Source organism: Rhinolophus hipposideros (genome assembly GCF_964194185.1).
Source record: "Rhinolophus hipposideros genome assembly, chromosome: 5".
NCBI classification, from domain to species: domain Eukaryota; kingdom Metazoa; phylum Chordata; class Mammalia; order Chiroptera; family Rhinolophidae; genus Rhinolophus; species Rhinolophus hipposideros.
In genome coordinates, this window is record NC_138051.1 from 84,840,879 (window position 1) to 84,912,967 (window position 72,089).

General features: G+C 36.3%; 1 pseudogene across 1 annotated transcript; it reads right to left on the reverse strand.

Annotated features, from left to right (window-relative positions):
- Positions 1-27,719: 27,719 nt before the first annotated feature.
- On the reverse strand, positions 27,720-28,191 carry LOC308497734 (ubiquitin-ribosomal protein eS31 fusion protein-like; annotated as a pseudogene). The gene has a single exon. The product of its transcript is annotated as a ubiquitin-ribosomal protein eS31 fusion protein-like (transcript).
- Positions 28,192-72,089: the final 43,898 nt, after the last annotated feature.

Below are 72,089 nucleotides of genomic sequence, written 5' to 3' on the forward strand. Positions count from 1 at the left end.
AGTTAACCTCGGCCTTGGCTGTGTGACTTATTTGATGGGATGTTAGCAAATGGGAATCGAATTGAGGCTTGACATGTGTGTTTGGGTTTGTCCCCTTATTTTACTGCTTTTCTGAAGATATGCCTTGGTTGGCCTTTGCCCAAGGAGCATGAGAGAGATCAGTGGAGCTGATCTGAACCAAACCCATGTCCTAGAATTAAGTTCAGACTAAATCAACAAAACTCTAGCCAAAGGCAGGATCGACAAATAAATGCTTGTGTGTAAGCCAGAGAAATCTTGCAATTCTTAGCATATTTTAGCTGGATTGTATTTAGGGGCTGGGAGCACAGGAGGGAGTGCCCCTCCCACCTCCAAGTATTTGTTTACATGGGTTATGTAGTGTTGGAAGTAGTGTTTTGCTTTGTTCTAGAGTTAAAAGGAAAATTATTTATTTTGGTGAGATGCCAGAAGAACAAAGGGTAAAATGCGAGGACGTCTCTGGAAAGACATTACTCCTATGATTGAAACCTGGAGTCAGAAATGCCATTTTGAGATGACTGGGTCCTGACTGTGTCATTCCTTCCTGGGGTGCAGAATATGGTATCGTGAATACTGTATTTGGCTTCAGAGCTTATGTCTGTAAATATTTTTTATGGAGGTGCAAGTGTTATCAGAGAGTGGGCCCATCTAGGCATGATGTCCACGCCCTTGTCATCTCCAGCAAAGAATTGAACCAAGGTACAGTAGTGGAAAAGCAGTTTATTAGAAGAAAAAGTACTCTCCAAAAAAGTAGGCCTGAGCAGAAAGCAGTGGCCCAAGGCCATTATTAGAAGAGAAAGTATACTCCAAAGGGTTTGGAGCAAAGGCAAGGCTCAAAAAAAGGTGTGGCTTGAAGGAGCCTGGGAGTTTCATCTGGAATGGGCTCTTCCTCTCCAGGTATGGGACCACTTGATTGACACCTGTGTTGACAAGCAACTATTACCTTATCTCTTCAGATTGTACATGTTCTCTGCGTTTGAAATTGTTGACTACAAGCTGATTGGCCCTTCACTCCCTACACCTGAGCTGATAGTTTTGGTGGGCTCTGCAGCTTGAATGGCTTTGTTAGCTATTAAAGTTATTTCCTCTTGCTTTGTTATGGTCTCCACCTTAATCCCCTCCACCATAGCCATGTCCCTGACTGCCTATGTTTTTTTTTCTGTCTCATAAATTGCATGTGTAAAAACTTAAATAACAATTTAGCTGCTACTTAGAGAAAAAAACAACAACAAAAAACTATTGTAGCATAGCAGAGTTAATCTTCTTTGATTTTATAAGATCTTAACTTGTAGGAGCAGTGTTGCCATTAGCTATGCCATTTGTCTTCTCTCTGCCACCCACCACCTCTGACCCCAGGAAGGGATCTGAGGGGGTCAAGCGTAACTTGAGTACAGTATGCAACTCTGTTCCTACTGCGTGTGGCCACCTCAGTTGACTTAACTTTGGTATCCTTGACAAAATCCTTTGCCAGTTTTTAGTGTAAGTACATTCTTCTAACCAATGTAGTGATGAGGGGACTTAACCGATCTAAGTTGAGGGGAATGGTCCTTTCTGATTCTAGGCCCCTGAACTACCTTTTCTTAGAGCATTTACTTTAGAAAACTTGAGGTTGTAAATTTTTTCTCTGACTCTTTGAGATAATACATTTTCACTGAGCCTCTTGCCAGTTTTACAGGGGTCTTAAGGACTTAGGAACCATCCCTTTGAAAGTTAATCATCAAGAAAGATAGTACCCTTGTCTTCCAGCCTTTTTGGGAGAGTAGGAGCCTGATTTAGATAAGTGCCAGTTAGCTAACACAGATGGCCTAATCACATTGATCCACGTCCCACTAATGCCCTCCAATAATTTTTGACTAGCTCACCTTGGCACTTAAAAACCCTCTTGTCTTTTGTTTCAGCAGAGTGGAATTTAATCATTATCCCCAATTGCAATAGTGTTGACTCCCATTGCAGTAGTCTTAAAGTCTTCTTGCCTGTTGAACCAATCCAGTGAAATTTCTTTGACACCAGAGTCAATCTGAAATGTTGCAACACACTCTGAACAATGGACTGTTTCTGAGTCACCATGAGACAGAGGTAAGATGAATGAGAAGTAAAGAGGCTATAGAATAGATAGGATAGATATATTCAGCAGAACCTACTCCAAAAAGAGGATTCTGAGAGTAGACACAGTTATTGGGCCTCTTAATAGATGAGATTACCTGGATAGAGTAATAACAGACTTGGTCCTGAGCTCATGAGAGATTTTCCCAACCCTAGGATTTCTTGAATTCTTTTGAAAGACTTTGAGGCATTTGTGTGTTTAAGACGGGGTTCGGGGTGTAAAGTCAAACAGGTGAGTCTTCAGGGTTTGTTAGAAATTTGAATATTCATGTTAGAGACTGTTTTACTTAAAGAACATAAGTCTGAGACATACTACTTATAACACATGTTTTCTTTATTATATAGTCAACACATGCAGTGACTTTTATAGTCATAATGTCATTCAATGTTAGAAAAGGATTAGGATCAACAATGACAGGCAAAAAACCCGAATGGATATTAGCTTACACAATATGAGAGTTGATCTACCTCTCTCACAATGAGGAAGTCTGGAGGTAAGTGGTCCAGCCACAATATGATGGCTCTGTTCCACGATAGTCAGAGACTAGTCTCCTTAGGTCACCAGGGCACCATCTCTAGGCTTTGGTTTCTTTCTTTTGTCTCTTTCAAGATCATTGTACCCATATGGGTATCCAAACATCCTGATGTATAAAGGAACAAAAAAGAAGGTGGCAAAGGGTATATTCCAACCGTATTTTAATGAACATTCTCAGAATCAATGCTGGAAAATCCCACTTATGTTCCATTGTCTGGAGTTTTTATTATAGCTGCAAAGGAAGCTGGAATATATGCTGAAGATGTAAGTCTTCATTCTAGGTGCACATCAGCTTAGTTAAAAATTTTTTTATTACAATAGAAGAAGACAGATACTGTGGAACAAGTCGGCTTCTAGGACACAGTTTGTCTAATTGACCTCCTAAATAACCTTATACACCCTTCTTCCCACTCATGGAACTGCTTACGACCTTCCCCAAAGAAATAATCTATACTTGAATTTTGCCACCATCTATTTCAAAGTCTGAGGTCTCTGATTAATATGTCACCTTTTCAGGATCATTTAAATATAGCTCGTCTTGCTCTGGAAGCTGGTAAAAAATGCATTTGCTTCTTATACTCATATGCAGTGGTGGAATAGGGACAGGATTACAACCATAAGAAGTTCCGTTAAGAAGAAGAAAAGGTCACACACAGCAGTCACCAGGTCACTGGGCCAAAGGAACAGCTGCTCTTTTTTCTGGTAATTGATTTGTAAACCCATGTGCAAACCCTCATTCTGGTTTCTGCCAGGGATCTTTGTGTTCCCTGCCTTTATTACCTTGGGAGTTCTTCATTGCATATCATCCTTGCTGACTATATGTGAGGTAGGCATTAGACATTTTGTCTCTTAGGAAATAATACAGCTCTCATATCCTGTTTCCTGCTAGTGCAGGTTAGAGGGACAAGGAATGGTATTAGGAATGGAACATTTGCAGATTTTTGTAAGGCCTATATTGTAGTTTCCTTGGAAAAATAATTAGTAGACTCCCAATTTATGCTTCATATTAACCATAGCCAGACTATGCCTGTATATAATTTTTATGCTCAATTACTCTCGTTTTTGACTTTCCAGCATCTGAACTTTTTCTGTTTCCCCTCACCTTCATGTAATCTCCTTTGAGGATGTCTGTATCAGTCAGTATAAGACAGAAACAGACAACCCTAAAATTTTAGCAGCTAAGAAAAACAAAGGTTTGACAGGAAACTCTTATCACAGTAGTCGCTCAGGGACCTGAGCCGGCAGAATTGCTTTTAAACACATACTTCTAGGATGATCAGAAAAGGAAGGGGATATACTGAGCCATTAGATGGTTTTAATGATTCTGCCAGAAAATGATATATGTCACTTCCACTCACATTTCACTGATCAAAGAAAGTCACATGTGCACACCTAACTTCACAAAGAATGGAGAAGCGCAATCCTACTATGTGCATCTAAAAGTAAATAGCCTTAATGACTATTTTACTATCCACAACAGTGGTTTTATATGGCAAGGCATTTTCCTTAACCTGATCTTTGTAATTAGGGTAACTTCCATTGTCTGGCAAATAATTCTTAATAGGAGGTGCTTGAAAATCTTGGGGCCACAGAAATTTTGCCTTCCATTCAAGCTACTTCTTCAAGGCACTCTGTTTAAACTGTTTCTGCTTTGGGTAATGAAGAAGTTGATGTTTTCCATGCCATGAGGATCAAAATTAATGGATTCTCAGTTAACTCACATTTTAGGTCACATACATACAATTGCATCTCTTTATGCAGACCAGCTAACTCAAGCCAGAGTTCATATGTCTCATGCAGTGGCAAGTAGTAAATCCACATCAATACTATTAATTTTTCGTGTTACATACTTTAATGTCACTGCCTTGTCACTGTTCATTGTCTCTTTCCAAGGACAGGAAACAATGTAATAAGATACTTTGCTAGTGCATAACAGGTCACCAGTTTCTCAGACTGCAGAATCTGAGTTCTTGTTGTCTACCACTCTGTCACTCCCAAAAAGGATATTCTATCTAGTTTAGGCTCTGTTATATGAGCACTCTACTTCTAAGTATTAAACTTTATATATTTTTAAAAAGTATTGCTTGCAGATGATGGACAACACAAATTACCATGATGCAAATAGGACAGGTATTTCTCACATAAATGAAAAATGGATGTATACAATTTAGGGCTAGTCTTTTAGTCCATTTGGGTTGCTATAACAGAATACCATAGGCCAGGTGATTTGTAAACAAGAAACTTATTTGTCGCAGTCTGGGGGACTGGCAAGTCCCAGATCAATGTACCAGTAGATTCAGTATCTTGTGAGTGACCACTTCCTGACTCACTGATGGCTGTCTTTTTGCTGTGTCCTCACATGGTGGAAGGGGGTGGGAGCTCTCTGGGATCTCTTTTATAAGGGCACAAATTCCATTCATGAATGTTTCACCTTTATGACCCAATTGTCTCCCAAATATCCCACCCCTCAAATACCATCACATTGGGAACTGGGTGTCAGCTATCCTCCTGGGGATTAGATTTCCACATGTGGATTTGGAACGGACACATTCAGTCTATGGTAGGTAGCTAGTCTGATATTTCTTCTCCACAAAGTCCTCTGAGGCCTAGGTTTCTAGATCATCACTTTACCTTCCCTAGGTGGTGGCTTTCGTATTTAGAGTTCAAGATCATATTTTCCACGGGCCAAGTAGCAAAATGGAGGAGAGAGATGAGTAAGAAAATGACAAACAGCACGTACTGGTGTTTCATAAGGAAAGCTCTCAGAAGTTGCATGATATTCTACTTATATCCTATTGTACAAAAATTTGTCACACGGGAGGCAAGGGAAGCTTTTTCTCCTGGTCATAAATATGCTGAGCTCTTTCTTCTGTGACCTAGGAAAATAGGCAATTAGTGGTCTCTACCACAAACACTTTGATACTCCTCTGAGGTGTATATTTACTACCATTGTATGGGTGAGGAAATTAAGATTCAGAAATAATTAATTTGCTTAAGGTCATACAATAATTGGAAGACTGAGAATATAACTCAAGTCCTCCTGAGTTATAGGTACAGTCCACCAAACTGTTTAAGAAATTGTCTCATTTAAGTGCAGCCCTCACTGAGGGAAGAGCACACATGATCTACTCCTGAAGATTCCCACTGGCTCCATCACTGAAGTAATCCAAAAGGTAACAGACTTGAATCCCTCTTTCCTATTTCCACCTTTGACAGCCATTCCTCCTGCTGTGGTTGGAATGTTTATGTTGCTCCCACATTCACATGTTGATATCCTAACTCCCAAAGCTTATGGTCTGAATAGGTGGAGCCTTTGAGAGGTGCTTAAATCATCAGGATGGAACCCTCATGAATGGGTTTAGTGCCCTATAAAAGTGGCTCCAGAAAGATTCCTAGCCCCCTTCTGCCACAATGAGGATCTCATGAGAAGTCTGCAGCATGGAAGACAGCCCTCCAGGGACAATGCAAGAGCCATGATCCTGAACTGCTCAGCCTCCAGAACTACCGTGTTTCACTGAAAATAAGACCTAGCTGTAATACGTCTTTTGGAGCAAAAATTAATATAAGACCCAGTTTTATTTTACTGTAATATGAGACCCAGTCTTTAATATAATAAACACAACACAACACAACACAACATATAACAAATGTACCAGGTCTCATTAATTTTTGCTCCAAAAGATGCATTAGAACTTATGGTCCGGCTAGATCTTATTTTCAGGGAAACACGTTATGAGAAATAAATGTTTGTTGTTTATAAGCCACCCAGTCTATGGTATTTTGTTAAAGCAGCCTGAACAGATTGAAACACCTTCCCACTCAGGTCATAAATCAGTACAGTGACTGGAGAAGAAAAGAAATTGCCTTCTGTTTTTGAAAACGTGTTTTCTTTTAGTGGTTGTTTCTAGTGTTGGCTCTAGTCATTCTACTTCTACTGTACTTTGTTTCAGCATTAGGAGGCCTTTTTGGTCATTATCTTTTACTCAATTCATCTTTCTATAGCCCATGATCAAGGATTTTATTCAGGTCATAGTCACTTGCAGTCAGATTCTTAGGGTTGGCTTCAAGGTCATGCCTGTAACCTTTAAAAATGGCCAAATGGCTGGATTCCTTGCCTGCCTGTAACTTTCAGAATTTGTGATGTGGGGTTGTTTTCAGAAGGTTTTTTGATAGCTGAGTGTGTTCACTGTTGATTTCAAATAAGTATACACTTGATTGAAGAGAATGGGTTAGTCCTTGCCTAGAGTGTTAATTAGCCTTTTATGTTTTAATGGGCAGGTCAAATGTAAGGACTGAGTACTGGGTGGCTGAGATAATTAGCTTTTATTGTACCTCTTGAATTTTTTACAATGTCTATTTAAAACTTAATGTTTTAAAGGTTCATCTAAATCAAGTTTGTCAATCTTGATCATTCCACTAACTTCCCAGAACGTTAATTTTTAGCTCACTCTCCCATCAATTTCAAGATTTCACTCAGAAATATTAAATATATGAAGCTTTAAAGTGTCAAAAGAGTGTGGACAAAACAATATTAATTTTTTTTAAAGTACCTTATAACCTCTTTGGGGGCATAACCTCACCACTATTCAACAAAAAGCACTAATATCTTATTTGAAGTCCTTTGCTCCAATAATGGTTTATGTTCTTGTAAGTATCTGTCCCTCTCTGGGTTTCCTAAAAGCTAACTGAAGCCTAGACTGACAAATTCAACATTCATTATAATTTTTTTTTTAAATCACAGCTGTGCAGATTTGTCATTTTTCTCATAAAAATCTTTGCTTGTAGAGATGGAAGAGGCTTATTCCAGTGAGCCATCTAGTTCATTTTTCTCTGCATGCTTTTTCAGGGTGGTTTCAGATTTGAAAGGATTTAAATATCTGCAGAGACCTTATGGAGGGATTATTTTAAAGCTATTTGTAACCCTAAGAAGTTTTTCACGAGAATGGATAAAGCATGTGCTCAGATTAAGAAATCAAAGAGAATTCCTTTTTCTCAGAATTGCTAGAGAAAGTACTGTGATTTTTAAGGTGGCTGTTTAAATAATGGCATTGCTGTTTGGTGGGGGGGGGGGGGGAAGCTGAATCAGAAAGCAGAAACTCACTGTTATCAGGGAAGAAGCAATATGACACAGTCTTTGTAGTTATAACCACATCCCCAACAAGTCTGGGGGCCAGAGTCATTGCTGGGACTATGACCGATGGGTTAGGATTGATATATGATCTCAGAGCTTCCACTAGTTTATCTCTGAGTTGGTTGCCAGTATGATACTCTTGGTTTATAAGATGGAAACATATACCAACATTTACACTTATCATCCCCTTTCTGATACTCTTAGTGGTCAGGGCCTTGGGGAGAGAAAGTCATTCCTCTCTGTACAAAGACTATAGTGCCCATTCTAACTGGAATACTCTAGGGAGCAAAGGTCGCAAAGAAATCTGTGAAGGCATTCCCATGGTTGCAATAGTGTTGTAAAAGCATAGGTTCTACATAATCAAGTTTCTCTAAATGGAACATTTCTAGGACCTTTATTTGTATTAACTCTTTGATAGTTTAAAGCATCTTGATCCTTGATAAACTCGTATTTCTCCCCCTGGAATCCTATTCCTCGTTCTTTCTCCAGAAAGAAACACACACACACACACACACACACACACACACACACACACACACAACAAGGAAAATGTAGGATTTTATTTCCTGGACAGGGCCTCCCATTGTATTTGCATCATTGGGATTGGGGTTGGACTAATCTAGAAAGAAGCCTGAAATTCAGGATTCCACTAATTTCTTAAAGTTGCACTTTCCTTCTGCTTTTCACCGAAGCACCCGCTTTCCCACATTTGTGAGGTACTCATACAAAGTTGGTAGCAAGAGAAGAAAGAATAGCTCCCACTTTTCTCTGTTTTAAGAAGAATATTATTTCCCTTCTAAGTTTTTTTTTCTTTTGAATTTTACCCTAAATAGTCTCCATTTTGCTGGCTACCGTTTTCCTTCTGAAGTTAAATGCCTTCTACATGTTTAATCCCGAAACTTCTAATCACACCTTTATCCTCCAATTGTATCATGATCTTCTCCAGGTCACTTCTGAGAATCACGGTGACATGGGTGAACAGTGGAACCAGAAATCATGGCCCATGTGATGGGAAACAGCTGAAACCAGAATCAGTCACTGTAGATTGAATTCACAATTTTGCTGCATACTAGCTGATTTTGGGGCAAATGATTCATTCTGTTAGTCTTTTTTCATAATTTTTAACGTGACAGTATCTGTACTAAAGAGATTATGCTATCGTTGTAAGAATAAAATAAAATAATACACACATATAATCTATAAAATACTACACACACACACACACTCACACTTGTATAATATATGTGATTAACATGTCAGGTTAATAGTTTTCTAAAATTATATTATCACTTTCAAAGTCCTCACTAGTATTTAATATATTCATTCATTCATTCATATACTTTTTCATTTATTTGTATGTTTATTCATTTATTATATTATGTCTCCCTTCCTCTAGAATATAAGCTCTATCATAATAGGGAACTTATCTTTTTTATATTTTCTACTTTATTCCCAGAGCCTAGAATAGTTCCTGGCATACTGGATGCTCAGAACATTTATTAAATGTATAAATGAATGCATGACTACTCACTACTCGTTTTGTGAACAGTGCTACTGTGTAAGGGAAATAGCTCAGTTCAAAGAACTTTTCCAAAAAAAAAAAAAAAAAGAACTTTTTCTTTCCAGAGTTTGTTCGCCTACATTTCTCTTTACTATTACAATTTGAAATCTGAGCATGCAGAAGGTTGTCTTGCAAAAATTCATACCTCAAAGAGAATAAAGGCACCCTGTCCCTGCTAGCTCCTTTCCACCACTATTTGAAACTAAGTCTTTCAAATTTATCATCTCATTTTGTGCATCTAGAATCAAACATGTGGAAAAAACCCATATGATACTGGAGATTTGAATGTAAAAAGTTCTATTGAGTTAATTTGGATGGAGGTATTCAAATGTTGTGGTACCTGGGAAAATAAATGTCTTTTTTGTCTGTTCCTGAATCTCATCAGTTTTATGCAAACAAAGCATGCAGGAGGAGATATATAGACATCCTAGTGCTTAGTATCCACAAAAAAGATGATTGTGTCTTACTAGAAGAAATAGCACTGTTGAATATTCATGAGAGAGATCCATTTTACCCCCTTGCAGGCACAAAATATTTGTATAACTATGAAATCTGTGCATAATTATGTGAAAGCAGATAGTCCCTAGAGGTTAAATATGCTAACATAGTTAGAAAGGTTTTACCCTCCTGTAGATTTTATTAAACAAATTCAAGTCATTGAAAAGACATAAACATCAAGTACAATACTTTAGGGTGGTCCAGAGGAGTATAACTAGAAATGATGAGACTACACCAAATAAAAATAGGTTACTGGGGAACATTTTAAACTATATTGTATTTTGCGTTCTAGCATTGCTTTTGAAAATGCTTTCAGCCTAAAATCCACAAGCTGATGAAATCTATTAGACTGAAATTACCTTTCTGGGGACATGATGAAAGTCTTCTTTCTTGAAATGCTGAATGTGACGTGACTCTCAGTTTCAATCCGTTTTAAGATTGGGTGGAATGTAGAACAGCAAAATGGACACGTAGTTGGTTGTGTTTACTTTGTCAGTGACTGGTATGTAACCTTGGACAGTAAATTCAAGGGTTTCACTTCTTTTACTTTTAAAAAATATCCCTTCACATTTTCTATCATGGTTGTAAATGGTAAGTTGATTCTTGCTTTCACGTTAACTATGTTCTCTCACTTTAAGAAGAAAGTAAAGTTCTTTTTTTTTTTTTTCCCCTTCCTGATTCTATGTAGTAGAATGTGTAATGCCTTCCAGATTACCTACAAGCACAGATGTTGCAATAAAAAGTCTGTTTTCGGTGGTGGAATATTCACACTGGTGGTTTGTTCCTTGTCATTCTGCTCTCTGCATTTACAAGTTTGACCAAAAGCATGCCTGCCCATGTGAGCACTATGTGTGTGCAAGGTTATGGCAGCTGCTGAATTGGGTGAACATGTAGTAAGCAAGTCGCATTTTTTAAAAGAACAAATATATCCATTTTTCTGTTTATAAGAGTTTTCTACCTGATTCGGCCACCTACCTCTATAAAGGATTGGGATATACTTTGACAATAAAGGTTCTGATGTACCCAGTAAAGTAAGATCACATTATTTTCAGGTTATTATTTTCAATGATTAACTCATTGGGGTTATCAAGTTCCTTTTTAGGAAAAAGGGGTTAGCCATAATAAACTTGCTGAATCACTCTTCGTGCAGTCTTACCAAGCTTTGCCACTCTTCAGCAGCATGTCTCCCCAATCACCCTCTATTCATGGCCATATTTATACTTTCTGGGTAAAAAGGCAACTGACACTCCTGACCGGGAACAAAATTTTTGTGTAGCAGGATCTTCCCACACCTCCACCGTGTTCCCAAATGTGTCAACATCCATTGCAAATACTACATATCTGAACCTATGTCTTCAAACTCTACGCTATACTTCTGTCTCTAAGACCAGAAACTCTTTTTTTTTTTATTTTTTTTTATTTTTTATTAGTTTCAGGTGTACAAGACAAGGTAATACTTAGACGTTCATCATTTATATCCCTCACACTGTGAACCCCCCCTCCCTCCATCCATTATCCCTCCGACCTCACACCAAGCCATCACGTTATATATATAAAATTATAGTTGGCATTCATTAATGTTTAGCTTCTGGTGTACAATGCCATGATCAGGCATCCACATTATCTCTGAGGTGGTCTCCCAAATAGGACGTATGTCTACCGAATACCCAACAAAATCTTTACAACATTATTGAATAAGTTCCTCAAATTAATTTTCAGAAAACCCTGAGGCCATCTTGTGGTTACCAGCTGCTTTCTAATCCCTTCACCTTTCCCCTTATCCCCAACCCCCCCCCCCCCGCCCCCGCCCATCTAACAACTCTCGGTTTTTCCTTTGTGTCCTCAAAACTGTCTCTGATTAGTTCATTCACATATTCTTTTCTTTAGATTCCGCATATAAGTGAGATCATATGGTACTTGTCTTTCTCTTTCTGACTTATTTCACTTAACATAATGTTCTCTAGATCCATCCATGTTGTTGCAAATAAGATTTCTTTCTTCTTTATGGCTGCATAATACTCCATTGTATAAATGTACCACAGCTTCTTAATCCAGTCATCTACCGATGGGCATTTTGGTTGTTTCCATATCTTGGCTATTGTGTAAAGTGCTGCAATAAACATAGGAGTGCATACTGATTTTTGAATTGGAGTTTTGGATTTCTCCGGGTAGATGCCTAGGAGTGGAATTACTGGATCATAGGGTAGTTCCATTTTCAGATTCCTGAGATACCTCCATACTGTTTTCTATAGTGGCTGCACTAATCTTCAATCCCACCAACAGTGCACTAGCGTTCCCTTTTCTCCACATCCGCGCCAGCATTTGTTGTTTGTTGATTTATTGATGATAGCCATTTTGACTGGAGTGAGGTGGTATCTCATTGTGGTTTTTATTTGCATTTCTCTGATGGTTAGTGAGGTTGAGCATTTCTTCATATGTCTTCTTGCCTTCTGTATGTCCTTTTTAGAGAAATGTCTCAAGTCCTCTGCCCATTTTTTAATTGGGTTGTTTGTTTTTTTGGAGTTGAGTTGAGTAAGTTTTTTATAGATTTGTGATATTAATCCCTTACCAGATATATCATTGGCAAATATCTTTTCCCATTCAGTAGGATCCCTTTTTGTTGTATTGATGGTTTCCTTTGCTGTGAAAAAACTTTTTAGTTTGATGTAATCCCACATATTTATTTTTTCTCTTACTTCCCTCGCGCGAGGGGATATATCAGTGAAAATCTTACTCCGGGTAATGTCCATGAAGTTTCTTCCTATATTTTCTTCTAGATATTTAATGGTTTCAGATCTTACATTTAAGTCTTTAAGCCATTTTGAATTTATTTTTGTATATGGTGTAAGGAGGTGGTCCAGCTTCATTTTCTTGCATGTGTCTCTCCAGGTTTCCCAACACCACTTATTGAACAGACTGTCTTTACCCCATCGTACATTCTTGCTTTCATTGTCATAGATTAGATGGGCATATAGGCATGGATTTACTGCTGGACTCTCTATTCTGTTCCATTGATCTATGTGTCTATTTTTTATGCCAGTACCATGCTGTTTTGATTACTGTAGCCTTGTAGTATAGTTTGAAATCAGGTATCGTTATACCTCCCACTTTGTTCTTATTTCTCAAGATTGCTGAGGCTATCCGGGGTCTTTTATGGTCCCATATAAATTTCAGGATTATATGTTCTATTTCTGTGAAAAACGTTGTTGGTAGTTTGATAGGAATTGCTTTGCATATGTATATTGCCTTAGGAAGTATGGACATTTTAACTATATTAATTCTTCCTATCCATGAACATGGAATGTGTTTCCATCTATTTATGTCTTCTTTCATTTCTTTCTTCAGTGTCGTATAATTTTCTGAGTACAGATCTTTTACATCTTTGGTTAGATTTATTCCCAGATATTTTATAGTCTTTGGAGCAATTGTAAATGGAATTGTTTTTTTAATTTCTCCTTCTGCTATTTTATCATTGGTATATACAAATGCAACTGATTTCCGAATATTAATTTTATATCCTGCTACTTTACTAAATTCATCTATCAGTTCTAATAGTTTCTTGGTGGAGTCTTTAGGGTTCTCTATATATAGTATCATATCATCTGCATATAGTGATAATTTTACTTCCTCCTTATCAATTTGGATGCCTTTTATTCCTTTCTCTTGTCTGATTGCTGTGGCTAGAACTTCCAGCACTATGTTGAATAGAAGTGGAGAAAGTGGGCAACCTTGTCTTGTTCCTGATCTTAGGGGGAATGGTTTTAGCTTTTCCCCATTGAGTATGATGTTAGATGTGGGTTTGTCATATATGGCCTTTATTATGTTAAGATATGATCCCTCTATTCCCACTTTCTTAAGGGTTTTTATCATAAAAGGTTGCTGTATTTTATCAAATGCTTTTTCTGCATCTATTGATATGATCATGTGATTTTTATTTTTCATTTTGTTAATGTGGTGTATCACATTAATTGATTTGCGGATGTTGAACCACCCCTGCATACCAGGGATGAATCCCACTTGATCATGGTGTATGATCTTTTTAATGTATTGCTGAATTCTGTTCGCTAATATTTTGTTGAGAATTTTTGCATCTATGTTCATTAGAGATATCGGCCTGTAGTTTTCTTTTTTTGTGGTGTCTTTGTCTGCTTTGGGGATCAGGGTGATAGTGGCTTCGTAAAAAGTATTTGGGAGTCTTCCTTCCTTCTGGATTTTTTGGAAGAGCTTGAGGAGAATAGGTGATAATTCTTTTTTGAACGTTTTGAAAAATTCACCTGTAAAGCCATCTGGTCCAGGGCTTTTGTTTGTTGGGAGATTATTGATTACTGATTCAATTTCCCTGGTGGTAATCAGACTGTTCAGGCTTTCTGTTTCTTCTTGAGTTAGCCTTGGAAGGTTGTGCGCCTCTAGAAAATTGTCCATTTCTTCCAGATTGTCAAATTTGTTGGCATATAGTTGCTCATAGTAATTTCTTAAAATTGTTTGTATTTCTGTGGTGTCTGTTGTCACTTCTCCTCTTTCATTTCTGATTTTATTAATTTGGGTCCTCTCTCTCCTTTTTTTTAATGAGTCTGGCTAAAGGTTTGTCAATTTTGTTTATCTTCTCTAAGAACCAACTCTTGGATTCATTGATCTTTTGTATTGTTTTTCTGGTTTCTATTTCATTTATTTCTGCTCTGATCCTTATTATTTCCTTCCTTGTGCTCCCTTTGGGCTTATTTTGCTGTTCTTTTTCCAGATCCCTTAAGTGTGAAGATAAACTGTCAATTAGTGATGTTTCTTGTTTCTTTAGGTAGGCCTGCAGTGCTATGACTTCCCTCTTAGGACTGCTTTCGCAGCATCCCATAGATTTTGGGTCGTCGTGTTCTCATTCTCATTTGTCTCGAGATATCTTTTGATTTCTTCTTTGATCTGCTGCTTGACCCATTCATTATTTAGTAACATGTTATTCAGCTTCCATGAATTGGTGTGTCTTCCTGGTTTTTTTTCCCTGTAGTTCATTTCTAATTTCATAGCACTGTGGTCAGAGAAGACAATTGGTATGATTTCAATTTTCTTAAATTTATCAAGGCTTGTTTTGTGTCCTAACATATGATCTATCTTGGAAAATGCTCCATGTGCACTTGAGAAGAACGTGTATTCTGCAGCATTGGGGTGAAATGCTCTGAAAATATCAATTAAATCCAACTGCTCCAAAGTATCATTTAAGGCTGTTGTTTCCATATTGATTTTCTGTCTGGAGGACCTGTCCCTTGTTGTCAGCAGTGTGTTGAAGTCCCCTACTATGATAGTGTTGCTGTTGATCTCTGTCTTTATGTCCATCAGTACCTGTTTTATATATTTAGGTGTGCCTATGTTAGGTGCATAGATGTTTACTAGGATTATGTCCTCTTGTTGGATTGATCCCTTTATTATTACATAGTGCCCATCTTAATCTTTTAATACGTTCTTCATTTTAAAGTATATTTTGTCAGATATAAGTATTGCAACTCCAGCTTTTTTATCGCTTCCATTTGCATGAAATATCTTACTCCAACCTTTCACTTTCAGCCTGTGTGTGTCTTTTGATCTGAGATGAGTCTCTTGTATACAGTATATACAAGGGTCTTGCTTCCTTATCCACTCAGCCACCCTATGTCTCTTGATTGGAGCATTTAATCCGTTTACATTTAAAGTGATTATTGATAGGTACATAGTCATTGCCATTTTTAAATTTGTAGTAAATTGTTTTCATCTTTCTTCTATTTACAAAAGTCTTTTTAGTATTTCTTGCAATGCTGGCTTGGTTGTAATAAATTCTTTCAGTTTGTTCTTTTCTGGGAAGCTCTTTATCTCTCCATCAACTTTAAATGATAGCCTTCCTGGATAAAGCAATCTAGGTTGTAGGCCTTTGTGTTCCATCACTTTGAGTATCTCCTGCAACTCCCTCCTGGCCTTCAATGTTTCTGTAGAAAAGTCATTTGATAGCCTTATGGGAGTTCCCTTGTACGTAACCTTCTGCCTTTCTCTTGCTGCTTTTAAGATTCTCTCTTTGTCTTTAAGCTTTGCCATTTTAACTATAATGTGTCTTGGCGTGAGCCTGTTTGGGTTTATCCTGGTTGAAACTCTCTGCACTTCCTGGGCTTGTATGTTGGTTTCCTTCATCAAGTTAGGGAAGTTTTGGGACATTATTACCTCAAATATGTTCTCAATCCCTTGCTTCCTCTCTTCACCTTCTGGTATTCCTATGATGCGCATGTTGTTGCGCTTGATGTTATCCCAGAGGTCTCTTAACCCATCTTCATTGTTTTTTATTCTTTTTTCTTTCTGTTGTTCAGTTTGAGTGATCTCTGCTAACTTGTCTTCTAAGTTGCTGATTCGATCCTCTGCTTCATCTAACCTGCTGGTCATTCCTTCAAGTGAGTTCTTAATTTCGGTAATTGTGTTCTTTAGTTCTAGCTGGTTGTTCGTTAAGATTTCTACATCCTTTTTTAGTTCTAACTGGTTGTTCATTATGATTTCTATATCCTTCTTTATGTCTTCTCTAAGCTCCTTAAACATTCTTATCACCAGTGTTCTGAACTCTCTCTGACAGGTTGGTTACCTCTGCTTCATTTGGTTCTAGTTGTGGAGGTTTCTTCTGTTCTTTTATTTGAGACATGTTTCTTTGTCTCCCCATTCTGACTGACTCTCTGTGTTTGCTTTGATGTATTAGGAAGATCCCCTGGAGCTCTTAGTTCTTGCCGGGTTATCTCATGTATTATGTGTCCTTTATATTTGACTTGTACTACTTCGTTCTTCTCCTCTGCATGCATGTGCTCCACAGGTGGTTTGTGTGTTTAGTATATTGTCCTGTTCAAGAAGAACTTTAATTGCTTTTTGCTTGTGAGTAGGTGGGTTTAACTCCTAAGCTGTCTAGTTGTGAAACTTGGCTCTGCCCACCGCAGGGTGTTCTGCTGGGTGAGGGTTGGCCACTTAAATGAGGTTTGGCCTCTATGGGCTTTTGTGCCTTCAGAGAATTCCCTCTGGGTGTGTGACTTGTTGGTCAAACCCAGTAGTACTCTGGTTTGGTCCAGAGTTGGCTTCTGGATATGTTGAATCTTGTGCCTCTTAAGCTGGGCCCTGTTAGGGCAGTTTCAGCACAAATCAAGTTACCAAGTACAACAACAACAACAACAACAAAGAAAACAAATCAAGTACATTCACATGTAAAATACAACCGACAATCTCCACTCAACATAGGCAAAGATATCAAAGAAATAAAGGCAGAACAAAGCAAATCACAACAAGCAGAAAAAAAACCACAAAACACCAAGCAAATCAAAACAGAAAGCAGCACCAGTCTTGGCTTAAGCCCACCAAGTAATCTCCAGGTTGTCCTTCGCTGTGCCAAAGAGTTCCCTGCCTATTGCGCAGGCAGCGCTGGTCACCTGGTGCCCAGAGTGAATTTGGGAGTGTAGATTTAAATGTGAGGGGCTGAGGGGTCTGGATGACAGTTTTCAGAGAGACCGTGCAGTTTCTATCCTTTCCTGCACAAATGCACGCTGAGAGTAGCTCCACCAGCCCTGTGCCCAGTACTCCTGAGTCTTAGGGCCCTCCTTCCGTGGGTGTGTGGGAGGGGGCGGGCGGGAGATCTCTAAGCTGCTGAAAGCTGGGAGCTGCGTCTGCCGCTTACTGCTGAACTCAGGGAGTGCTTCTGCGGTAGCCCTTGCCCCACCCCAAGCCAGCCAGAGAGGGTGGGGGCTGGGGATGGAGGGGTCTTTTCTCTCCCAGGTCAGCCACGTCACACTCCTCCCGCAGGCCTGAAAAGGTGGTGGCTGGGGGTGTGGGAGTCTCCTCTCTCCTCATCCAGCGAAAATCCCCTCCTCCCAGCCTCTTCCGAAGGTCAGAGCTGGCTGCCAATCTTCCCAGCGCCTGAGCACAGACGCTCCTCTGTAATCTGACACTACTCCTCAGTTCAGGGGTCAGTTTAAGTCTCTGGAAGGGCAGGGGGAGGATTCGAAAAGCGCGGTGAGGGGCCCAGGTGTGGCGTCTGAGTTCTTTGTCTGCCCTAGGGCCCACGAGCTGCCCGCCCTGGCGGGAGTGATCAGCTGTGGGACGCAGGGAAAGAGCCCACCTCCTGGACCCTGCGCTCTCCGCTGCACCCTGGGCTCCCGTGGGACTCTAGAGCCCCGGGTGCTGCCTGACGCTGCTGCTGTGGGCACGCTGCAGGGCCGCGGCTCTACCGTGGGGGGTGGGGAGAGAGCGGCGCGTTTCCTCTTGCCCTCCTCGCTCCTCCCCTGCTCGCCCAACTAGTGCACCCCAAAGCAAACCTTCCACGAGTCTCCTCTCTGTCCTGAGATTCGCGCACGCCGTCCGGCCTGGGCTCTTCCACGAGTCTGCGCTCCGTCCTGGGCGCCGTGGCGGCAGTCGCTGGCCGGCCGTGTGGGGGAGCATGCTTCCACTTCGCTGTCCTGCCTCCTCCCCTGCTCGCAATCAGCGCTCACATTCAGGTAATTCCTCCACGAGTCTCCCCGCTGTTCTGCGTGATGAGCAAAGGACTCCTCGGTGTTTTATATCTCCCTGTGTCTTTAGAGCTGCGGTTTACTGCCGCTGCTACAGCCGCCACCGGCCTGACCCACCACGAGACCGCGCGTTTCCACTCCGCTCCTTTCCTTCTTCCCCTGTTCACCCAATTTGCGCACCTTCAAGTAATCCTTCCATGAGTCTCTTAGGAGTCTCTTAGCTGTTCTGCGTGTTGAGCAAAGAGTTGTTTGATGGGTTATATGTCCCGTTTGTAATAAGATCCGGAGGAGAACTCAGAAAATGTGCCCGGCTGCCGCCATTCCTATGACGTCACTAAGACCAGAAACTCTTGATATTCCCCAGCTCTAGACCTTTTAAGGTCTTGGGAGCTGAGTTCCTTGGGTGCTCATTCAGGGACTAGATCTGATGAAATATAAAATATTACACATATATTACATTGTAAAAGGGCCAGGTCTTTGCTTCAGAGTAAAAACAGCCTTGATTGAGTAGTAGTAGGAGAGAGGCTTCCACTCTAAATGGTGTTCTGAATACACTCCCCTATAAAATAGTGACTTATTCATTAGGCCAAGACATTGTGTGGCTTGTGAAATACTAACCTGATCATGTTACTGCCAACCTTATGAATTTCTGCTGATTCTCCATTTCCCATGCAATAAAGTTAAACTCCAAAAAGTGGTCAGTGGTCCATGACCTTTCAGGATATGGGTCACTATTTACCATTCTTTCATTTACACTGTCTTTTCTCATACCAAAACTCAGCCACAGTCTAACTCAGTTTCTCTCAATGCACTGCAGCTTTCTGTCCTTTACCTGTGGTGTTATGCCTGCCTTGCCTTACTGGACCACGGCTACATTCAATCTCTTGATTACTCCACAAACATCACCATTCTGTGTTTTTGCTCTAAGTTTTCTGTTTTCTCTTCCCTCTCCGCCTTCCTTTGTGTTTCCTTTTAGTCTAGCTACAAATATTTAAGAATGTTTACCATCTCCTCTTTCTGTCCTTTTACACATGTGTTCTGACTTTACCTCCTAAGTGTCTCCTAAAGTGTTTTTCTTCTCGCCAACGGTATTGCCACTGCATGTTTTTAGTTCCTTGCCATCCCTTAATGGACTTCTACTGTCCTATTCTCTCAAATGCTCCCTTCACAATGCAGCCTAGAATGTTCTATTGTATCATATTCCTTAATTGACTTCTAGTGTCCTATTCTTTCAAATTTATCCTTCATACTGCTAATCAGAATGTTCTGTCTAAAACAGAAATTTAGTCCGTTAATACTTTATTTAAAATCATTGAAAGAATACTCATCACCTTTGTTATCTAACCTGTGACTCTTTTGTGAATAAAAGACTGCTATTATTTAACACTGATAGCAGGTATAAACCATGACCGTGTCAGGCAAACCTGGCTGAAGAATCCCTGTACGTCTAAAGGATGTGATAGGAAAAAACCTATCCAAGCTGTTTAACGTAACATAGAAAGCCTTCCACAATCTGACCTCTTCTAGTCTCCCCATTATAATTGTTGTATGTTCCAAATCTGGTTCTCTGTATTCCAGTGATCCTGTGCTTTTCTTTATGCTAAATTTTCCAACTGGAATCTTCTTTCTCTTTTTTTCACCATCCTTACTCTGACTTATCCAGGAAGCCTTCAGCAACTTTGCCCTCTCCGAGTTAAGTAAGGTATCTTTGCACAGTGTTCCAATAATAAACATCATATGTACATCTGTCTTTGCTGTTGTGATGTTTAATTATCATTTTATCCTCATTAGAACACAAGCTACTTTAGGACAGGGAAACATCATTCATTTTTTGTATTAACAACATATTTTGGGATGCATAGAATAAGTAGATGTTAAATAAACATTGGTTGAGTGAAAAAGGAAGAAATGAAAGTGACTAAATCAGATGCCCTTCTATGAGTAGGTGCTATAATTTGACATTTAACTACCTAAAATTTATATATATATAAATGTGTGTATATATATATATATATATATATATATATATATATATATATATATATACATACATATATATATACACACATTTAACTGCCTAAAATTTATATATATATACAAATATATATATGTATATATATATATATATATATATAGAGAGAGAGAGAGAGAGAGAGAGAGAGAGAGAGAGAGATAACCAAAAAAACGTATACATGTTTTAAGAAAGGCAAAAACTATTAAAACTATTAAAATTGTGATAATATATACCAATAGCAAAAGATGAACACAAGTCCTGTGTATGTATTTTTTTGCACCCCTGGTGTGTGTGTGTGTACACACACACACACACACACACACACACACACACACTAGTAGAGGTCAGATTGTGGAAGGCTTTCTATGTTACGTTAAACAGCTTGGATAGGTTTTTCCTATGACATCCTTTAGACTTACAGGGATCCTTCAGCCAGGTTTCCCTGGCACGGTCATGGTTCATCCCTGCTATCAGTGTTAAATAATAGCAGTCTTTTATTCACAGAAGAGTCACTGTTTAGATAACAGAAGTGATGAGTATTCTTTCAATGATTTTAAATAAAGTATTAACAGGACTAAATTTCTGTTTTAGATAGAACTTTCTGGTTAGCAGTATGAAAGATAAATTTGAGAGAATAGGACACTAGAAGTCAATTAAGGAATATGATACAATAGAACATTCTAGGTTGCATTGTGAAGGGAACCTTTGAGAGAATAGGACAGTAGAAGTCCATTAAGAGATGGCAAGGGACTAAAACCATTCTCTCTCTCTCTCTCTCTCTCTCTCTCTCTATATATATATATATATATATATATATATATATATATATATATATATACACACACACACACACACACACACACACACACACACACACATATATATATATATATATATATTCCCCAATAATCCTAGACTTCTCCTATTTCTTCCACATGGCTGTACATTGTGTATTTCAGTTATTTGTGCTCTAAGCTCCCCACAGGCTTTTCCTATTCTTCTGTTCATCTCTTCAGCCATTTTCCTTTCTTCTTCGTTTCTACATTTTATTTTCATTAAATCCACCCATAGTTACCTTTTCTCAGTTTCTTTGTGACTTCTGCCTGCTGGAAATTTTACTTCCTTTTTTGCTCTGGATACTAAGGATGGGTAAAAAAATGAAATTAAACCGCCTCAGTCCAAATCTCTCCTCAAGATCCTCTGACCATGTAATTTATTTTTATCAACTCTATAGAAGTATGATTTGCAAACAATAAAGCTTACACATTTTAATTGTACAATTTGAAGTTTGATAAATGAGTAAATCCATGTAACTGATACAATAAAGATATATATTTGCATATCCCAGAAATTATTCTTGTGTAATTTTGTCGTTTTTCCATATGCTGTCTTCTGTTTCAGGCAACTATAGTGATCTGATTTTGTCATTATAGATTATTTTTGCAAATTTCACAATTTTATATAAATGGAAGCATACAGTGTGTATACCTTTGTGCCTGGTTTCTTTTGTTCAAGGTAATTCTCTTAAAATATTTCATATTTGTGTTTGCATGGCTATGCTTTTGTTGTAGTTGTTACTGTATCCCATCCTATGGATATGTGACGTTTTGTTTATGGATTCACTTGTTTATGGGCATTTTGTTTGTTCCCGATTCTTGGCTCTTATGAATAAAGCTGCTACTATCACTCAGGTACAATAATTCATGTGGATATCTATTTTCTTTTGTCTTGGGTAGATACTTAGTGGGATTGCTGGGTAAAATGACAAAATGTTTTCTAAAGTGTTGTGACATTTTATACTTCCAGTATTTCAGTTGTCCTACATTGTTGCCTACCGTTGATATTGTAGGTCTTCAAATTTTAGCCATTCTGGTGGGTATGATGTGGTATCTTATTGCAGTTTTAATTTGCATTTGTCTGAAGGCCAATCTGTTGAGCAGGTTTTATGTGGATATAAGTCAATTATATCTTTTTTGAAATGTCCTCTAAGTTCTTGTTCTATTTTTATAGGGTTGTTTTTCTTATAATTGACTTGAAAGAATTTGGGCTATTTTAGAGTTTTATTTTCATATAAATTTAAGTCACCTTGTCAATTCTTACAGAAGCCTGATAGAATTATAATTGGGATAGATGGAATTGGCTTTATAGATTAATTTGGGAAAAATGACATCTTAGCAATACCATATTTCCCAGAAAATAAGACCTAGCCGGACCAGCAGCTCTAAATGCATCTTTTGGAGCAAAAATTAAGACCGGGTCTTATATTGATTTTTGCTCCAAAAAATGCATTAGAGCTGATGGTCCAGCTAGGGTCTTATTTTTGGGGAAGATAGTAGTGAGTGTTTCAGTTAATACATATGACAAAACACTCCATTATATTTAGGTCTTTTTCTTTTTTTTCCCCAACCCTTGTAGTGTTTAGTCTATAGATCTTGCTTTTTTTTTTTTTTTTTTTTTTTGCTAAATTGATTTTTAATTTATTTTCAATACTATTTAAAATAGTATTTATATTTTCTTCTCCAATTACTTATTACTACTATGTGTAGAAAACACTTTTTAATTTTGTGTTTGCCATGTGTCATGTGACCTTGCTAAATTCACCTATTAATCCTAGTAGGGTTTTATTTTGGTAGTCCTTAAAACTACATACAAACACACACACACACAGACACACACACACACAATTTTTTTCCAAAATACATGCTTTCATATATAACTTTTATTTATTTGCTTATTTTGCCTTAATGCACCTGTTAGGACCTGTAGTAACATACTGAAAAGCTATGATCGACATAAACATTCTTGCCTAATTTCCAATCATATGGGGAAAGTATTTTTTCAGCATTAAATATATCATTGGCAAGTTTTCATAGACAGTTTTATTAGACTGAGATACTTAATTACATAGGCAAAAGTTCAACAAAGGTTACATTCCGAGTTTCTAGGCAGACATGAATTTTTAGGGACAGTATTCAATTTACTATACAAGGCTGGGTTAGGGTGAGCCCTAAATTCAAAGTTAGTGACCTAGTAAAAGAAAGAAGACACAGAGACACAGAAGAAAAACCATATGAAGATGGAGGCAAAGAGTGGAGGGCAGCCACAAGGCAAGGAACACCAAAGATTAACAGCAGCCACCAGAAACCAGAGGCATGGAATGGATTGTCCTTTAGAGCATTCAGAAGGAACCAACCTTGCTGACACCTACATTTTGAACTGTAGCATTTGGAACTATGAGAAAACAAATTTCTGTTGTTTTAAGCTACCCAGCTTGTGGTAATTTGTTATGGCAGCCTTAGGACATTAATATCCTTCCAAGGTGTTAATTTTATTAATCATTTTAAAGAACTAATATTTGGTTTAGTTAGTTTTGTTTTAATGTTAATTTTCTAATTTCTGCTCTGATTTTTTTTTCAGTTTCAATTTAACTTTTTTCTGCTTTTTTAAAAGAGGGAAACTTAGGTCATTGTTTCCGTATGTTTCATTTTATTTAATATAACCATTTAAAGCTGTGAATTTCCATCTCAATACCGCATTGCACAGCTTTTAGTATGTTGATTATTTTTATTGTCATTAGTTTGAAATCTATTATAACTTGTTACTTCTTTCTTGAATCCTGGGTTGTTTAGAGGTGAGGCATTTAATTTACAAATACTTGGGGGTTTCTATATATGTTATTGATTTCTAATTCAATTTTATTTAGATCAGGTAACACATAATATTCTATTCTATACAATTTTCATGTTTTGAAATTTATTGAGACGTATGACTGGTCGTATGGTTTGTTCTGGTGAACATTCCAAGTACAATTGAAAAGTGTATAATATGCATTTGTTTTATACATACGAGTATATGTAGTGTTGAATGAACTCAATTAGGTCAATTAGATTGATAATGCTGTTGGAATTTTCTTTAATCAACAATATCACCAACTTATATTATGGACTTACCTATGTTTCCCGTCAGTTCTGTTAAATTTTGTTTCATGAATTTTAAAGTCATATATTACCTCTTCCTGATTATTTATCATGAAATAACTCTGTTAATTATTGATAATAATTCTTGTTCTAGTTTACTTTTTAAAGGTATATTAGTAGCCACAACAGTTTCTTATGTTTACCATTAACATGACATATCTTTTAAAAAATATGTTTTACTTCAAATTTATTTGTGTTTTTAATTTTAAAGTGCGTCTCTTATAGGCAGCATATAGTTGAATGTTGATTATTGATTTGGTCTGCCATCTTTGTCTTTTAATTGGAGTATCAGGCAATTTATATTTAGTATAATTTTTTATATGGTTAGGTTTAAGTATGCCCTTTGCTCTGTGTTTTGCATTAGTCCCTTTTGTTTTGTTGTGTTTGTTTCTCTGTTCCTTTCCTGCCTTTTCAGTTAAATTTGTTTCTTCTATTTTATTTCCTCTCAGGTTCTTAGCTATACATTTATACTATTATTTATTGTTTACTCTTGGAACAACAATATGCATCTTTAACTGTAGGGAGTGGACTACAGTTAGTGTAGCTGTGAGCTGACAGTGTCAGCTGTGAGCTGACAAGGGCCTTGCAGCTGCAAGGTCATTCCCATGGGAAGCCTCCCCTCAGCATCCTCCCAGAAAGAACAAGATAACACTAATCCAGCCACAGACACACAAACTTGCCAATACACAAAACAAAATGTTCTACTGATACCTGCTTGTTCTGCTAATACTTGTTTGTATAGACAACTGTTATAACACTGTATATAAACTGTGTGTGAAATAAAGACTGAGCCACTGCTCCGCCATCTGTGGACGGTGGACCTCCCAATCCCAGCTTTCCTGTCTCCTTGTCTTTTATCAATCTCCTTGTCCTTCTCCTCAGGCCAAGCCCTCATGGGTGCGGGCCACGGCAGAGGTCATTGACTAGCCAGCCATCTTTTTTGGGCCAACCTGGGAGACATAAGGTGTAAACACAAAGGTGAGGTAAAGTCCCTAAAAGGATCAGTCTCATAGACTCTTTTTTCTTATTAGGAGGGCTAGGCACGAGACTCTCTGTACTGAGTATTTGTAAGGTTTTATACCCTGCAGCTGAATTTGTGTTATCTAATTTTTCTCTGGGGTGACATGTTGAGGCGAGTCCTCTTAGGAATCACCTTGCAAACTACAAGGCCCTTGTCAGCCTACAACCCACTCTCCACACTGAACTATCAAAGTATATTTAGAATCAAATAGACTATAGAATAGCTTTAAGTATGGGTTTGCTGAGGTTATTGGGCTCTGGATGAAAATGGTCTGGCTGTATCAGTTCATAGTTTTTAATCATTGAAAACCTGTCAATAAGTATATCTTCAGTCAGGGATTAAGTCAAAATAGATAATTTAAACAGGGAGAAGGGCATTACCAAGTCCAGTATTCTTATTGACACTTTTTTTGACAATCTAAAAAAAATTAATAAGAGGCAAGGGATTAAAGTTAATGAAAATTTAATCAATTCTAAATCAAATGAAGAGGAAGATCGATACAGAAAATACTCTTTTATTTTAACTAAACAGTTGGAGTTATTTTTAAAGAACTATTTTATTCATGCTTTTCAAATTAGAAATGTACCTTTTAATAGGAATTCTGCATTTTGTTATAACAGTGTCCTTGACTTAGTTATTCTCCCAAAACAGTGCTGCTTCCATTTTATTTTGTGAATTTATTACAGAGTTGAGGTGCAATTCATCATAAATCAACAAAATTGTGTATAACTTCTTGTTACAAGTATTTATAATGTTATTCTATACAACTTCTAGGAGTTGAGTTGCACTACTTTCTAATTGTCTTAAAAACACAAACTACATTTTTAAAACTTAAAAATTAGTGTTAGAGTGGTGTGTATAGTTTTATTCTGGAATTTTAAAAAAGTTACTTTTCCACTTATTCAGTAAAAATGCATTAGTGTTCACAAAGTGCTATATGTTGGGGACACAGATCCATATAGAATCCTTGCCTGTGAGATATTCAGTTTAATGAAAGGGGTGAGAAAGAAATCAATAATTATATTATGTATTCTGTTCAATAATAGGATATGTTTGGAGAGGGCAATGGAAATACAGAGAAGAGAAATATAGCCACAGAGTTTTCTCAGAGGAAGTGAAGTTTCAGTTACTTCCTAAAGAATAAGTATGAGTTCTCCAAGCAAATTATGGACAGAAACATGTTACTGAAGATGGAGAACAACATATAAGAGAAACTTTCAAGGAGGGTAGAACAAAACAATACCTGGTTTATTTAAGAAACTGAGGATGGTGTACTCTGATTTCATGATGGAACATATTTTGGAGGAATGGTGAGAGTTGAGAACTGAAGAGGCTCAGAATCAGTAGGGGCTATGCTGAGACAACTTGGATGTCATTTGTTGATGGAGAGAAATGAATGTTGGTAAGCAGGAGAGTGATCATGTTTGATTTTGGAAATAACACTGGTAATAGTAAGAATGGCATATTAAAATAGGGGTAAAATGGAATTAGAAGATTAATTGAGAAGTTTCTGCAGTGATTAAGGATGTAAATGATGAGGGCTTAAATTAAAACAATTTCTACGGGTATGAAAAGGGAAATTATGAGCGAGATTGAGCAACTAGAAACACTATTATCAGATACTTGTCTTCTTCTGCCTATTATGGGAGGTTGACCTGCCTTTTGGTTTTCTAAAGAGGTTCTTTAAAATGAGGATTTTACAAATCTAAAAGTAAGAATAGCTGGAACTACATTATGGAGTAAACTTTGTATACGAGGTATGACAATTAAGTTCGTGAACTTACCACCGAGCACTTACATAGGCAGCACTGTACAAGCAGCTCGGTAAGGTTTCAGAACCTTGGTATATCAGTGTCTCACAGCTGTGTTCGTTTTGACATGTGGTGGTGTCTTGCTGAGTGGCATTCATTGTTGTTGTAGCATGATTTGTGTGCAGTTGCCAGAATGTCTGAGTTTGAATTAGAGCAACAAACAAACGTAATTTTTTGTTAAACTTGGCAAGAATGGAAGTGAAATCAGGGACGTGTTAGTCCAAGTTTATGGGGATAATGCCATGGAGAAAACTGTAGTGTGCAAATATATTAAATGTTTTTCTGAAGGGAGAGAGTGTGTCACTGATGAAGAGAGGTCAGGGTGGCCAGTAACGAACAGAACTGACGAAAACGTTGCAAAAATTCATCAAATTATGCATCAAAATCGTCGGCTGAGAAGCATAGCAGACCAAGTAAGCATCAATAGAGAAACAGTTAGGAAAATCTTAATTGAAAAAATATATATTTTTAGTTTTATTTATTTATTTATTTATTTATTTATTTATTTATTTATTTATTTAATTTTATTTTATTTTTTGTTCATGTCTTTTTTTAACCCATATACAATTACTTGTCTTCTGGTTTGCTGAAGCAGTGGGTCAGACAACATTTGACACAATAATGTCTGTCAAAGTGGCTGGCCGTAAAAACTTCACCACATTCATCTGAAGGGCACTCCCGACGAAGGTGACTGATTTTGCCATTCTCATCCACCTTATAGTATTTCAGGACAGCCAGCTTAACCTTCTTTCTCTTATTCTTATTCTTCTTCGGAGTGGGGTAAGACTTCTTCCTTTCTTAGCACCACCATGAAGTCTCAACACAAGATGAAGAGTGGACTCCTTTGGAATGTTGTAGTCAGACAAAGTGCATGCATCTTCCAGTTGCTTGCCAGCAAAGATCAGTTTTTGCTGATCAGGAGGAATTCTTTCCTTATCCTGGATCATGGCCTTTACATTTTGTATTGTATCCGAGGGTTCAGCCTCGATGATGATGATTATCCCGAGGGTTTCGTGAGGGTTTTCAAGAAAATCTGCATCTTGGCGGTGATTCTACTGCAGATGGTGGATCGAAAAGTCTTAACTGAAAATCTTGATATGAGAAAGGTGTGTGCAAAAATGGACCTTCCTGAAGGAGCTCTTGTACCGCAACAATGTACCAGCTCACATGGCACTGTCTGTGAGGGAGTTTTTAGCCAGTAAGTAAATAACTGTATTGGAACACCCTCCCTACTCACCTGATCTGGCTCACAATGAGTTCTTGCTTTACCTGAAGATAAAGGAAATATAGAAAGGAAGACATTTTAATGACATTCAGGACATCAAGGGTAATACAACGACAGCTCTGATGACCATTCCAGAAAAAGACTTTCAAAATTGCTTTGAAGGGTGGACTAGGTGCTGACGTCGGTACATAGCTTCCCAACGGGAGCACTTCAAAGGTGATCGTAGTGATATTCAGCAATGAGGTATGTAGCACTTTTTCTAGGATGAGTTTGCAAACTTAAGTATCAGAACTTGTATTCATAAAACTTCATATTCTCATATGGAAATCAATATATTCTTTCAAGATAATGTCACTCTTAGTCTGATTAAATGAACTTGTTAAAATTGCATTTCTTGCCAACAGTTAAGGACATGGTGACGTAAAATGGATAGAACTTAGTCTAAGAGATTTTGCTCCAAATATATCACAGCAACGTACAAGGCATATATTGGATAAATGTTATTTGCCCTCCCTTGGACTTGGTTTCCACATCTTTTAAGTGGGTATAATCTCATCTGTTTTGCCGAATTACCAGGAAAAGGACGTAAAATGTTCCATATGAAGGTTATAGCACACTAACTAGTGCAGTTACTTAATCAACTTGTGTGTGTGTGTGTGTGCACGCGCTATTAGAGTTTCTTCTGCTAATCCTTTCCTCCAAGGCTAGAATGGTGGCTCACAATAAGGAAGGTACCACTTCCTAGGAGAAACTGGGATAGCTGCAGAGGCTTTGTGGCTGTTATAAGGTTTGGAGGTCACTATTGGCTTCAGTAGTAGGGAAACAGAGATACTTGACATCCTGCAAGTGGATATTTTGCTATTGTAGTTTATTTATAATTATGATATTATTACCCAATTCTAGTCTACATACAAAGTATTTTTTTTCTTATGGCTTTAATAAACATTGAATGTTTTGGACATGAACTTTTACACATTTGTAAAAAGATACCACTCATATGGATAAAACTTTTCTAAGATTTCTCTACCATTTTGGAACATAATGTTATTAGTGACTATTCTGACTTTGGAGACATGTGTATTGGTCTGCTTTATTAGCTTTAATATTTAATTGTTTTTTAATTTTGGTATATAGGTCTGACTACTTCATTATTTTATTCTAAGGATGTTGTGCCAGGACCATTAATACATAGAAAATATATTTTTATTAGAAATTATTCCTTATATGACTTTCAGGTCATCAAATTGATTTAAATGTATCTTTGTAAGTAGATTATATTATCTATGAGTTGTACTTCAGGATTTTGAATGGATGATAATGGTAGATTTTTACTTAATTTGATATGATTGTTTGAGACCTAGGGCATTTACTTTATTCTATCTGGTCCTTAGTGGTCGACTAGGTCCAGGAACTTCTCTTAAAGTAATTATAACTGTGTGTCAATGATATGCTGATGAATACTACCTGCTCTCACCAGTTGGTTTCCATTATTTTCTTGACCTCAAGAAGGGTGACCCATCAGGCCTGTGTTCTGATTGCTGCCAAACCAGTGGTACTGACCCTAACATCTGTGAATCTGAAAAGACCTAATGAAAAAAGTCTTATAAAAGAATTACTTTTCAAGCACTCAAGCCATCTCATTACTCTATTATTGGCCATTAGCTACCTGCATTTCTGTTCTGGCTTCCTCTGAAAGTAGGAATTTAATCTGTTCAGCTTTACACAACTGCCTTGTAAGTTAAAATAACTTGCGTTAAGTCATTTCAAGTCTCCTTAATTTCCTATGAGAATAAGTATGACTTTTTCAATTTTGATGAGTAATATGAGACACAGTTTACAGCCAGTAAATTCTACAGCAATATTCCTACCTCCTTTGATTTATATTTTAGATTTTTAACAATACACTGTAGCAATCTGTGTGATATTTTCATTACTGTCTACATGCTTGGGGTTAAAGATGAAGCTTCAATAATACTAGGCAGTGCATTTGGAAGAAGAAGTAGAGTGTGGGTACTTTGGTTCTCAATTTTGTTTGTGTGTTTTCAAAAATATTATAAATGGATTTCAAAAGGTTTTGAACAATAGATTTTTCCTTCCTAACAAGAATATACATATAAATGAAAAGATGTTTGTTGCAAGATAGTTATTAGTGACAGGTAGAAAAATTGAATTATTTAGGTGATTTTGCAGCAATTTTACCAAGTCATTTTCTCTGTGTAGTATTATTTTTACATGACATTTCTATTGAGGTGCGTGTGTGCATTCACATATGCATATGTGTGTCTGTATATGTAATTTGCCTTTCCTCCAAAAAATGTATCTTCTGTTTGTGGATAATGATCACCCATTGTGCTGTGAGAAAATTGTCTCAGTTTTGCAAAGTAGTTATAAAAGTGCTTTTGATATTTTCTAGGGCTTTTCTGAGGTACGTGCATGTCTTGATTTTGGCCCCTGGATTCTAATTCTAGTCCCTCTTTCATAGGATTGTGAATTCCTAGAAGGAAAGCACCAGGTTTTAGTTCGTATTCTTAAGCCCTAACCATAATTCTCATTATCCGTATCTGTCTTTGAAGAAGTTAATCAATAGAACAGTATTAGCTAATTAGCTATTGTTATACTTGGAGCAATGGGAGGTTGTAAATAAATGGAACTCAGAGTCTATCATTTTAAAAATCTTGAGCCATGTTTGAAGAGAAAAGAAAAACAAAAACTTAGAGCAAGATATAATTATCTGGGATAGAGAGGGTATGTATTACAGATGAGTTAAGAGCTCTAGTAACCTTAACATGAAAATGGTTGGGAAAACTCCCTGGAAAAGGTGGGGAAGATTGAATTTTCTTAAATTGCTCGTTGACTGCTACTATTTTCAGTTTTTATGTGTACTTTTGCTGATAGAGGCATAATCTTGAAATGGTTTTGACTTTTTTTCTTGTATATTTTATTGCTCATTGATACATTCAGCATCATAACAGCTCTCCAGTGGCATCTTTTTATGTCAAGGGAAAAGTGCTCTAAACGGTGTGATTGTGATCGCTGATTGGCAGTAAAGCCTCTGAAATTGCTGTTTATACCATGGAGAGATATCACCTGTAAATTTGGGCCTGATGTTGATATTCATTGGATGTTCCCATCCCATGGGAACTAGAGTTCCCATCTAGTTCTATGCTGTTTCACTAGGATTCATATGATTAAGTTTCCAGTAATCTTAAAAGAGCTGGGACTGCATGTAGTGTATTAGAGGGAGTGTGGGCCTTGATGAGGATTTTACTCATACATGCACACAAAAGTCTTTTTTCCTCTACTTCTCATGGCTAAAAAGCTTAGAAGTGTGTGTGTGTGTGTGTGTGTGTGTGTGTGTGTGTGTAGTTGGTTTAAAATAAAGTGAATAATAGCTTTTCTCAGTCTAGTTAGTATTTGAAGACTTTCTTCTTAGATTTTTAGGACCCCTGTGAATTGGAGAATTAGCTCATATATTTTGCCTTACGAATTAAACCTCAGAAACTCAAACACTACCCCCCAAGTCCTTCAGTATCAATTGTGCCTTTGTGCAACAAAAGAACAAGACAAACAAATAAAGAAAGAAAAACTCATAGACACAGACAATAGTTAAGTGGTTACCAGAGAGTAAGGGGGCAGGAGGATGGCAGAAGAGGGTAAACAGGGTCAAATATATGGTGATGGAAGAACTGACTCTGGGTGGTGAACACACAATGTGATATATAGATGATGTATTACAGAATTGTGCACTTGAAACCTATGTAACTTTACTAACCATTGTCACTCCAATAAACTTTAATTAAAAATAAATAAATAATTGAAGCCATAGCAAAACTAAAAGATGAGTCAGGGAATAAGAGACTTCCAATGCATATAACCAGAATAAAAATAAATTAAAAAACAAAAAACGAAAAACAGTTGTTTCTTTGCACTTCCTTTGTGTTGTTAGGATAATTGCCCCAAATCAAAAGGTACTTTTGGGGAGTATCTTTTTGTGTAATAATAATTTTATGCTGAGAAGCAATAGGTTTCTCTCAGATCAAATGATTTATTTCAATTTCGACTATCAAAATTATGTCTAAATATCCCTTTGAGTGGCTGTTTATGTAGATTACGTTTTAAGCAAAAAAAAAGTCAGTCTTCTGGTTCACATATCAGTATTGTTGTGAAGTAACTGATGATGGGATATATGACATAGAAGAAATAAATAGGACAACACTCAAATCCTAGTGCCATTTTTTAAGTTTTATGTCTTTGAATCATTAATTGTGCTGACCCTCAGTTTCCTCATCTAAGGAAAATGGCTGATAATGATAACTCCCTAGGAACATTGCTTATGTTGAGAAGTAGTATGATGTAAGAGCCTTAGTAAGTGCTTCCAGTATTACACAAAGGAGTAAACTTATTAAGGAGTAGCTCTTAGTATCAAGTCAGTAAAGTGTTATAAATGGCTTCATGACTTTTGGACCCCCAAAGGTCAACATTATGATGACTGGGGATAATTAAAAATGATCACGTTACCACGGACTTGACCATCTTTTAAAATATATTTTAAAAAATTCACTATGTTCCAATCTTGACTTCTAAGTAAAACACTGATGTGGATTAAAAATTCTATTTGAATCATGTCAACATGGTTCATTTTATTATCATTAATGCCAATATCAGTGGTGCCCTTGGCTGCTTTATCACAGATTACAATTTTTAGTGAAAGAAGTCTTGCATCATTTGGACTTTTATTATAAAAGGGGAAAATAAGTTTGGACTCCTACTATCATTAAGCAAAGGAAAGATTCAATTCTTAACAAAAATCATGTGAATGTGATATTTTTACGGCACCAAACAGCAGGTATAAAGAACCTTACTTAAAACAGCAATCACATTTTATCCAATAAAGGCACTTAGAGACAGCAGGTATACCCATACAGGTGGTCTGGGTTTTGCACATTAACTGAAAGTTTGGGTTGCTAAGAATCCACAAGCCCAACAAAAGGAAACAGGGTCAATAGATGTGCTTCTTAGTGTTTAGATCATTCTATTGCCACTCTGTTTCTTAACAGAGCTCTTTTTAAATTTCATTTCATTGATTTATTTAAAAACATACTGTGATTTTGTTCATGGGGATTCAATGGCCTGATTTCTGAAGAGCGGCATAAGGACTGTGATTAGAAAGCAATATTTCAGGTTGGAAGGGGGCATATGTTAAATTACAGGAGAAAAAAGATGCTATTTGGCCCTAGTGAAAGCTGTCGCTTGAACTGGCAGTTGAGAGTGGGATAAACAGAATGTTTCTAACTGAAGGAAAATAAGGTGGAGCTAGCTCATTGGAATAAACATTTGGCCACCAAGGAACATGGAACTTGGCAGAGTATGCTCTTTGTCGTCTCCTTGGCCTGTTTCAGAATTTGCAAGCTATGTTTTTTTTAATCTGCCACCTTGGATCAGATAAAGTTTTTCACAAAATGTCTTGAGCACTATCCGTGTCTTATAGAACAATACCATGAGCAGCAAAGGGAGAGAGTATGAGCAAAACCATATGGATGCAGCAGTATTGGGTGATCAATTGGCTGCAGAAGGCTGAGAAAGGAACTATTCAGGATGTGATCAGTTCCAGACACTGTTCTTGGTTCATTGATTCAGCTCCTCTCAGCTTCCACATGGCTTGCAAGCAGCACAGACCAGTCATTCCGAATGTTCTGTCCTGCATGCAGGCTGATACTGCTATCACAGCAAGAACTGATTTCTTAAGAACATCTGCCTCTGCAGAGTCTTCAGCCACCAGCCTACGGCGAGCAGGCCATTCCAATGTCATGCTTCTCGATTTTCAGGTTTGTGGAATGACCCAGAAGTTAAAACATGAGGTCCTGCTAGTAGTGAATTTGAATTTGCACATTAATGTCTAACAGTATTAGGATCTCCCAAACAGAACCTAAAAACTACACTGTTACCAACATCTGTGTGTGTGATCTCATTTTCCTGCCTCTGAATCTGTTTCTCATTCCTGTGTGCTAATGCACTTTTATTGTGAACTATAACTCACATCAGAAACTCAAACAAAATGCATAGCTCAATTAATTATCCCAAAATAACCCCAGGATAACAGTCACCCAAGTCAAGAAACAGTATGCTTTAATACTCCAGCAGACTCTATTGTACCCCTCTGCAAGCTCTTCTTTTACTCTCTCTTCCCAATGTAACCATTACCTATCATTAATTGTGACTCCTTTCTTTTATTTATCATTTAACCACCTAAAACCACATTTCTAGACACTAAAATTTGATTTTCCTTTTTTTGAATTTCATTTAAATGGAACCATATCATATTTGTGGTGTTTTTGGCTTCTCTGAGCCAAAATTTTGTTTGCGAAATGCTTGTTTCACTAAATGCATTTCATTTTTATTGAGATTATTTTATTACATGACTCTCACAATTCAGTTTTCTATTTTATGTTAATAGACATATAAATGGTTTAGTATTTCCAGTTTGTTGGGATCTTGTATTAGTTGGTCTGTTTCTCTGGAGAACTCTTAATAGGTGTGTGTGTGTGTGTGTGTGTGTGTACATACATTCATGTATATGTATACTGGAGGTGCCAAAAATGTATACACATGACTTGTATTCATCTTTTGGTATCAATATAAACTGAGTATTACAATTTTAATAGTTTTTCCTTTCTTAAAATGTGTATACATTTTTTTTTGACGCCTTCTGTGTATAGATTTTAAGGGATTAGCCCGTGTGATTGTGGCAGCTCATAAATCCCAAATCTGCAGACCAGCAAGCTGGAGACCCAAAGAAGAGTTAATATTTCAGTCTTGAGTTTGAATGTGATCTAGGGGCAGAATTATTTCCTTCTTGGGAATCTCAGTCTTTTCTCTTAAGACCCTCAACTGATTATATGAGGGCCACCCACTTTATGGAGGGTAATAACCTTTACTCAAAGTATATTGACTTAAGTGTTAATAATATCTAAATACTTTTACACCAACATCCAGACTGGTGTTTGACCAAAGATTGTGTACCTGGCCTAGTCAAGGTGGCACACAAAATTAACCCTCATAGTGCTATTAGGGAAAATGCTGGTATGTGTATTTTTGTGCATGTGTTTTGATGAGCATAGTTGTGTTTTTTCATGAAAAGTACACAGGAATGAAACTTAATAATGTAAAACTTTTTCACAAAGTTGTAATACCAATCAATCTCCAACACTGCATAAGTGTAGACTGCAGAGGCAATAGAGGTCTTATTGCTCTGTATTCTCTTTTGTTAGTTGTCTATTCCCATCCCTGAGTTATTGTTATATCAGTTGTTGTCTCTAATTTGTTTTTTATCTGTAAACATTTTGCTATGAGTTCTATATCACAAATAAATTTTCTAACACACTTTGGTTAGCCATTTAAGTTTATTAATGGTACTTTTGACGAATAAAATTTCTTAATTTCAATGTAATCAAACATCAATCTGTTCTTTAATGGTTAATGGTTTTTAAATTCTGATTAAGAACTTGTAACAATGGTTATCATATGTTGTGTTATATATTATGTATCATTTATAAATATTATATATGTATATACACACACATATGTCTTTCAGAGGGTATATTATTTTGACTTTCACATTTAGATCTACTTTTACTTTGAGCTAATTTTGTGTATGATGTGAAGTAGAGGTCAATTTTCATCTTTCTCCATGTGGATATCAATTTATCCAAAATCATTTTTTTGTAATATTGTTCTTTCATCAACTATATTATGCAGTGCTGTGTTTTTTTAAATCAAATATCCATAAATGCATGAGTCTGTATGGTTTGTATTCCGTTGGTTTATTTCTCTGTTCTTTTGCCAGTACCATGCTATCTTAATTATTATGCTTTATAATACATCTATAGTTGTTTTTTGTTTAAAATGTGAGGTGAAATGAAATTAAAAACTTAATTTCATTATTTTCATATGGCTAATCAATTGGATAAGGACTATTTGCAAAATAGTCCAAAACTTCCACAGTGATCTGAAATACCAACTCTGTAATACATGTTTATGTAACACATGTATCTATCTATATATTCTCTATTCTATTTCATTGGTCAGTGTTTTATTTATTCATGGTGTAGAAATTACTGTAGTTTAATAAGAATATAGGTTTGAGATGAGATTCTGCTTGACTCTGACAGTATTTGAATTCAATAATGTTTGTTTTTTAGGTCTTTTACTTTCCCATAAATTTTAGTATCATTGAATCTATAGATAATGTAGACACTTGAGATCCTTCCAATATTAAGTGTTCATACTAATAAACGTGGTATACTGCCTATTTATTTAGGTGTTCTTTTAGGTTCTTTTAATGTATTTATTGATACCTTATGTTTTTTCAAAAAATTTTTCTCCATTAATAAAAAATATAAGAAAATATGTGAAAATCAACTTAGGTCATACGTTAAAGATTGTATGTGTATGTGTCTTAACCACTAGGTAGAAGTTGATAAGGGATGAAAAACTATTGTTATCACGTCTGTAGTGCTTGACATTCCCCTTCCACTCTGCCACTTAATACTGAATTTTGCACATTCTTACAATTAATAAATATTGAATTTAATAATATTTGAACATTTAATCATATTCTTTATAGTCTTCTTTAAGAGTAGCTAGACTGTTGTTCTTGTTTCACTTGCTGAAATCTGCATATTTTTTTATTGTGTCTCAAAATCATGTTGCCACTAACAATTACCTGAAATAATTATCTTCCATTATAAGGCTCCCTGCTGATGTTGTACTTTTGCTCATCTTGCAATGTTTTGCTTTCTCACCTGAGGACTTTTTATTGTTCGTTTTCTTGCTTTGACTCTTTTAATTCCTTTCCTCCCCACCTATTCTTCTTCTATTTCATTACTATCAAAACCATTTTCATTAAATAATAGTACATATTTACCATAGAAAACACGGAAAATATTTTTTTTAAGCTGAAATAAAAGTAGTCACCTCAAGCTATTGGCTGGTCAAGGTGCTGAGTTATCGGATAGAGATTTTTGGATCACCTAACCATATAAATTTTATCATAGACCAGAAGCCACCTGCAATAGCCATAAGATCTATTTTTCTAAAGTTACACCCTGTGGAAATTTTTGCTTCCAAGTCAGCATATGTGGACTGGTAGTTCATTGGAAGTGGTGATATAGCAAGGTAGATTAATAAATGATAAATAAAATATTATTTATACTTTGAGATTCAATTGGAATCTTGGCACATCCTTCTATGTAAAGCATGAAACCTTGAGGTCTGTGCCCTCTGTTTTATGATTCAGTGTCACCTTTACTCTCCTTTCTTGAATTCTAAGTGAATTGCAATTCATTGGGTCTGTTCTCAAAAGATAAGTCAAATGCAAGTAATCTAGAGTAATATTGATGAGTCATAAAACAGGTGAACTCAAGAAATCAAAAATCCTTAATCAGGAAATATAACACCTAACACCTGGAACACTTATGTATTAGGCACTGTTCTAAGAATTTTGTGTATAGTGATTCATTTAAACTTCAATGCCACACTGAAAGATAAGTATTCTATATTTTGAAAGAAGTTCATTAACTTTCCTGAGGTCACACAAGTAGTTATTCATTTAAATCCATATAATTTGGCTCCAGAATCTATTATCTTAAACATCACACTCTGCTTCTTCCGAAGGAGTTCTAGTGGAAGTTCCAAAAAATCAAAGTTTTGTAGTTCAAAGAGCATTTCTAATGCTCTGTAAAGAATATACAGATATTAGTATTTATTACTAATTGGTATGTATGTGTGTGTATGTGTGTGATGCATGTATGTGTGCGTGTGTGTATTGTTTTACAAAATACCAAAAATTGGTCTCAGTACTCATTTAGATGTTCAATTAGTGTCTTCTTTTTTATTTTTTTATGTGCCTGTTTCAGTGAGTTAGAGCAGGGTTTGGCCTGAATTCATTTTCTTTTTCCAGTATAAGTCTCTTTCTGGATTTCCTACACTTGATGTCTTTATTGCTCGCTAACATTATTGTATTATGGAATTAGAAGAGCTGGATCTTACCTCAGTTTCACTGAGATAAGAATATTATGATTTTCTCTATTTCACTATGATCAGTGGGATTTTTGAACTTTCAAAAAATTTAGTAGTTTTTCAACTCCATTTACAATTGCATAAAAAAGAAAACACAGACACAAAAAAACAAACAAAAAAACAAACAAAAAACCCCACACACCTAGGAATAAATGTAACCAAAGAGGTAAAAGACATATACTTGAAAAAAGATACGACATTGAAGAAAATACAAATAAATGGAAGCATATACTGTGCTCATGGATAGGAAGAACTGACATCATTAAAATGTCCATAGTACCCAAAGCAATCTAGATTCAGTGTAATCCCTATGGAAATACCAGTGGCATTTTTCACAGAACTAGAACAAATAATTCTAAATTTGTATGGAGCCACAGCAATCTTGAGAAAGAAGAACAAAGTTCGAGGTATCTGTACTTGATATCAAACTATACTACAAGGCTCAGTAATCAAAACAACATAGTACTGGCATAAAAACACACATAGGTCAATAGAACCATACAGAGAGTCCAGAAATAAACCCACCTATATGACAAATGAGGCAAAAATATATAATGGGGCAAAGAAAGACTCTTCAATAAACAGTTTGGGGAAAAATGGACCTACACATGCAAAAAAATAAAGGAAACTAGACCACTTATAACATATACAAGAATAAACTAAAAATTGACTGAAGACTTAAACGTAACACCCAAAACATAAAAACTAGAAGAAAACATAGGCAGCAAACTCTTTGACATTGTTCTTAGTAATATTTTTTTTGGATATAGCTTCTTGGATAAGGGAAACAAAAGGAAAATAAATGGCACTATATCAAACTAAAAAGTTTTACACAGCAAATGAAACCATCAATAAAATGAAAAGACAACCTACTGAATAGGAGAAGATATTTGCCAATTGTATATTCAATAAGGGATTGATATCTAAAATACGTAAAGAACTCATAAAACTTAACACCAAAAAGCAAACAATCCAATTAAAAATGTGCAGAGGGCCTGAATAGACATCTCTCCAAAGAGGACATATGGAAGGCCAATAGACATACGAAGTCTGACAATTAAGTTCGTGAACTGGTTATAACAATGTTACTAACTTTTTTTGATATCAGAGAGATTATTTATTAAGAATTTGTACCAACTGCACAAACAGTTAACCAAGTTTACTATTTGGAAGTGCTGAAAAGACTGCATGAAAATGTTTGGCGACCTGAACTTTTTGCCAACAATTCATGGCTCTTGCATTGCTCACAGGCCACTGTGAGGGAGTTTTTAGCCAGTAAACAAATAACTGTATTGGAACACCCTTCTTACTCACCTGATCTGGCCCCAATGACTTCTTTCTTTACCCAAAGATAAAGGAAATATTGAAAGGAAGACATTTTGATGGCATTCAGGACATCAAGGGTAATAACTTTGATAGCTCTGATGGCCACTGCAGAAAAAGAGTTCCAAAATTACTTTGAAGGGTAGACTAGGCACTGGCATTGGTGCATAGCTTCCCAACAGGAGTACTTCGAAGGTGACTGTAGTGATATTCAGTAATGAGTTATGTAATACTTTTTCTAGGATGAGTTCACAAACTTAATTGTCCGAGCTTGTATAAAAAGATGTCCAATGTCTTTAACCATTAAAGAAATGCAAATTAAAACAATAAGATATCACTTTACATCTGTCAGAATGCCCCTCATCAATAAATCAACAAACAAGAACTGGTGAGTATGTAGACAAAAGGGAAACTAATACACTGTTGGTGGGATTGCAAATTGGTGCAGCATTATGGAAAACAGTATGGAGGTTCCACAAAAAAATTAAAACTAGAATTACCTAATAACCCATCAATTGTACTTCTGGGTATTCATCCAAAGAAACCCAAAACACTAATTTGAAGAAAAAAAATGAATCTGCATTATTATGTTTATTTCAGCATTATTTACAATAGTCAAGATATCGAAGCAACCTAAGTGTTCAACATTAAACAACTAGATAAAGAAAAGATGGTACTTATATACAATGGAATATGAGTTGGCCATAAAAAAAATGAAATATTACCATTTGCTACAATATGGATGGCCCTAGAGGGTATTAGGCTAAGTGAAATACGTCTAACTGAGAAAGTCAAATACTATATGATTTCACTTATTTGTGGAATTTAAAAACCAATATAAATGAATAAACACAACAAATTCATAGATAGAAGTCCTAACTCCCACTACCTCAGAATGTGATTGTATTTAGAAATAAGGAGTTTAAAGAGGTAATTCAGTTAAAATGATATCAATCATTAGTGTGAGGCCTGATCCCACCTGACTGGTGTCCTTATAAAAAGAGGAGATTAGGACGTCCAGAGAGGGACACCACGGATGTAAGAGAGGAATAGCCACATGAGGACACTGAGAAGGTGGCCACTTGCCAGCCAAGGAGTGGCACCTGAAAAGGAACCAAACCTGCCAACACCTCGCTCATGGACTTCCAGCTACAGAACTGTGAGAAAACAAATTTCTGGTGTTAAAACACCCAGTTGGTGGTATTTTGTTAAGACAGCCCTAGTCAACTAATACTCTCCCCTCCCTTTGTTTCCTTTCTTTTCTATTTTTAAATGTTAAGTCTACAATCTTACAACTGGGGATTACCATGACAAACCATTTGATATTGGAAAGATGATGAATTGTTATTTTTAGGATACCCTAACATGCCATCTCTTGGAAGCTGTTGATTACAACTAAAATAAATTCAGTGGGGGGAACAGACAGGAGCCTGGGATCATATTTGTGGCTCTCATTCCAGCAGAGCTGCTGTTGAAGCCATGGGAGTCAGGCCTGACTAATAGTTGTACCATCCACAATCCTGCAGTTGGTGCACTGGGATAGTTCTAATAATTCCTAGCATGATTCCTTCACTAATTAATGCTTCAGTTTTAACTGTTTCAATTAAAAAAAAAAGATACTCACATGCAGTGTCAGATCTCCAAATTATAACTCAAAATAGATGTTTTGCTGTAATTTACATGGAATTAATCCCATCCCAGAGTTCTGGTAAAAATTAGAAGCTATTTAAAGGCTGAGTTCTGGTAGTTTATATGTCACTAGACTCCCTCTATGGAACCATTGCCTTGTAAATCTTTGTATTCCATTTACATTCTGTGTGCATTTGGTCTCTTGATGGCTCCGATGGTTCTTAATTGGATTTCTCATAGGCAGTCCCAGTGGTAGGTTTCTTTCAACTAATAACTAGTAGTAATATGCTGTCATGGCAAAAAAGAAACTAGTCTCAATTTAATTATTAATAACAATAGTAATACCTTTCTAGCTTCTTCCCAGAAAACATGAAAGCACATTACTTGATTAATTAGCAGATCATTCCAGTAAATGAAGTATAGTTTTATTTGGTCATATTGTTCTCTTGTATTTTCAATTCTTATTTATTGAGATATTGTTCACCTCAGAGGCCCAGGGCTGAGTTAATCACACTCTTTAGTTCCTGGAGTTGTACTATTGATCTTCGGAAGAACCTGTGCATTTTAATTGTTTCTTTGTTGTTTAATTATTCTTTATTCCCATTTGTCACTCTCATCCCTCTTAGGCAACATTTCAATAATGATTTATAAAATTTATTTTTTCAGCTTTGTTGATTTAATTTACATATAACACTGTATAAGTTTAATGTATACAGTGCAGTGATTTTATGAATGTATATGTTGCAAAATGCCACCGTAAGAGGAGTTAACTCATCCATCACCTCACATAATTAAATTTTGTGTGTGTGCGTGTAGTGAGAATGTTTAAAATCTACTCTCTTAGCAAGCTTTAAATATACAAAACAGTATTGCTAACGGTAGTTACCACGCTGTACATTTTACCCCCAGAATTTATTCATCTAATAACTGGAAGTTGGTATGTTTTCATCCATTTCTCCCCACACCTGTCCTTGGCAACCACCAATCTGTTCTGCTTCTATTTTAGTTTTGGTTCTCAGAAAATACGTACAGGTCTTTTTGGTTTGCACACTTGCTATGCACTCTATGTACTCTATTTTTTTTAACACTAAGTTTCTTAGGACAGTTTTTCTTTTTTTAATGGATAAAATAGTTTATAACCCCTCATTTGAAAAAAACACAAACAATAAAACCTCAGTGGTGTATCATGCTCACTTCTTACCTCTAATTAAGCAAGTAAGATACACATGTGTGAATGGGTAATAATGCGACATTATTACCTTAGGAAAGCACTGCATATGGAACACCAGATCTTCAGAGCCTATTGGAATACTCATTAGGAAAGGGAAACATTTCTGACTAAGAATGAAAACGTGATTTAAAAAGACAAAGGATGCGACAAGCCAATCAAAATAATTAAAATGTCCTCCCTCTTTAAGTGGCTGAATGGATTTGGCTATGTGTGTGCTTCTAGGCAAACATCAGCTAAGATTCAGTCCGTGGCTTCACAGAAGACATTAAATAGCAACAGGGCAGCCAAGGTAACTTGGGAGTATAGGGGTCAGTGTCTGCAGAGTGACATGGGTATTGGGCTAATACAAATTACAACACTTACCTGCTTCTAATATTCAAAAGACATGGGAAGCTTAACACAGAAACAGTGTATCTCAAATCTTGTCTATATGTCCAGAAAAAGAAATAAATGGTCAATGGTACAAGTGAGGTCATTTGGCTCTACAGATTAAAATTGCCCATACATCTATGTATTTACATGACATCTGTGTACTAATAATATGAACATTGTTTATATAAATTTCTTGTTACCTAAAACTATTAATATAATGTAGTGATGAGTGTTTATCCTGATTTTAAATATTCCAAGAAGAGCTGGAAGAGAAAGTGGAGAGAAAGAGACACATTCCTGGAAATATTTTATTAAATCGATTATCTAAAAATAAATCCATGCATGTGTCTAAATTCTCAGTGTGCTTATAGATAAGCAGGTGAATTCTCTGTGATACAGTTTGTTTGACTAGAGAAGGAGTTGGCAAACTACAGTGTGAGGGTCAAATTTAGCCTGCCGATTATTTTTTATAAATAAAATTGTATTGGAATAGAACAACATTCATTTGTTTGCATATGAGCTATAGCTGCTTTTGTGATGAAAATGTTGAGGTTGAGGAGTTGTGACAGAGACCATTTGGCTTTCAAAGCCTAAAATATTTATTGGGCGGTTTACAAGTCTGACAAGTCTTTGACTAAAACTTGACCTGTAATACAAACAGATCAAGTTTCACAGGTGAATATAAACTAAAGAGAAGATGACTGGGTAGAGATAAAATTAGCATCATACTGAGGACGAGTATTTAAAGCCAGAAAAAATAAAAGTAGACTGACATTGGTTTTAACTCGAGGGATGGAAATAAATCATATGCTTTTAGACTAGAAATAATCTGTGAAGACAGTGAGCAAAGTTGAATCTTGCAGCTTTAATGATTGGTTTCTAATCTTCATAACTTGGTTATTGAAATGACAAAGGAGATGTCCATCTATAAGCACATTTTTCCCCGAGTACACCTTCATAATTTTAGGTGCTGGGAGAAAAGGCACACGTTAACATGTAAATCAGTTTATTTGCTAGAAGAAGTTGCAGATGAGCAAGATGAGCCCTTTACATTCATTATTTATATGTGTCACATACTCTGGTAAGTGATTATTTACAAAGGGGAAAATTACATGGTTCCTTCTTCTAGTGAAAGGGGTCATTCCCAGCTTGTGGTGGGAGTTTGGTGTGAGAAATATTCTTTTATTTATTGAGGTGACATTGGTTAGAAAAATTACATGGGTTTCAAGTATACAATTCTACAATACATCATCTGCATATTGCATTGTGTGTTCACCACCCAAAGGAAAATCTCCTTCTGTCATCATATATTTGACCCTCTTTACCCATTTGTACAACCACTCTCCTTACCCCGTTACCCTCTCGTAACCACCAAACTGTTGTCTGTGTATGAGTTTTTGTTTGGTTTGTTTGTTGCTTTTAGTTTTATATGTCACATATGAGTGAAATCAAATGATTCTTGACTTTTTCCATCTGACTTATTTCTCTTAGCATGATAGCCTCAAGATCCATCCATGTTTGCCATCCATGTTTGTGACAACATAGGTGAAATACTGCCATTTGAGAAATGTTCTTAAAGAAAGACATTAATATTTTTTAGCAGAAAAGGTTATTTTTTAAAATATTTGGAGACCTTTTGTAAAATCTCCTGAGTTTCTTATGATACTCCCACCAAAACCTCTAGGTAAAAAAACTTAGCGTATTTCAAACGCTGACTGATTTTCAGTTTGAGGTCATGTAAAGAAACATTTGCACGACTCCAAGTATATGAAATATAACCATAAACCTGCATGTGTGTCAATAACGTATTAATTGCTCTCACGTTGCTGGGACTATGAGCATAACTAAGGAAAATACTGAAATGCAATTCTATGTTCATTTCAGTTAAGGTTGAAAGTTCCCCAAACCTTCTCCCTTAACGTGAATTTGGCAGACCCGTAATTAGATGTCAAATGTAAAATTTTACATTGATATTTTTTTAACAAATGTTTTACAATAACATTTTTTAAGGAGGAGACGGTAAATGAATGAAGCATCATATTTAGAAAAGGAAGGAATCCAAGTGAGTATTACAGGATTGCAAGTATTTATTCTACAATGAACTAACTTTGGAAAATAATTGCAACGTTGAAGGCAGAAAATATACATTTCCTAAAAATGCCTCAGATCTAACTAAAAGTGGCAAAACCCTCCTATTAAGCAAAACCCTTAAGCCACTGAGCGTCACTTGGGAGGGGTTCAGCAGAGATTCACCCCAAGACACAAGCAGAGACACATTGCTGCTGGGGTAAGGGCAGAAGAAAAACCTCTCTACTACTGAGGGAGGGGAAGGAGCCCCTCTTGGGCCTGAGAGTCTAGACTACGTATCGCTCCTAATACGACTGAAGGAGAAGCAGGAAAGTCCTTCCCAAGGCCAACCACAGACACATGAGGAGTTTGGATGCCCCACGGTGGAGGGGCGGGAACACCGAGAGATCCACATCCCCAGGCCCAGGTACACAGGGCCTGCCTAAGGCTGAGTTCGGATCAGCATCAAACAGTAGCCAAAGCCACGTGATGGGGGATGGCCGACTCAGCAGTCAGTTAAATCTACGGTACTTCCGGCGTTTTAGGAGAGCCACACCAGGGCGTTTTCCTTGGAGAAGAAAGCTCCAGGGGCAGTTGTGAAAGAGAAGAGGCCATTTTAATGCCTCTCCCACTCTCATGCCTCTGTGTCTGAGGTGTTCCCTCAGCAGATGCCTGATCGTTGCTCTCTACCTCCAGACTCCAGGTGTCCCGTTTGGCTGTAACTTCACCGTGATCCAGAAGGGTTAAGCGCAAGACGGACCAGGACATTTTTGTACACCTAAGCAGAATTAACTTGGAATCCTCTGGATGTCTTTTTAGCTGAGCTACCTGGAGCTGGAGGATATACCAACCAGGCCTACTTATAGTTGCTGTTAGGAGAGAGAAAGATATGTCCTGTACAAGAATGGTCAGGGTGGAATCCTGAATTTTAGTTAGATTTGAAACCTCATTGACACAATCTAACCGGCAACCTTACCCAGCTAAACCGCAGCAAGCATCATGCTGAAAGGTTCCCAATAATAAGATATTATGTGACAATCTGGAGAAATTTCTGTTCAGTTTTGAGCTTACGTTTATATCCATGTGCCAGTTTGGAATCCTGAGTGAGTTCATAGCATTAATTAGAAATATGTGTAATAATGCTGTTATCATTTTGAAGGAAGAAAGCACTACTTACAACTTATTGACATTGTTTCATAATGTTCATTAATTTTATTTAACAAATAGTCATAAATATTTTTATGAATTTTGTTTACTTACAATAAAAGGGGAGAACCAATTGGAACTGGAAAGACGAGGGTCTCCTGTTTCTGCTTTTGGCATCGGTGCTGGACACATGAAATATCATGGAATAAGAATGCTTTTTTTCAGCTATTATTGCTGTAGTTCAGTTCTCACTAAGGAAGTGTGTTTGACAGGTAGAGCTGCACTTACTAGAATGAAAGTAACAGAACCAAGGCTCCAGTGCCCCTCTGATTTGATTGATCATATCCATGGGGATATTATGCATCGTTTGTGTTTTAGCACCTTGGGGCAGCACAACAAGGACTAAACTTGCCCGACACTGTCAATCCTTTGGACATAGAAAGCAGAAGCAACAGTCATATAGAGTTTCAGGGGCGGTGTATTTTTTCTATTAGCAATTTTCAACTTTCAAACAAAAGTCATTCTTTATCCAGAAATAATACTATTATGTAGCTGCGTTCAAGGATCTCCTTTATTGCTTACCACCATCCCGAGATCCTCAGTAACAGGCAACCATTTTCAGCCATAAATGAATAGCGGCGTTCATTTTGGAGGGCTGACTGGGGTGCTTTTGGCCCTATTGAGTCCAGGGATTCGCAAAATACACAGGTCTTAGTGGACCTAATCCCCCCTCCCCCACCCCTCTGACTTTGTTTCCTTGTAAGGCAGTTTTAGAAGCATCAGGTCACCAAAGGCATGTTTTCTTCTAAAGTAAGTTGATAGTGTTATAGAATAAAATTTCACATCTTTATCATTTCCAAGTTGTCAGGGTCTATTACTAAGTCATTCCTATTTTTTTCTTTTTTATAATTACCTAGATGAAAAATAATTCTACATTAAAGCTTTTCTGAAGAAAAAATTGGAAGTTTATCATGATACTTATGGTGACAGTGTGGAATTTGTTTTCCTTGAATATGTGGACCTATTGACTCTCACATTTTATGGAGGCAAAGGCTTGATTCCCAGAAAAAACAAACAAAACAAAACGTTAATTGTGCTTTCTTGGGTTAGGTAATGGACTTTTCTGGGTTGCGTTTTTTTTGTTTATCAAAGGGGATACCGTGAAGCTTCAAGGAGATAATGTACATGCAACAGGAACATGACATAAATAGGGGGCTGGACGACCAGAGGGGAAAATGTCCTTTCTAATTCTGAAAGCCAGGGAAGATTTCTAAGAAATAGGGATAGAAGAAAGAAACCAAAATGATAGACTGAGCAGTCTTCTGTTTTAGGGGTATTATTATAAATATACCAAATAAGTGATCCAGCGCAGAGTAGACTACAAAACTGAGCGTGTATGAAAGAAGGGAGAGCCAGGCATTGTGCCTGGAAAAGTTAGAAGCAGAAAAAGCAAATTCAGACCACAAAGTATTGGATCAACTGAAGCGGGGCATGTATTAGAAACTCAATGACTCTAAGATAGGAAGACTCTCAGTCATATTAAGGACACATACAAGAATGATGGTTTATGTGATTCCATTTCCGTAGCAAATTGTCCTTTTACCATTGTGTTGCTCTATTGCTAGATGATATCTGAAAGCAAGCTTGCAAATGGAGAAATATTATCTCTCTACTCTGGCCCACTTTTCCTATATGTGTGAGTGACAGCTTATCATAATTAGCATGTTGACTATGCAAGGATTAGAGTAGTGATGTGTCATTAATACGTATAAACTCAAAATTCTCGTAGGGTCTCGGAGCCCTTTCCTGACTCGGCTGCATATCCATGGGGAGTATTTCCTCGCTTACTGTAGCACATGTGAAGTGCAAATTACTGATGAGCCTGAGCAAAACACAAACTCAAACCTACAACTCTACTTCTGTGATTTCACCCTGCTGCTGGCACATGTGTGCCTTCCCCATCCTGATCTTTTGTTGCTGTTGCTATTTTGTGAGATGTAAAAGCTATTGCAGACCTTACCATAAATTCAATGAATCTAATCATTGGAAAAGACTCTCAAGACAATCTAGTTCAATATGTTAGCAAAGAACAGATTCTCTGTCTTGTGTCTTCAAAGGTTGGGAGAGTGGTTTTTTTACCCCCACCCCTCCACATACCTGAAGTTATGAATACTCTCTCATATTTTGGATTCATCTACTCGTTAGATGTTTCTCTGATTTAATGTAAAGTCCAAATCTATTTCTCCATAGCTGCTACCTCAGTCTTCATTCTGTTCTCTGAAACTACGGAGAATAAATCAAATGTGTCTTTGCTTTGCAAAATTTTAATAATTCTAAGAAGTCGTCTCTTGACTCTATCTAAATTTACTCCTTTCCTTGTTAAATGTATGTGGTTCCTCCAAACTCTTCTAACACGTGGGCTTGTTTTTTGAGTGAATAAATATGGCATAATTTAGGTCCTCTATCATCCTCTTTTCTTTCTTGTGGATTCCATAAAATATTTTCATGTTTCTCTTAAAATGCCATGCCCAGAATGAAGTTTTATGCCCCATACTTTTCTGAATATCCTAGAATAGAACAAAAGTATCTTCCTTGTTATGGAATTCATAGTTCTATTACGTGCCCTAAGATGTCATTGTTTGGGCCAGCATATCATATGTTGCTGCATATTGATCACATCCAATAACTCTTATATGCTCTTATGTTACAAACTTTTGTTTAGTCACATCTCCCTCATCTTGTCCGTGAGTAACCAGAGTACTGTAGATAGTAATTTATTCTAATTTAATATTTGGGAAATATTTTGAAATTGATTAAAACATCGTAGATGCATTCACTATTGATTTATAAAATTATAATTCCATTATCATTCTCTCCCATCCCCCCAAAAATAGTACCTGGGAAACATACTGTTTACTTCACTGAAAGGCTTAATGGTTCCTTAGAGAGGATTAATGGCATGTCTGACCAAAGAGGTATTTAGTTAGAAATATCACCCTTGAGTTAAAGAACATTTAGCCTAATTTGTCTTTCTTTTGTTAATGGGGAATTCATGGTCAGTGGGGATTAATAGTGCATTTTGCAATTTATTCTGCTTAATTCTTGCCTGGTCTAATAGTACCTGCTGTGTTACTCTGTAGAGACTTAGAAAAAGCTACTACATTAAGCAATCCTACTGTGATGTTTCTAGTGTTTAGAGGTCTAATATATTCCTGCAACATATATCCACAGGTGTCTGGTGAATATTTATTGATCTGTGGTAAGTTGGTTACAGAGAGAAATAGATTTCTACCAATGTATTATAGACTTGAATTATTTTTTAATCACATCTTCCATCACTAGAACTGTAATCTGCCACAGTGGTGCTCCTTAGTTAATGACCTAATTTTTATGAGATTCTTTTAATAATTTTCTTTTATCCCATCTGTTTGTTTATTGCCTCACATAAAATTATATGAGCTAAAGATAAGATTAAAGAATGGTGGATAGGATAATTAAAAACATGCTCACCAATCTAGGAATTTTAAATGGTGAATAAACTGGATAAAGAATCTAGCAAACAAGGGAGGGTATATGTGTGACATTTTGATATGGTGAAAGTTTTACTATGAAATGTTCTATATCATGGATATTTCCTTTTTAATATACTAGTCAATAAATGATACTCAGCATTCCATTTAATCTTGTAATGTAGTGAAGTGAGTCTCCCATGATCCAGGCAATTGGACCAAGGCTTAGATTATCAGAGATGATTTATTAAAGGGCAAAATTCATATGAGCAGTGTTGTTTGAAGCAATATAAATATCTTCACCACACACCTGATAGGGTCTAGAGATGATTGAATTATTTCAAATATATGTGTATATGTGAGTGCCTTCCTGTGGGAAGATCATACTTCTTTCCTATCTCATCTCTTCCCCCATTCTCCAGCCCTATTGATATCCAAACTGGCCATGTTCCACGTTTTATTTAATAGAATGTGAGCAGAAGTGATTGTGTGTCACTTTCAAGTAGCAACCTTCAGAGCCGTTCAGTGAGTCTGCCTGTCTTTTTTTCTACCACAAGAGCAGTGTGTTCATAATACAGGTGGTTCCTTCAGCTCTCGTCCCAGAATGAATAGAACATGGAAGGAGCCATTGTTGATCCTGTGTTGGATGTGAATGTAAGACAGAAAGAAATCATTGTGTTATAAGCTATGTGAAATACAGGCGCTTCACCTCTTAGAAACAATCACCTTTCAGTGTTCAGAGCTATGCACCAAAACAGAAGCACATTCTCCACATTCAATAAAAACTGTGTAACTGCCAGTGGTGAGTCATATATTACATAAACATTTCTCAAATAAGTATTTTGGAAATGTATTTGCACAACAGTAATGATAATTTGAGATCTGGTATATGCTTTAATTAAAATAGCACAAAGCTCATTCTTGGAAAATTGATAAGGGAAACATGTAATCAAATTACCATTACCATAGTAAAATTGCAATAAACTTTAAATAGTTCAATGGTTGCATTTCTAATGGTTGCATTTCTAAGAAAATATATGTAGTGGGCTGGATTGTGTCCCCAAAATGTCCACATTCTAATCCCTGGTACCTGAATATTACCTGATATGCAAAGAGTTAATATTACCTTATATGGCAAAAAATGGGATTACATTAAGGATTTTGCAAGGAAGAGTTTATCCTCGGTTATCTGCTTGGGCCCTTAATACAGTGGTGTTTTCTTATATTAGAGAGGCAGAGAGAGTTTTGAAATAGGTAACAGGGAAGAAAATTATACAGAAACAGATACAACCACAAACCAAGGAATGCTGACAGTCACCAGAAGCTGGAAGATTAAAGGAACAAAATCTCCCTTAGGGCCTCTCGAGGGAGCACACAGCCCTGCTGACAAATTGATTTTGGACTTCTGATCTCCACAACTGGGAGACAATACACTTCTCTTGTTTTAAGCCACCAAGTTTGTGGTAATTTGTTGCTTCAGCCACGGAAAACTAATGCAATACACACAACAGACCAACATCAACGATTACCAAATAGACCACCATTTCTGGGAAACTCTTTAAATATTCAAGATAACAGGTCTGGAGATTCTGGTTCAAGTAAATCCACAGTGGGACCCAGGTTTGTGTATTTTTAACAATTTGCCTAAGGGATATGAATACTGTAAATCTGACAATCTTTTTTGGGGGGAAGATCTGGAAGAGATAACATACAAACGAATGCTCAGTGGTACCTGCTGGCTATTTAGGAACTTGTAGGTAAATATCACAAGTTCCATGTCTCCCATGATTTGGCACACAGCTTCCTAGTGTATCTCGACATTTTTTAATACAATTACAGAAACTTTCAACTAAAATGTATTTATTTTTTAAAAATTAATTTCCGAAAAAAAAATATAATCAGGAGTCCCCTCACTCCCAGCAAAAGATGACCGGTAATCTCTTATTGAATACCACGGTTTTATAGTATACAGTGTAAATCTCTCAAAACAGCTTTATTTACTTGTAAGATGACATAGTCTTGAAAACATCAAAATCATAGACTATCAAACTTTTCTGTTTCAAATCATATCATTGAGAACAGAAAATCCTATTCTTTTCTGGAAGATCTCAGCTATTAGGTTCACTTTGATACAGAAAAGCAGCTTTGTTTTTTAAATCCAGCTTCAGAACTAAAGGCTTTTGGATACAAAATTTTACATTTCCCTAACTTGTAGTTTCCAAGGAAATGGGACTCTGAGTCCCACTTTTTAGCCTTCTTTGTTCTGTTCCAAACAGAACAAAGCTTTATTTAAATTTTATCCAAACTCTACCCTTCTACCAAATCCTGTTATACCCTACGTCTTCTTTTGTTTGGTGAGGCATTTTATGGTTTCTTTGGGGTATTCTTTCTTGTTGCAACAAGTTAATAATCCTAACCTTTTTGGACTCTAGATCATTGTTTTTTTTTTTTTTAATTTAATTTTTATTGTGTGTCTTTGGCTGTTGGGATTTATGAACAGGTGGGAAAATGCTGGAAAAGAAGAGCATGAGTTCTGGAGATGATATACTTATTGTGGAATGGAATGGTCTGATGAGGAATCATAGAGAAGGAATCTGAGCTGAGCACTAACTGGGTATCTTGGATTTATGTAACCAGAGATATAAAAAGTAGCATTTATGTCATACCAGCAGGGTGAATAAGGGCAAAATGGTAGGACATTCAGTTCTTGAGCAACCCCTATAAACTCGACTTTCACATGCAACCCCTCAGCACGTATGCTTCCATACTAACCCAGTCCAGTCTGGAATAGTACAGTACTTTTCTAACTTGGTTTCCAACTTCCACTTGTTCCCACCTACGGTTTGTTTATAAACCACTCAGCAGATAATTTACATTTTGAACAATAATCCTATGTCTTATTTCTCTTCTTTGTCAAAGTTGCCATTGACTTCTGCTGTACTTACAATCTAAAGTCCTTCCACGTAGGTTGTATATAATCTAAGGCTTTATATAATCTAGCCTCTGCCAACTTCTAGGAACTCATCCTCTTACCACACTTTGCCCTAGTTCTCGATGGTCCAGCTACACAGGCATTCTTCCTATTTTTCTCATCAGCCTAAGAGACTTTGTATTTATTGTTTTCTCTGCCTATAGAAGGGAGGGAGAAAAAGAGGTGAGAGTAAAATGTGAAGTAAATAAAAATTATACGATCACATTTTTATGACTTCATGGTGTAAATATATATGTGTATAAAGTATGTATTTCACCAACGACATCGAGTGTAAGAATGAGGATTTGATTGTTACAATATTTTTGTATGTAGACATCAAAAATATTCTACAAATTCATGTAAGATGCTTTTTACACTTTTAAGAAAAACATTCCATTTAAACAAGGAGATTGTCAAAGCAAATCCATTTGATTCCTGATAGCACTAAAAATGTTGCTGTTCAAAGACTCAAGTTCTCTATATATTCCCTCCCTTCTTATCAGCCTTCATTTACATTACCCCCCAAAGGGCAAAATTATCATTATCATCTAACATCAAAGCCTTGCTATGGTAGCATGGATGTTGTATAATGATGGGATTGAGGTGAACACACACACAATTGTCTATGCACAATTGTGTTGTTTCTACAAGTGATGTATTAGACTTTTACTGCCAAATGCACTGAAAGCCCATAAATTTGCATATATTTTTTACTGATGTGACTTAATTACGAAGTGAATTGAATTTTATTAAAATCTATGTTCCAGGGCCTCATTCTATTAATGTATACTCAGCTGGCTGTCTTTCATGTCTCACTGAAGAGTTTATTTCTACAAGCTAATATATTGCACACTTTAACTCCAGTCTTCTGATTGCTTTCAACTCCCTCTGTAAATTTTCTTCCCTTGCTAGTTAGTAGCATGTCTTACCATCAGAGATAATATTATCCCATAACTGCTACCACTCCAGGCTTCCACATACATTACTATTTATTTAGATGAATAATCCATTATAGAATAATCCATTCAGACATTATGGGCTGAATATTTGCATTTGTATGTTTAAGCCCTAATCCCCAATGTGATAGTATTTGGAAGTAGGGTCTTTGAGAAAGAATTGGTTTAGATGAGCTCATGAAGGTACGGCTCTTTTGATGGGATTAGTGTCCTTATAAGATGAGAAAAAAGACTGAAAACATTGCAAGAAGCTGGCTGTCTGCAAACCAGGAAAAGAAACTTCACTGGGGGACTGAATCAGCCTACACCTTGATCTCAGACTTCTCAGCTTCCAGAACTGTGAGATAAGTTCCATAGTGTTTCATTATGGCAGCCTGAGCTGACTAAGACAGATAGTCATATTTGTATTGGTGGACGTGACTAAGTACGCAGTATAGTAGTTCAGACATTTTTTATCTTGATTTTTTATTAGGATTCATGATAGTACTTGAACATTCTCATTCTCATGGACTCCATTTGATACATTTCAGTTTAGAAATTTCAGATCTATCAGTGTTATTGCATTTCTTAATATCTAGGGTTTGTCATTCTAAAAAAGATGCTTGTTCCTTCCCCTTTTAATGCTTTTATTTTGATCAGCATATAGTTCATAAATGAGTCTAATTAAAATCTAAGCAAATTGTAACCCTACATATTCATGTTTGCTTTTATATGGATATAAATAATGAGAATGAAGGTTAATTATCTTACCATAATGGCAATCACTATTCATAGAAAAATACACCCTGGCTTTAATGAACTATCTAATTCTCCCCCTTGTTCCCATAGTACTAGTAAATACTCTCAAATTTTAGCTGTGTGTTATAGTATAAAAAGTATATTATATTGCTTTAAAATTATATTTATAGTTTGGTTATAATAAACTTAATTTTTCCCAGTTTCATTGCCATTATGTTTATCATTATACGTGACGATTTAGTAAGGATGAACAAGGAATAGAAATAACACCGGTGTTGTTTTAATATAATTATATTTGCCCATATATAATCAACTCACACATACCTTACACTCAGATTTATCTAAGATACTTGGCAGTTGAAGTATAATGTATGCACTGAAATAAAATGACGTCATACTTAGTCCCAGAATTCACTTGCAGTGTTTAGTTCTCACAGACTAACATAAAACGTGTTCATGACAAGAGTGAAAAGTCAAAATCATTCCCTAAAAACAGATTGTTTGATTTCAGACTCAATGATATAGGCCTATTTTAAATTTATACTTAAATGAGGCACAGAGATCCTAACCCTGAATTCCCTCTGTTTTCTGAATATATGATTTCTCTCCTTTGCCATACATAATTGGACACTATGACCAAATGATAATCCAGGATTTTCTCTAAATAGTCTCCTTAATAAGAAAGATGATCATTTGTATAGTTTCTAAGAGCTGTGAAGGAGTTCAAGGGATTTTCATTTATAGGTTTATGCATTTAAAAATACATTCAATAAAATTTGTTTTTTGTGGTATATGATTCTATGGCTTTTGACCAATTCATAGATGTATGTATTCCCCACCACAGTCAAGATGAAGAACAATTCTGATACCCAAAGAATTTTTCTGCTTCCCTTTTATAATCAAATCCATCCCACATGCCCAGTTCCTGGTAACCACTGATTTGTACCCTGTCCCTATAGTTTTGTCTTCTCTGGAATGCCGTATAAATGAAATCAAACAATATGTTCTCTGTTACTTAGAAAAATGCATTTGGGGACAGGTGGGAGAACTGGTATTCTATTTGAGGTATAGAATATACGGTAAAGTTCAAGAGTTTGGCATCTGAGATTGTATTTTGCACAAGTGAGCTAGGCCATTTATTTGTCCAGTTATTCATCTCTGCCTAGACTTAGTTTCTGAAATGATGACAGGAATTTCACAAAACATAGAAATAACAAGAAAAGACTTGGGAGAAATCCTTTGGTCTTGTATCACATCAAGAATGGTTTGCACATAATATGTGTAACTGACAAAAGTGTATATAACAATTCCAACCTGTTTGGTGTATCTTGAATATTAAGTATATGTATATGTTATAACTAGTAAGGTAAAAGACTGGATAAGGAGGCAAAATCAAGAAAGATAATATTAAGTAGCTTTGTATTTATCCTATAGTTATTTGAGAATCATGGAATACTTTCAAGCAGAAGAGTAAAATGATCACATTTCTTTTTTAGAAGAACCCTATATTGGTAGCGGTGAGAATGGCCATGGATAATTTGAGAACAAAAGCTTTGAGCAGGAAATTAGCTGAAGCAGTGGAAAGATAGAGGACTTAGACAAAGACCATAATGGCAAAAATAGAGAGAATGGATTCAACATGTATTTAGGAATTAAGGACAATGTTTTTATTATTTGAGTGATAGAATGTAAAATATCTCTCCTTATTTTATGAGGAGTTAGCTAGAAATGACATCTTTCATTGGGAATGAGGACATATTAGGTAGGCCTTCAAAGATGGGAAACCAGATGGATATAGGAAGTATAGAAAAGAAACAGGTTATGTTACTATTTTTTACACTGTGTGTGTTAGAGAAATTTAATTTCTAAGTGTAATCTGTTTACAAAGAAAATGCTTTTAATTTTACTCTGTTTCACTGTAATGAAAAGCATGGCAATTATCTATGGGTCTTTTGAAAAGCATGACAATTATCTAAAAGGAGGGTAAAATACAAGAGTTTGGCATCTGAGATTTTTTTGCACAAATGAGCTAGGCCATTTATTTGTCCAGGTATTCATCTCTGCCTAGACTTGGTTTCTGAAATGATGACAGGAATTTGACAAAATGTAGAAATAATAAGAGAAGACTTGCGAGAACTCCTTTGGTCTTGTATCACACCAAGAATGGTCTGACTCTTTTGCCATTTGTTTGGAGTTATACCTGTTATCTTTGCTGTATACTATATTGTCCCAAAAGTAGCGGCTTCAATCAGCCATTTTAATTTGCTCAGGATTTTGAGGTCTTTTATGGAGCTGCAGTTAGGAATTATGTCCTTCATTGGGTAGGAGATTCGTGCAGCAGGTCACTTAGATTTTGACTTTAACACTAATCTGCATCTTCTACTTTTAATTACAAACAAAGACATTTTGAACTTCATATTTCACTACTTGTGTCCAAAAACCACATGGATAAATTGTAGTAGTAATTACACCAACAATAAGCTTTAATTTTATGACCTTGTTAGCTGATTCTTCCACTTCTTCCTTTGTTCAAATTTTCATTGATAACTTCTGCAGAGATTTTTAAAAATTAGTGGGCAAGGATATCTTCTAGTTGCTATATACACTTACTTGGAATGACTGAAGATTCAATGGAAGTAAATCTTCTTAGCCACTATATTGATATCTCGGGCTTCTGTTATCAAAAGCTGATAATTGAAATACATATATAAAACAAGCAGATTTTTTAAATGTATTATTAGATAATTACATGAATTCAGTAGTCCTATAATCAGAGGATAAAATGAGTATTGAGGAAAATGCATGAATCCAATTTGACTTATAGTTCTCCAGATGGAAATGATAATATGTGAATTAGATAAATTTAAAAATTTTCCACTTTGTACTTCTTTCCCATGACCTCATGACTTGCATGTCTGTTACATGATGAAGTAGAATGGGCTTTCTAGGAGAAAGGAGCCTATGAAGGCCTGCAGAAGGGCTAGGGATTGGAAACAGGTACATCTTTGGTACACCTGGCCTTGAAGAATATAAAAACAGAGAACATCAAGGTATGCAGTGTCAAAATCTTGGCGAAGAGTAAAGTGGAGAACTTAGTTAAGGACAGTGTGTGTGTTTGTATAAGTTATTAGGAAAGAGGTGAGGTGATGGGAAAGAAAAGCCTCACGAAAGAAAGAAAGAAAGAAAGAAAGAAAGAAAGAAAGAAAGAAAGAAAGAAAGAAAGAAAGAAAGAAGGAAAGAAGGAAAGAAGGAAAGAAGGAAAGAAGGAAAGAAGGAAAGAAGGAAAGAAGGAAAGAAGGAAAGAAGGAAAGAAGGAAAGAAGGAAAGAAGGAAAGAAGGAAAGAAGGAAAGAAGGAAAGAAGGAAAGGCAGGAAAGGCAGGAAAGGCAGGAAAGGCAGGAAAGGCAGGAAAGGAAAGAAAGAAAGGAAAGGAAAGAAAGAAAGGAAAGAAAGAAAGGAAAGAAAGAAAAGCCTGGAAGTTGAGTTTTTTCCTCTTATTTGAAAGAGGGCATCAAAATAGCTGTATGGAACGAGAAAAATAATAATAGGTGATGCAAAGATGTTTGAGGAACAGTTGCAGGTTTGAATTAGTCTTGCTCTGAGTTCTGTTTTTAAATCGCCCCACTCTCCCTTTTGTAAAAAAAAATGAGGATCACCACTGAAGACTTTGGCCTCTTCTCACCTTGACATTGCTCTGTGGCAGGTTTATCGTTACTGTATTTAGCCCACCTGAGTAAATGATTAGCAAAGGTAGTCTACAAAGGCAGATCTTCTGTGTTCCTCTTTTAAGGACTAGCAAGGGAAGGAGAGGCTGGGGATGGTGATCAATCTGAAACACGATTGTAGACTGGGGCTGAGGTGAGGTAAGAAACTCTAGGTAAAAAGGTAAATGGTGACAGATTGAAAGAGGGAAAGAAATAAAGCTGTATCCCAGGAAGACCATCAAAAGAGAGAAATGTGCTTGGGGATGAGAAATGGATGGTCAGAGTAGAACCAAAAGGAAAACTCGATGGTTCAACTATAGTGCAAGAAGGATAGTGTTCCTTTTAGGCAAAGATTATTCATTCTTGCGTCTTTTCTTCATTTGTTACTGAATTTTTCATGTGGATATGGGCTGTGACATCTGGGAGCAATGCTTGGAATAGCTGTATTTGATGAAAAGAGATGTAAGTGAGAACCTCTTGAAAAGGAGGGCAGCAACCAGCATCTACTTTGTAATAAGGGGTTGATTTAATTTTATGGTTCAAGGAAACAGCCTAAGAAGACTGTATTCCTGCTGTGATCATTGCATCATCTGATTATAATAACATGGTCTGATTTCTTGTCTGTGCCCACCCCTACAATGAGGTCTTTTAAGGGAGGAGCAGTTCTTACAATTGTTTGTATTCTCTGTACCTAGCACAGTATCACGCACAGCATAATAAATGTTCGTGTAACTGCAAATGTACCCCACCTCCTGACTAACATGGAGAGAGAACACGTAGCAATATCCTTTATAAGTTTTGCTTTTATTTTACATGGATAATATATATCCTGGGGAGAAAAAAAAATGATTTTCTGATTTTCTGTTGGTCTCTCTTGGTTGATTCTGTTGGTTCTTTTTTTTTTTTTTTTTTGAACTTTCTACAGCTTCAAAAACTCTATAGAGATATAACTTCCCCTGTAAACTCAGTTCTAACTGGATCTTAAGCCAATCCTGATCAGGTAGGAAAGACATCAGCACCGATTAGAAGAGTCTAGAGTTACACGTGTTGCTTTAGAATTGATATGCTGTGAGTGACCTTGACTTCTAAGTCTAGTAGGACTAAAGGGAAAGAGGGTTCTTTTTCAGAACCTTACATTTTAAAGACTTGTTTTGACGTGTCTAGCAATTCTCTGGTATGAAAGCTTTGGGCTTTTTAGGTTATACAGAGATTTTCTATTGTTAAGAGTATTTTAAACTCCATATAGTGTGAGACTTTTTTGCTGCATTGCAGAATTCAGAGGTTTTTATTTGGAAACCTGAAACACATGGTAGAAGCTATATATTAGGGAATAGGAAAAAATTTAAAAACATGGCACTTCAGAATTAAGATGCCTACCAGACAACTGATTACTAAATTGTCCATTCGGGAACCAAAAATGAAGTAGAAGCTATTAAAAACACACAACATTCTTTAATAATAGCATAGAGCACTAAATTTCAAATCAGCCATTACCAGCTAATTACAGTATCATTTACTTGGTACATATTTTAGTAGGTTGGTGCAAAAGTAATTGAGGTTTAAAAGGTTAAAAATAATTGCAAAACCCGCAATTACTTTTGCACCAAGCTAATATTAATCTGTTGGTGGTAAACTTGAACATGGTTTGGGGCAGGATTTGAGTTAAGAGGTGGAGCAGCTGCTAGCTTGTTCCTTCAGTGACACTTGCAAATGCTTTCTTTATGGTCACCTCTAGTCTAAATTTATGTGACTCCCTTAAATGTCAAACAGGCTAAGTGGTGCATTTCATTAATGAAAAATTAATGAAAACCTTGGGCTGGCACGTACTACTTGTTTACAATATATATAATTCATTAGGAAGGCATCCGTCAAGTAAGGGCCTTGGCATGGGTCTGGTGGCATTGTAAGTAGGCTTTATTCTCTTTCTTCCAGTTAATGAAAGTGCAAGGCTGGGAAAAATTCACATAAAGCAGATTTAACGAGTCTTTGGGGGAAGTTTTACAGAATAGGGTACATGAGTCATAAATATCACATGTAAAATCTATTTGGCACAAATTATTTAGGATTGGAAATGGCTATAATTTCATTTTACAATAAAAAAGTGCCCAAGTGTTTAGATCAGGAATCTAATTCCAGGCAAAATTCCCACATTCCTTTTTAGAACCTTCTTATTAAATAGGCTCATGCTTGAACAACCACTTTAGGATTTTAGAAAACTAATTTACTTCCCCCCTAAAAGGAGGTGAAAATGGGGACCACATCGTTGGATGTGTGGCATAGTCACTTATTTTCTAAAAGTTTGTAAAAAATAAATATCCTTTACATATCCCTTTTTTAAAAAATATAAAAGTTCTCTGACCCTGACAGTCTGGTTACAAAAGATGGTAGGAAAAAAAATTAAATCACTTCAAACAAATGTTTTATTTTTGCACAAGTAATGGTCCCTCAATATTAAAAAAAAAAAAATCTGTGACAGTATCATTGGACTCCTCTGCTTTTATCACTCTCACTTTCTTGCTCAAATCTTTCCTCACTTTCAGTATTATTATATTTGCAAGTCATGGTAATAAGTACTGAAGGGAAGATGAACTATTGGTCGTGTAAGTTCCATGGGGACAGGGACTCTGTTTTATTCAACATGATCTTCTCAGCACGTACAAAAGAGCTTGATACATAGGTGGGAATCGAAACGTGTATTTAAAAAATGAAAAGAGACTGGTTCCTGTCCTGAAGTGTTTTTGTTTTTTGTGTATTTGTTTTTGTTTTCTTTTCCTAGTGAAGATATGGAATAGTCACCTGTACAGATAATATCTAGAGTTGATTGCTGTGATGGTTAATGTTGTGTCAACTTGACTGGCCTTAAGGGATGCCTATATATATCTGGTAAGATATTATTTTCGGGTATGTCTGAGAGGGTGTTTCTGGAAGAGATTAGCATTTGATTCAGTAGAGATAAAGAGAATTACCCTTACCAGTGTAAGTGGGCATCATCCAATCCTCTGGCGATCCAAATACAACAAAAAAGAGACGGAAGGGTGATTTCCTCTCTTCTCTTCTTGAGCTGGGACATACATCTTTTTCTGCCCTTGTACATCAGAACTCCTGTTTCTTTAGCCTTTCCATTCTGGAACTTAACTAGTTGTTCTCCCAGTTCTCAGGCCTTGACCTCAGAGTAGGAGTTACACTATCAGCTTCTCTGTTTCTCATGGCTTTGAACTCTGAATTATATAATACCGTCAGCTTTCCTAGTTCTCCAATTTGCAGGCAGCAGACTATGAGAATTTTCGGTCTCCATAATCATTTGAGCCAATTCCTATAACAAATCCCCCCTCCCCTCTCTCTCATTCATTCTCATTATCTATCTATCTCTAACTCTATCTCTGTCTCTGTCTCTGTCTCTATCTCTATCTCTCCCAGAGAATTTCATATTGGTTGTGTATCTCTAGAGAACCCTAATAGTTACCAAATGATAAATCATATTATGTGAAGCATAAAGCTGAGAAAAGTTGAAAAGACAGAACAATCTCCTCTGACCTTGGTTACTGGAGAGAGTGAGGTTTCTGTTGGTTCTTGGAGAGTTAGATTACTTCGTAATTGTTCTTTAGTCCCAATGCCTCTTTGTGGCAAAAGCACTCTCCAGTGCCTGACACATGACATAAGTGTTCACAGATATATAAGGAAGAAGATATGGAAATAAAGGGGAGGGGGCAAAAACAGGAGGCAGGGGAATTTACAGTACTCTAATCAGAACTTGCAATATTTGTGTAAATGAGAGAGATTGAGGACTTTGGGTAGAATAGAGCAGAGGGGTGAGGAGGAGATGCAGGGAGAATGGAAGCACAATCTCTGGAGCCAGACATGCTACGTTGAATGTTGATCACTCTGACCATCTTTGTACATCTGGGCAAGGTATTCCAGCTCACTCTACTCTGTTTCCACAGTTTTTATAATGAAAAGAATACAAATACCTTCTTCATAGTGTTGCCAAGACAATTAAATTAAAGTGCTAAGCACAATATCTGCCACAGAATGAGTACTATATTCATGTTTATTCAACACGATTAATAAGGTAATTGTGGAGAACTCAGGTATTCTATGGAATAATGAAACCATTCAAAGTTTAGAGCAGAGATGAAAAATGATAATGAAATGATTAGAGCAAGAGGGATTTGGCAACAACATCTGCATCAGAAGGACTGATGGATTAAAAAATGAGGAACAGAGACGTATTTGGTGAAAACCTTGAGCAGTTGAGGAATGAAATGATTGGAGTTCAGTTTCATGATTGAAATGGTAATTGCACTTTTGCTGAACATTTTGAGAGGGAAATACTTGTATAGAACAGGCCAGAGTGGTGTCCCCACAAAAGGGATGAGGGCTGTAGTCATTAGAATACTATTCCTACCTTTGCTTCCTCTCCTCTCACTTGTTGCTTTAAATGATGGGTTTACATACATCCTGCATTTCAGATTCTTTGGGTAATACAAAAGATGTACTTGTCCATGTCTCCATGTACTCAAACGTAGTATCCTCAAACGTAGCTGCCTGTGGAGACACTGATGCCGGGATTCTAGCACTGGAAATGGTCATTTCATTGATATCAGGTATGAGCAGGGCAGCAGGAGCTTTAAAAGCTTCTCAGGTATGCAGCAAGTTAAATAATCACTGATAATGGAGCAATTTGTTTTGCATTCCTTTTTTGTTTGCTTTCCTCTATCATGTTTACACAACTGCCTAATACGCTGTATTTACTTGTCTGTGAACTGGCAAACCAGGAGGTACCTTGAATCTCCTTTTTCCTTACTGTTCAAATTTCCTTTCAGCAATTAGGATAATTAAATGCTGAGAGCTGTGCTTATTGAGTTTTCCTTTATTTTTTATGAAGGGTTTATGTAATTTTGATATTTGCCTTACAGAGGACGTATGCCCCAGATTCGGGAGATAATGCACTTGAGTTAAACCACATTTATGATAATAGTATGAATATTTGGACCCATATGGGATATTTTCAATTGTTCAGTGGGTTTTAAGAGCCCACAAATTTATCAGATGAGATCATTAAACAAAAAATACTTCCACAATTGGAGTCAAAATATGAAATTTTAGTATAATTTTTCTGTCTCGTTCCATAATTACTATACTTCAGAATCAATGCTTGGATTATTTTGGTGGTAGGAAGAGAAGGACTTTCACTAGAGGGCATCATGAGGTGGTGAAATGTGGAGAAGAACAAAACCTGTTCTAGATGTCAAAAACTCATACCCAGAGGACTGCATCCAACACACAAACATGTCCTGTTTTCCCACATAATATAGTCTTGCACAAGTTTTAGATTTGAGTCAGTTGAAAACATTAAAAGTAGGATGCCAGTTTATATTAAATCTCAAATTCCAAATTTTTGTAAAATGAGAGTTTGGTCATTCCCATAAGACACCAATGAGCTGGAGCTGAGTAGAATCTTTAGATGTGAGCTTATGGACATCCTTTTTTTTTTTGCCAAATCGATTGTAAGTACCCTAAGGGTCAGTCTTATTCTTCTTTGTGACATTTGCTCTGGCACCTAACAATGTGCTTTACAGAGGAATTGATGATGATGATGAAGATGACGATGATGATGATGATTTTCTTTTAGATTGAACAAGGTAGTATGGGTCAGATACAAACATGACCTTTTGGTGTATTTGGATTTCATAAGTGATAAAGGCATTATCTCTTGCATTGCCTCTCGCCTGTGTTATTTTCTTAGCAGGATATCATGAGATACACAGTCTAGATGAAGGATTTCAAAGTCTTAACCTTGCTGAGCTGAAATCCACTCTCACTACTGCTCAAGAAAAGGTCTCGGCTGTCAAAGCAATATCACTGCAAGCTAAGGACAACAGAATGGCAGCTGCCAACCTACATACTGATTGTCATCATCAGGAAGCTGATAGTCATCCACAGACTCACTGAAACAACAGGATCTCAGGACCTCACCAGATGGGACAATCTGTCACGCTCAGGCTGTAGAGGACAGGATGAAGCTTCTTTATGTGATTTGAGGGTGCCAAGTGCCACATCTCTTCAAAAGAGAGGCCAAGGCCTGCCAATCATGACAATGATTATAATGCAAAAAAGGTCACATAAGCTTGTCTTTGTGTATCAGAAATGCCAACCTTCTGTCAATGATGAGGTCAAAAATCTGTAGTAGATTAAAAGCATTTGTGCCAGGAGCTTCACACTTCCAAAAGGTCAGTGTCCGTGCCAATCAAAACTCATGTACAGAATGAAAGTTAACTGCTACCTAAATTTAAATGAAATAGCTTTTTTTGCTTTCAGTTTTTCACTGAAGAAGCCAGCCCTCTGTAGCTTTATCATCAAACTGTTTGTAAATAGTCTTCTTCTAGTGTTCTATGCAAACAAGGTACGGACGTGGTAACATTTGATCTAAACAGTTATTCCCAAACTTGAGGGTACCAGCAGATTCACATGGGGTGCTTGTTAGAAGACAGATTCCAGGGATCCATCCCCAGTTTTTTGAGTCAGTGAGTCTGGGATGAGATTCAAGAATTTGTATTTCAAATAAGTTCTCAGGTGCCAATGCTGTTGGTCTAGGGACCTAATATTGGGAAGCACTGTTGTAGACGGTCACAGAGAAAGAGGGGGAAGCAATGATGTTAAAGGAATGGGCTCCCCACACACATATAGACAGTAGGAATGTATCACAATTGTTGGCTTTTATTTTTATTTCAACTTTGTTTTTTTTCTTAAAGTTTTTGGCTGTTCTTGTTGGTATTCTTTGAGTAAACAATATTACTACTACATATCTTTATAGCCAGATGTTTTTTAGCATTAAGCTAAGGGCATTTCTCAATGGTTACACATGCACACAACCATACACATTTAGGTCCAGGAAAGGAAATGCAATTTGCATTGACACTTGCATTGACATACTAAGAAGAAATAATAATAGTGATAAGACTTCCTGGGCCAAATAACAAGAAGAGCAAAATGAAATACTTGATGGGCTATGTAGGTCAGGGGCTTTCGAAATCCAACCTTCCTTATTTTAACACCTGAATGGGCTTCTCTGCTGATCATGCAGTTGCCCCCTTGAGGTCTCCTCTGCAATGAATAAACAGGAATCTCAAATTTAACATCTATGCAAATGAATACTTGATCTTTTTCTTCCAAAATTGTCCTGTTCCAGTGTCCTCACAATCTTATAATATGGTATCTCCAACAATCTTCTTTTAATACCTAGAAAATAGATGTTGTTCTGGACATTTCTGTCTGGTACAACTCATCCATTTATTAGTTCTACTGAATTTATCAGTTGATTCACTTTGTAAAGTGTATCCAAATATCTATGCTTTGTCACTTCCATCATCGACACTGAACAGTAATTATCTTTCCCCATGACTATTACATAAACCATCTCAATATTCCAAGTATGTCAACTTTTTCTGTCAATTTATGTTTTCTCTTTTAAAATTTTCTATTCCGGTTCTTTTTAGTGGTACTGGTGACCCTTTGTATCTGTGTTCCACATCTGTGGATTTAACCAAGAGCAGATAAAACATATTCGGGGGCGTGGGGAATGTTACTTTGTTGCTGACCTGTAGTGTGGAGTTAGGCCTACGATGGTTGCATCTGTAGGGAACACGTACACACTTCTTTTTCTCATCACTATTCCCTAAACAATACAGTATAACAACTACTTACATAGCATTTACATTGTGTTAGGTATTATAAGTATGTAGACATGATTTAAAGTAAATGTGAGGATGTGTATAGGTTATATGCAAATATTATGCCATTTAATATAAAGGACTTAAGCATAAGCGAGATAGAAAGATACAGAGATAGATACTGTTGATGGTATTTATTGTTTTGTTTTATTGCATATACAATTGGTAATTACTGGGGTACAAGAAGCTTAATAAGTTTGCGTATTGATACATTATCCTCTGCCTAATTTTCTTCATCAGTTTTAGTGTTTTGTCTTGTGATATTATTGTATTTGCAGTGGAAATAATGGTAAACATATATGCCGACTTTTGCTTTTTCTCCTTTTGCTGGACCATGCTTTTAATTCTGTGATGAGCAGTGACAAGAAGAGAAAGCACCCGCCTTCTTTTTTTGGCTGCTTTAAAGGGAATGTTTTTAAAGTTTCTCTCTTTAGATATGATATATGCCACAGGTTAAGGTAAATAGACTTTATAAAGATAAGAGAGATTCTTTCTTATACCTGGATGTTGATGTTTATCAAGTAAGTTTCTTTAGCTGAGATAATTAAGGGATTTAGCAATGTTCTGGGCACCCTGGGAGATGAGGGACAAAGTATAAGTAACAGCTCTCAGTAAGATCTAGTTTTTACCCATGGGATCTTTACAAACATGGTAAGTGAACATTTATAGAATAAAGTACTCCATGAATAGGGTGGTGCAAAATAATTGTAGTTTAAAAGGTTAAAAAAAAAATTGCAAAGACCGCAATTACTTTTGCACCAACCTAATATATAACAACAGTTTATACTGTGTGTAAAAAGGCACTATCTTTATATGTATATGTAGTTTAGTCTACATATATTCTGGCATGCAGCTTCAGTTAGTTTTAAAATCTTCATCTTTTTAATCAGGTAAATCTCAAGATTCTTATATAATTAGTAAGAGGCTTGTGACCCCAGTATTCTATATGCGTCTTTGGCTCTTTATTTCGCCTCTTACATCCTATTTTCCATCTCATCCTTTTCCTATACTTAGAATGACTTTCTTATCAGTCCTCTTGCCTTTTGATGTTTTACCCATCACTTAAGCTATAGTTTAAATGCTTTTTCCTTGCAGAAGTCTTCTCCAATATACACAGAAACAATGTAAATCAATCTCTCCATTCACTATGATCTTACATTAGTTCTTGCTCCTACCATGATTCCCGGAAAATAAGACCGAGTTTTATATTAATTTTTGCCTCAAAAGATGCATTAGGGCTTATGGTCCTGTTAGGTCTTGTTTTCGGGGAAACACGATGGTATACCATTTTCTATCTTGTGCTAGTTTAGTAAGCGTGTATTATGTTACCATGTGTGTTAGGTTCTGGGGATAAGAAGCTGAAAAGAAAGTGTTGTGCCTGCCCTCAACCAGGTCCGAGTCTAGGAAGAGACTGTCATGTACTCATGAACAAATTGTAATGTGATAAGCTCACTAATTCCAGGAACTGATGAAGCGGGAAAGAAGGGACGAGTTCTACATGGAGTTAAGGAAAACCTTCACAGAGAAAATGGTACTGAAAGAGCAGTAGTGGAAAGTCTTTTCAGACAGAAGACACTGTATCTGAGAAGACATTGAGGCATGAAACTATGTTTTTGTAAAACAGTGAATAACTTGATAATTTGGTTTTATAGGGAGCACATCTGGGAGTTGGAAATAGGCAGACAGAATTGTGGGAAATGAGACTGATGTTATGCAACACTCAATTTTTAATGAACTTGTCATAACATGCTAAGTATCTTTGAAGTCATTCTTTGGGCAGTGAATACCTTTGGGTGATGAGACATTTACCCAGGGAGTAGTACAATCAGGAGGAAAAAGAAACTGGCGGCTCTGTGAGGGATTTGTTACAGAGCAGGGAAGGGAGGTTACTACTAAAGATAAACCAGATGTCTGATGAAATCTTGGGTGATGCCATGACATCAGAGAGAAGAAAACATATTTAGATGATGTTTAGAAGGAAAACCCTGGAAGACATTCCTTGTAACTTGTTAAAAGTAGTATTAGAAAGTGGGAATTTTCTTTCTTAAGTACCATTCCAGGTGAGACAGGAGGAAAGATCACTTTTGTTGGAGTTGTTCAAGTGTGGAGATACGGAAATTAAAGTGATGAAAAAGATGAAATTTATGAGACTGCAGATCAGATATATACCAGAATAAGATAGCAGTTGTAGATCTTAAACCTATCTGTCTGTCTGTCTGTCTGTCTGTCTGTCTGTCTGTCTATCTATCTAATCACTATATAAATGGTAGCTGGAGTCTTACATGGATATGCTTAAAACTTCCCAGAGTGAGCATGTATAGTGAGATGATCTCTAAGGCTAAAACCCTAAATGACACCAAATTTAGTATGGAAACTGAGGAGGTAAATCAACAAATGTGGTCTGAGAAGGATAGTCTAAGATGTATATGAAAAACAAAGAGATTAGTGTAGACATTAAAAAAAAATCTGGAAGATTTTAGCACGCTTCCTAAAATTTTCGGTCATGATTCTTGTTGGGTTTAATCTCTACCTAGATGAAGCTTTCATTTCCTGATCTATCAGTTCCTTGACCCAAGTGTTCCACTGATTATGTCTTCCAACTTACCTCACCACATATTACCACAGGAATAACGCATGCTAGTGCTTTTCAAATGAGGCTTGCACTCAGAGTTGTCAAGTGAAAGTGGTACAGCAGAATTGAATTAAAAAAATTGGAGTATAACAGATGAAAGAGGTACATGGTATGAAACTTCCATTAAGGAAGCTCTCTTGTCCATCTACATGCCAACCAGGGACAATATCGTCCTTTTAGAATTCTTCAAGCACTTTGCATTACCCAAAAACATTTATAGATTCCAAAATCCTCCCACTAGAAGAGAAAGTCCTTGAAAAGCAGGGAAATTCTGTCTGTTTCTTCATTGTTTAACAACTGGAACAGTATCTACTACTAATTAGGTACAATACTCATATATGTAGAATAAATGAATAGTAAAGCAAAATGAATTAACACATTCTTTCTTGCATCATATAATTTTAGTGTTAACAGAGCTCACTCATTACTATAGATACATACTAAAATTCTGATTGTTTGAAATGAATTCAGTTATCTATGTATTCCATAAAGTTCCCCTATCAAAAATATCCACTATTCTGAGAAAAGTAGAAGAGTAAAGCTTTGTATTTTTTACAACCACAAACGTCTTTAGTGATATTCATAACAATTGTATAATTTCTCACAGATTAGTTAGGACCATACTTGTTGAAATCAGAATTAAAAAATAATAAATGTTTTTTGCTTAATTAGAATGTACTTTCTAAGATGGAATTACACTTCTCACTCAATTGTGTTCAAATGATTTTACTGTTTTCTGTATTTTTCTATTTTCCTTTTATAGAATACTTTTTTTCCTGAGTACAATCCAAAACTATTTTTGCTTCCCATTTTTAAAATTTGGGCTTGCTGTAAGAGCAATTACCAATAAAAAATGGTATATACTTGAAAATATGAACAGATTTTTGCTATAATCAAACAAAATTTATATATGCTGAACTGACCACAAGTATAATCATATGTCCAATTATTTTCTGCATGGAAATTATACAGAAATGAAAGCAGTGCATATAAAATGTAACATTGCAGTTATACAATTAAACCAAGCTTTTTATTTATTTTTTTATTTATTTTCTCAGTTGAGCACATCTTTATTTATTTACTTATTATTTTTTTTACTTGCCAAACTTTATACAAAAAATCAGCATAGATTATATATCATTCAGCATTTTTAACTCAATATTTTTTTTAATTCATATGTTTTTACATCTGAATCTAATTCATTTTTTCCCTTTTTTTTCCTTTTCTTTTTTTATTAGTTTAAACCAAGTTTTTAAATGGTTCATTTTTCTTTGGTTACTTTCCTAATATCTATAGTTACTGTCAATGTCAAGACTATTTCTACCTACGAACATCTCTGTAGGCAGGAGTGTACATGCACATGTGAACTCTCTCTCTTTCCTCTCTCTCTTTCTCCCTGTCTCTGTCTCTTTCTGTCTCTCTTTCTCTTTCTCTCTCTCTTTCTCTGATGGATACTTGACATTGTTCTGTGGAGCCTTACAGTGGGCAGAAACCCACTAAGAGAAGAAAACTAAGTTTGGTTTATGATCCCATGGCCTCAAGGCATTCTGTGGCCAAAAGGAGTATAAAATAAAGTCATAAACCCATTTCACCCCTGTCTGTCAACCCATCCTACTTAAAGTAATTTTAAATTAGTCTTGTTCAAAATCAAAAGAAAACATGTTGATCACAATCTTATGAGAATTCCTGAGAGGAAATAACTTTATTGTGAATATAAGTTCTTTGAAAATTCAGTGCTTGTTGTTTATCCTTCTTAGAATAAAAAGAAAAGAAAAAGATTAGTGACTATTCACATCTGAGTCCACACAAGTCCTTCTTAAAAATTAAGATCTTTTGTTCAGTGTTAACTAGACATAAAGAAAAAAAAATTCCCTGAGGTGTTAAACTATAAAAAATATTTTTATTTAATTTCCCAGAAATGCCACCTTTAGTTCTGGAGCAGGTTATGACTACAAATTATAAAGTTTACATATGTTTGGGTAATATATAGATTTTTATTTGAAAATAGAAAATTGAATTTTTCAATGTAGCTTGTAAATGAAATAATGATCCTATAATTATGAAGCCACCACTATGTAAATTATGTAAATCAATGGATATCCTTGTGTTAACCCACTGGTGTGGTGAGTAAGAGCGCATGGAATTTATTCATAAGGAGGGTACTCTTGTTAGACAGAAAGCACCAAATTCTTTTAATTTGAATATGTTAGAAATACCTTTATTTCAAATACTTTGCAAAAAGAAAGCAGGGTATAAATATAAAGCAGGACATCCTATTTCACAGAAGAAAATGATACAGAGACAGTATATACCTAAACTTCTATTTAGCCTATTAATTTAACCCCAGGGTTATTTCTGTTCTTATTTTTTTTCCAATTAATATTTGGAATAAAAGAAAAAAATACAACCATCAACACAGTTTGTTTTTAATCTATTTAATGTTCTTCACTGATTTCTCTTTCTTTCAATTGTTTTTTCCCCTGGAAATGTCAAGAATATGACATATTAGTGAGATATATTTTTGCTCTAAGTATAAGAAGTAGATGATAATTATGCATGTTTTTAACTAGAGTCCTAAATGCTGGTTCTATAACCCACATTCTTATCTTGGAGGAGTCTAAGATCAAGTTGGATTTTTTTTCTTTTATTATAGTGAAAAAGTTAAGAGAGATGCTATTTAGTGTGGTCAATGGTTGGCCATACAGGAAATCATAGATTTGGCCATATATTGTATCATTATGATATTCCAGAGCCTGGTTCTAAGCTTCTCAAGTCTTGGAAATTTTTCTATTAGGGTATTTTGAGTTCACTATTGTCTCTGGAACTGACTATTCAATTCACAATGGGCTGATGTATAAACCTGATTGCCACCTTGTTAATTACAACTGTAAAAGGAGCCAAATACTCTCCCTAAAAGGAAATGGTTATTGGCTGCCAAACTTGCATCAGAAGTTACATGAGGAGCACAGCACTGCAGCAAAGGGAGATAGTTGGGTCACCTAAGAAGGAGCTCAGTTTGACAACATGATATATCCATCTCCTGGGTAAGGTCATATCTGCCAAATCCACATAAATTCCTGTATCAGATCAGAATAATGTCTTCCAATCAATGCAGAGAACACTTTAGTAACCTGTTATTTATAGATTTTATTTTGTCTAGACTTCTTAGAAACTATATTTGTTCTGTCAACATAATCTTTCTTTAAACTGGGAACATACAATTATTTAGGTTTTGGTAGAATTACAGTCATATTCCAAGCCTGCTTGCGAGTCCATATTCTTATATATCAATGGAACTTGTGCATTCCCAAATCACCTTTCCTTTTTCCCTCTGTTAATTATTTGCAATGCCTTTTCTAGTTTTCCCAGATACATCTGAATATATTTTACATCTACAGCAACTGAGGTCACCACTACTCTCCTATTACAATTCTTACCACCATGATTTCTACCAGCTGGCAAGTACTGAGTGTAAATGGAGTGTTAGGTTTTATTAACTTTTCACAACACCCCTAGAAGATAGGCATAATAATTATTATTATTATTCCCATTTACAAGTGAGGAAACGAAGGTTTAGAGAAGTCTAAGGCCAAACAGAAAGTGGTTGAGATGAAATTTGAACTCACAC